Consider the following 72,089-nt stretch of genomic DNA (forward strand, 5'->3'; position numbering starts at 1 on the left):
AAAAGGTATTGGAAATTGTTCTTTATCATAATAGAGAAGATTGTTTTCTTTCTAAGAATCCGTCATGACATGTAAAAATACATTCTCATACACTTGAGAGGTTTGTGCCTTTACTAAATGTGGTTTGTGGGTCCATCTGCTGATGGAGGGTGAAAAGGAGAGGTATTTTCTGATGAAAGCTGGTGGAGTGTGTGTTGCAGGGACAGGAGGGTTTGTGTGCTTGATATCGGATACATTGGCCAGTAAAATTGATAGTTACAGAGAATTTTATATCTATATAAAATGGGGCAAAGTTGTTTTCTTTTTTTTTTTTATTGTACTTCATATACATGTTTTGAGTAACATATTCTGTTTGTCTTTTCTCTCACAAAATGCACATCACGAGTATCTAGTGAACAGTTATCATAGCTTGCTGCAGATTCCCTAGTGCAAGCTTCTAACCGCCAAAATTCAAATGTTAAAGGAGAAGGAAAGAAAAACATAAAGAAGGCTGTTGCCTCGAGACTTCTTGGAGAGATCTTCTTTATAATACAAGAAACTTATGCATGTACTCTTTCGAAGTCTCTTTTGTCATATGAACTTTGGTTACTTATTCACGTTACCAGAAATCTTCACATGAAAAAAAGAAAAAGAAAACAGAACAACTGAATGCTTTATCGCATACCAAGAGCGATAAAGAAAAATATATAAAAAATATAGACATATATAAAGGTTCTTTTTACTAAACTAATGTTGATGCCTATATTGTTCCCTTCATAATAAGTTTTCTGATGACGTGTTTTACAAAGTAGTTTACACTTGATCATTAGTTGGCAGCTGTAGCTAACAGATACAGTGAAAACATAGACTAGGTCATCTGATCCTTTTTGGTTAGCAGAGCAGAAAGCGGCATATGCAGTGATTATAAAGTCACTAAAATACATTATCTATTGGGGGTTAATGTGTTTTTATTATTTTTAAAGTAGATTTTGGGGCAGCTATGTATTTTCTGTGCTTTCATCTTGATATCTTCATCCCCAATCTTATTGATTATATAAGTTGTTGGTTGATGGCAATACTGCTGGAATGGGAAAGCCAAAGCTGCAGACAGACCATTACAATAAATAAAAATTCTGTTATAAAAGGGTGAAATAATATATTGGGGCAGGGAAAATTCCAGATCAAAAGAAAAGGAGACAGTTCTGCTTAGAGAATGATCTTAGTTGTTACTGAAGTGATGCTTTTGCCTCACTAGTCAGTGATAGTAGTAGACGACTGTTAGGGGGGTGGTGCAGAGTGGGGATGGCTACTCTTGACTTATAGTTACTACTTTCATCAGGACATGAGGACATTTGTTATTTCCAAAGGTAGCCTTTACTTTTTAACTGCTTTTCTAATTAATAGTTTGCATTATGTTGCATTTATAGTGAATGGTGAAATTGGGATCTACTTAATCCACCTCCAGCTACATAAGTGCATACCACAATCTGACATTTTCACTAATATTCATAAAATATTGAATGTTTTACTGTCTGTAGACTACATTTTCTAGCAAAAGATATATTGCATGTTAACCACTGCCACTCTAACTGAAAAAATATTGGTAAAATTTGTTAATGTATTTTGTTAAAAAGGACAACTTAAGGGAACACATTATTACTATAACCTCTAAAACTGAAGTGTCTTTGAAGGTTAAAAGCTGTGACTTCATTATATGATATTTTTTATCAAAATCAAGCTACACTACATAGTTTCTTTAGACCCACATCTTTGGAAAGAAAAGCTAATGCTTTTGATGATTACACAGATCTATATACCTGCATAAATATTTGTGCAACTAAAATATTATCTTTTCATGTAAAAAATTCTCATTAATACCTCTTTATTTTAAATATCTTTAATACCTTAAGAAATTTTAAGGTTAATCAGATATGTTTTTTTTAGGGGGAAGAAGGGAAAAAAGAAAAAGAAAAAAAACCTGATAATTTTATATCTTATATAAAAGGAAAATAAGCCTATAGGCTATATATCAATATGCTGATTCTATAGTAAATATTAACACTGTTGTGATTTCACAGACAAGTTCATACTGGAATGTTTTGTTACATGATAAATGTTCTTATTTTTATACATAAACTTATTTGCTGAATTCCTGGTTAAGTAGGTTTTGATCTAATGTAGTATATTAAATTAAGATCTGTATTAGTATAGAATAGACAGAAATGAATAAGATATACTATGTCATGATACAAGTTTAAAGACGCTGTTCTTAAAAATTTTGAAAATGACATTATTTATGGTAATAGATGTTTTTCCACAATTTCTCCTACATAGTAATACCTATACATCCTGGAAAATTAATAGGTTGTAGTTTGTTGATTCAATAAAATATTAGGTAGTAGCATTAGAGAACGATAGTCTTGAGCACTAAGGATGATAGAGGGTGGTATTGATTACTTCTTCATCAATCCAGGAACTAGATGTTCCATGGTTAGTTTTGCATGTAGTTATATTTTCATCTTCTCTGAACATTACTTGTTAATTAAGTCCAGAATAGTATTTATCCATCAAAAGCTTAAAGTAATCAATGTCTGGGTTTAAATGTCTGTCTCTGAATACAAATGGTCTTAATAACCCTACTAAAAGAGGAAGGTTACTCAAATACCTAGCATCTAATAAAGCTGACATTATATTTTTGCAAGAAACGCACATTATTCAGAAAGATCTAGAAAAATGGTTTTTAAAGGTTATAGTATTCTAGCTGATTCTCATTTCCAAACAAAGAGAAGAGGAACCATGATTTTGTGGAAAAATACATTACCAATGCCTAAAATAATTAACAGTTTCTCTGATAAAAATGGTATGTTGTGTCTAGTAGTATTGGAATTGAATAAGAAATATTTTACTTTATCAAATATGTACTGGCTGCCTGGTATTGGTGCTAAATCTGCAAACAAATATTTGGAAATAATAACAGCAAATTCTAATGGAGATATCATTTTGGCAGGTGATTTTAATTGTATTCTATCATCTAAAGATACCACTAATGTCAGCAATATTAAGATACCTGCATCAGCCAAAAAATTGATAGATTTTGTCTCATTTCATAACCTAAAAGACATATACATGATCAAAGAGCAGAGGTCTCTCAATTTTACTCACTTTTCTTATAGATATGGTACACAGACTACTATTGATAAAGTGTTTATATCTGACAGCCTATTATCTAAGACTCAAGATGTAGTGATTACATCATGCCCTCTGTCAGACCACAATGCCATACTATTTAAAATTAAAATTAAACCAAATGATCTTATTCATTGGCAGAGACTACCAGCCTATATTATTAAGATAAAAGGATTCAAAGAATGGTTTATAAAGGAAGTAAACTATTATACTGAACTTAATAATAATAATAACACAAATACAGTGTTTATTTGGGACTCTTTAAAATCTTATATATATGGGAAAATAAAAACCTGGTATTTACATAAAAGGAAAGAATGGGACAAAGAATTATTAGATCTACAATTGAAAATTGACACTTTAAAAAACAACTTACACCCCAAAGAATTGGGCTCGAATCTGGAATTAAAACAACTAAATCTCGAATATTTAGAAATTCTTAGTCATAAAGTAGCAATTAATTTATAGAGGTTAAAATTACAATCTTATTCATCTAATCCAAAACATATGCATAGATTAGCAGCCAAAATGAAAAGTTTTCACAAGAGTAAACACATAATTGAAATATTAGACACATCTAAACACAATTTAAAACCTTCCTTCAGATCTAAAAGATATTTTAGAGATTTTTCGTTCATATCATGAAACAATGAATAAAGCAAACTTAAACTTTACTAATAATAGTTCAAAAATAGAATTTCTAAAAAACAATATAAATAATAAACTTTCTAAAGAACAAAATAATAGATTACTTAAATCAATATCATTAATAGAAGTTAAAGATAGAATACAAAATCTTAAAAATAATAAAGCCCCTGGTCTTGATGGCATAATAGGTGAATTATATAAAATTTTCCCTGATTCCACTTTGAAGATATTAATGAAAGCACTTGAGGAATTTCGAATAAGTGACAAACTTTGTCCTTCTTGGAAATATTCGCTATTTAGCAAACAGATTAAATCAAATGATGCCGTTTTTAATAAACAACGATCAAACAGGTTTTATACTGAACAGAAAAGTTCAGGAAAATACTATTAGACTTTTAACTTTAATAGATTTTGCAAATAAAAAAAAAGAATTATCACTCATCAGTCTAGATCTAGATAAGGCATTTGATTCTATTAACTGGACATATTTATGGTATTAAAAGAATATAATTTCTCCTTGGAAATCTTAAACTTGTTAAAAAAATTATATGAAGGTTCTATAGCGTATATTAAAATCGGCGCTTTTTTATCTGACCCACTTCAAATTCTAAAAAGCACTAGACAAGGTTGCCCTTTATCCCCACTACTATTTGCGTTAGCAATAGAACGATTTGCTAATTTTATAAGAAACAATATAAACATAAAAAGTTTTGATGTTAAAGAGAACTATTCTTCTAAAATTTTACTCTTTGCAGATGATATCTTATTAACTATTGGAAATACTGATTCATCTATTGACCACATTATCAGATCATTAAAACTCTTTGAGGAAATCTCAAACCTTAGATTTAACCAAAACAAAACAGAAACTATTCTCATCAATAAAAAATTGAATAGCACTCTATCTAATTACAATAACTTTAACTGGACCAATGATAAATTGAAATATCTAGGGGTTCATATTCTGTCTAAATGGAAAGACACTATAAATATAAATTATAAAATTTTATTAAATAAAATCACAGAATACATTAATAGATGGAAGAAAATGTTCTTTACTATAGAAGAAAGATTATCTCTGATAAAAATGATTCTATTACCAAAAATTCTTTTTTATCTTCAAACACTACTGGTTCCTCCTTCTAGAAAACAACTTAAACACATAAACACTATATTAATTAAATTCCTATGGTATCCTCAAAAACCAAGGATTAAATATGATTGGCACTATAAAACTGGATTGAAGGAGGGATTGCTTTTCCAAATTTTGAGGTTTATGCTGATGCCATTATTCTTAATATAACAAGTCTGTGGTTAAGTCCAAAATACCATTCAAATTGGAAAAATTTACACAAAACAATACTATTAACTAAATTTGACAAGTTTTTCAAAAACATATATTGTTCTGAAAATATTAAGCTATTTATAGTTATTAAAGAATTCTTCTTCAACAATGAGCAGGAAAAATCACATCTTATTCCTATAATTAAATATATCTTGCAAAATTTTAAAAAAGTAATGAATAAGAATCTTTTGAACAACAATTTGTCCATTCTAATGTTTCCAATAATCTTAGCCAAGGGATGCTTTGATTCCTTTAACATGATGAAAATAAAAACTATGGAAGAAAATGGGTTATTATTCTGGCATTAGTTTTTGGAACTAATAATATTCATGATACTACCTACCTTTTAGCCAGGTATAATATCTACCAAAATAACTGGTTAAATATTCAAATCTTCAGAGAATTTATTTCAACGGAATTATCCATCCTCTTTGACTTCACCAATATAGGCTATAATAATGGTATCTCATTGTCAAGATTTTACAACATTCTTAGATCAGATCTAATAATATTAGATGACAATTTATGGAAATATATCAACAATTTCAATAACTCCCAAATACATATAAATGATAAAACTTTAAATCTCAGATCTGTTTACCATACTTCTTCTTCCACATATTGGAAAGTTTTTACATGGAAATTCATTCATAGAAGTTTTATTACACCAAAAAAGCCTCTAGAATAAGCAAGAAAGATTTTAATAGATGTTGGAGATGCAAGGAGCTAATAGATGCCGACTGGGCACCTATGTTTTTAGAATGCAGAACAATAACCACATTTTGGATGGAGTTTAAAAATTTTATTAAAGCTTTGTGGTCGGACAGATGTGAGATCTCTGATTCTATGATACTTTTTAATGCACCAATGCCAAGGTACGTCCCACTGAATCAAATGAACCTCCTTTGGACTCTACTTGCTATAGCAAGAAAAACTATTACTAGAAATTGGAAATGTAAAAATAACCTCTCATTCAAGGAATTTATATATTTTACTAAGATTATTTGTAGTAGGGAATTACAAACAGCTATGTTACACTCCTCAAACATGACTCATAAACAAATTGCCTGGATAAAGCTTAAAAAACTATTAGATAAAATGTAATGTTATTGAAGATTTGGTATCTATTTTGGACCTTGTATATAGTTTTTGTTAAAAATTGATATTACGTTTTTTTCTTTTTAAAAATTGTATTTATACTATTGAAAATCAATAGAAAAATATGAGGAAAAAAAGAAATGAGGCTGCTTGTGCATGTTCTGTCTGTATGTCCATAACTCTATCCACGCACAGTGCAAAGCTTGACACATAATGTCTTCAGTGCTTTAATGACAGCATTTTAAAATATCAGTTATACTATCTTAGTATCTGGAATTAATTTGAGTACAATGTTTGTCATTATAAGTCAAAAATTTAAGGCTACATGGCAGTTTTCATTATTTGACTGAACTGTTTACAAAACCAGATTTTGAGACTTGAAATCCACACCATCATTACCAAATTAAAAAAAAAAAAATAGCCAGTAAGAATACTGCTACATAAAGCAAGCATCAATATGTCAGCATATTAGTAAATTTGTATAAGCAATGGTTTTGCATGAATCTGAATTATGCAAAAATAAATACTTAAAAATGGAAGTTCATTGTTGTATATAAATAGCTGAATTCCTATCCCTATTACCATGTTATGACACTATCTATTATCTGCTGGGAAGAAATGACAGACTGCTACAATGGAGTGGTTAAAGCTGATAAACACAATGGCTTAGTGCAAAATGTGAAGAGGACATGAAAAGCCACAGAAAATGAAAAGTGGAGGCCTCGATGCTGACACCTTGTGGTACTTCTTGTGGAGCCATCCTTTTTTAATGGAATCAAGTCTACTCCATTCAGCTAACATTTACTCATGTTACCGTTCAAAAATGGATTATTCATATGTCTGTTACAAAGTGTTTCTGTCTGCCACTAGCTCTTTGTGTTTTGATGTATCTGGTAGTGTTGCTCATTTAATTAACAGTTTCTCAGTATCCCTCTCAACCTCTTAGCAAAAGAAATTTGGACAAAGCAAAAATGAATATGGTATCAAGGGCCCAAAATAGGGACACATTTCAAATACTGCTGTTACAAACTTAGAAAGTTGTTAGAATGAAAGATTTTATGGGGAATTCAATAGAGCCTACACAGAGTAATTTTCCATGTAGGCATAGTGGCACGGAGCTTACAGAGAGGTAAGCAGCTGTGCGATCCAGTAAATAGAGATGAGGGGCGTCCATGAGCATGCCAACACGGAAGTATCTGTGGCATGCAAATCACCTCATAAGCAGGTGGACTGCATGCAAACGAGCATGCTGGAGTGATCCAGCAGGCAGATAGGCAGTCCTGCAGACCCCGTTTTGGTGTCTGAAGTGTACATGGAAATTTTCCATGTACAAGAAATTAAAAAGTGAACAAGGGCTGTAAAAGTGAGTTAGAAGGTCAGAAATAGCATAACAGGCACAGATATGTGCAAAACTATGCCCTTTGTGTCCAAAAGTAATACAAAATAATTTAATATAAATTTTTTTAATACCCATATTACTTTTATGTAGCTATGCAAAAATAAAATTGACAAGTGTTAACAGAAAATAATAAATATGTGACAGTAATGCATTATAGGACCTTGCATGAAAATATGTGCAATGATAAATGTCTGTGGTTGCTAAGGAGGCAGGCCCTGGAATAGTGTTATATCCAGGTTGTCTGCACAGAACTGTATGCAAATGAGCTGGGGTTACTGAATAACAAAAATGGGTTATCTTTTCTGCAGATAAAATCTGTGTAGCCCCAGAACCATGTTGGTGTCCACAGGAGAGCTAGCTGACATCTAAAGGGGGTGTGCTACTATCTGTTTTAAGCACATTGGAGTTCAGCGGCTCCCGTTTGTGTGGCGCGCCTCTCAGCTAAGCAGGGGTGTGTATCCAGTGCTGTTAAGCTTTGTTTAGCTTAAGGGTACGTGTTTTAGCTGGTTTGTGTGTGTGTGTGTGTGTGTGTGTGTGTGTGTGTGTGTGTGTGTGTGTGTGTGTGTGTGTGTGTGTGTGTGTGTGGCACGCCGTTGAGCTGAGTGTTCCCATCCATAGGGTTGTGTCCAGACTGCTGAGCCTGCGGCACAGGTTGGCACGCTGCACCACAGTGGTTGGCAGGGAAGGCAGTTAAAAAAAAAGTACAGTTTTGTACCTACCATAAATGTAGATGTTCGAGTATTCACCCTGCTGCAGTCATCACACTTGGGTTATCCTGTCGTCAGGCGGTCCCGCAGTCGGCCGGATTTCCAAAGTCTTGGTCAAACGTCGCTTGCTGTCACATCATCCCTGACGTCAGTGCACCAGGGGTATATATATTGCAACCGACGCCATTTTCTTCAGTTTTTCTTGCCCCAGATGTCAGGTGCCCCCAAAAGGGTGATCCAAATTAGTACCAAAAGGTGTGAACACTGTACAGACACAAAATCCCTTCAGCTATAAGCAAATACATCAGTAAGGCATAGCAAAGATTTAGCCAGTAGATCAGAGGGGTTGGAGGGAGGGTACCCTGGACTGCAGCAGGGTGAACACTCGAACATCTACATTTATGGTAGGTACAAAACTGTACTATGTTCATCGTGTTACCCTGCTGCAGTCATCACACTTGGGTAGAGTCCCAAAGCTAAGGTAGGGTGGAGGCATCATAGAGGGTTAGTGGAGGCAATGAGGCCCTGCAGAACTGCAGTGGCGAAGCCTGCCCTGGACTTAGAATAAAGAGGTAAGTGATAGTGTTTGGTGAAGGTGTGTACAGAACTCCAAGTTGCATCTTCTAAAATTTCCTTGGTAGGAACCCCCCTGAGAAAGGCTGTAGAGGTAGCTGTTGCCCTGGTAGAGTGGGTTCTAATGGTAGGAGGAACTGGCTTCCCATGATGGGTATAGCAGAATCGTATGCAATGGCCTATCCATTTAGAAATGGTTTGCTTGGATATGGCCCTCCCTTGAGAAGCTGTAGCATAGGAAACAAAGAGCTGGTCAGTTTTTCTGAAAGCCTTAGTTTTATCCAAGTAGTAACGAAGCTGCCTGTGAATGTCCAAGGAGTGCAGGAGTCTCTCACCTTTGTTCTGTGGATTGGGGAAGAAAGTGGGTAGGTGGATGGTTTGATTTAAAGCTACACTGGAAACCACCTTAGGCATGAAGGAAGGATTAGTTCATAGAGAAACTCTGTCTTGATGAAAAATGAGGAAAGGTTCCACTGCCATAAGTGCCTGTAATTCTGAGACTCTCCTAGCAGAAGTTATTGCCAGGAGCAGGGTGGTCTTCCAAGATAGGAACTGAAGGTCTGCAGAAAAAGTTGGTTCAAAGGGAGGCAGCGTTAGTTTTTCCAGAACAAAGTTGAGGTCCCATGTAGGTGTAGGAGCTCTTCTAGGTGGTCTAATGTTTTTTGCCCCTCTGAGGAACTGCCTTAGGAGAGGATTTGAAAATAAAGGTGGATTTGTGTCGTAGTGAGCTGAAATAGCTGATGCATGGATCTTAATTGAGGAGAAGGAAAGTCCTTTATGCAACATCTCAGCTAAATACTGCAGAATGTGAGGCATATGAGGCTGAGTTATGTCTTGGCCTTTAGCTTGGTTCCAAGCAGAAAACCTTTTCCGTTTGTCCGAGTAAGCCTTCCTGGTGCTTGGCCTCCTGGCTTCTAGAATAACATCCAGTACTGCTTGTGAAAGAGGTGCAGGTTGGATAATTAATTGATTTGCCATGCAGCCAGGTTTAAGGTTTTGATCTGGCTGTGTAGAATCTGCTTGTTCTGCTGTGTGAGCAAATGAGGCATTTGAGGCAATACCCATGGTGGGCTGTGAGCCATATTCTTCAGTAGCTGGTACCAGTGCTGGCGTGGCCAGTCTGGGGCTATGAGAATCATTCGAGGTTTCTCCTTTTTGACCTTCAAAAGTACCTTTGTGAGAAGAGGCGATGGAGGAAAGGCATATGCTCTCAGGTTTTTCCAACTGAAGGAGAGAGCGTCCACTTTCCAAGCTTGTTGGTGGAATGTTCTTGTACAAAATTTTGTCAGCTGGTAGTTTTGAGGACTGGCAAACAGGTCTATATTTGGTAGACCCCATCTTTGAGTTATCATTGTAAATATTTGTGGGTCTAGCTTCCACTCATGGGGATCTTTGATGTTTCTGCATAGGTCGTCTGCCAATGTGTTTTTCTGTCCTGGCAGGAATTGAGCTTGTAACTGGACTTGGTAGGCCAGAGCTGTGTTCCATAAGATTATTGCTTGCCTGCAAAGAGGGTAGGAATGTGTGCCCCCTTGTTTGTTTATGTACCTCATTACTGTGGTGTTGCCCATCTTTATTGCAAGTTGTCCTGGCTGTAGTAGATCCTTGAAGGCTGTCAGAGCTTTCTGTACAGCTAGCATCTCTTTTTGGTTTATGTGCAGTTTTCTTTGTTCTGCAGTCCATAGGCCTTGAATGCATTGCCCTGCCATGTGTGCCCCCCAGGCATAGTCTGAAGCATCTGTTTTGATAGTTTGCCTGGGTGGGGGCAAGGTGAAAGGCTGACCCTTGTTGAGGTGACATGCCTGTGCCCACCATAGAAATTCCTGTTGAAGGCAGGGAATGAGAGATATCACTGTGTCCAAGCTGTGACTGTGTTGAGACCATACGCTTTTTAGGTACCACTGTAATTTCCTCATATGCATTTTTGCAAATGGTATTATCAGAATGCAAGATGCCATGAAGCCCAAAGCCTGCAGAATTTTTCTTGCAGTTAATTGGGTCTTTGTTGCCATTGTCTTGAAATATTGAGTCAGTTGTAATTGCTTGTCTGATGTAAGATAAGCCTTCTGGGCCGTTGTGTCCAAGCTGGCACCCAGGAATGTCATTTTTTGTGAGGGTACTAATTTTGACTTCTTTTCGTTTACTGTGTACCCCAGACAATTTAGAAGATGCTTCACAAATGCCAGATGTTGTAGGAGAATGTCTTTTCTTTCTGCTTGGATGAGGCAGTCGTCCAGGTATGGATATATTTGAATTCCTCTTTGTCTGCAGTATGCAATTACTGGTGCCAGGCATTTTGTGAATACTCTGGGTGCAGTACATAAGCCAATGGGCAGTGCAGAGAATTGATAGTGGGTTAAACCTGCAATGAAACGGAGGTATCTTCTGCAACTTTGTCTGATAGGGACATGCAGGTATGCCTCCTTGAGGTCCAACTTTACCAGCCATGCTTCCTTGCCCAACATGGGAAGTAGCTGCTGTAGTGTTAGCATCTTGAATTTGGGAACTTGTAAGTACGTGTTTAGAATTAAAAGGTCCAGAATTGGTCTCCAAGCATTTTCTTTTCTGGGTACTAGGAAGAGTCTTGAGTAAAATCCTTGGCCTTGCTCTTGAGTTGGTACCCTTTGAATGGCTCTCATGGCCATGAGAGCTGTAATTTGTTTTTGAGCCTCTGCCCTTTGATTTTGTGGCAGGTTTGGCATTCCTCTTTTTATTGGTAAGGTGTGGAAGTGGAATCTGTATCCTCGTAAAATTATGTCTAGGACCCATTTGTCCTTTGTGACCATGTGCCAGTTGTCTGCAAATAGTGTTAGTTTCCCCCCCAGGGGGGCTGACAAAAGAGTTTTGTTTGGCCAGCTGAGGTGCAAGTCATTGAGTTTGTCTTCTGGTGGATTGAGACCTGTCTTCTCCTCCCTTCTGGGTTGGAATGCCCCATTGGCGAGGTTTATACTGAGCTTGTGGTTGTCCTCTGCCCCTTGGGTGCCTGTATTTACCCCTCTGAGGCCTGTCAGTGGCTGGAAAGGACCAATTTTTTGTTGGCCAGTTTCTGCTGAAGCGAGGGGGTTGTACTTGTAGGAAATCTTTGACTGTCTGTATTGATTTTGCCTTATCTTCCATTTTCTTTAAAACTTCTTCTGCTTTAACACCAAAAAGAACATCCTGCTGTAAGGGAGCATCTAGTAGTTTTGCTTTAACATGATCAGGCAGACTTTGTTCCTTTAACCAGGCATGCCTACGTATAACTGATCCAGTGACAGCTGCTCTGCAGGAGGCCTCTAAAGAATCAAACCCACATTGTAAGGTATGTTTGCCCACCTGCTCGGTGGCATGCAACAAATCCTGTACTTCTTTCAATTCAGATTGTTGAGGGAGGGTGGTTATCTTTTGTTTTAACTGAGAGATCAGAAATTGCTGATACTTAAGCATATGAAATTGACAGTTTAATGCTCTCATAGCTAAAGTGGCTGAGGTGTAAACCTTTTTCCCCCATCTGTCTAGTGCTCTTGAATCCCTTTCAGAACGTACTGGATTTTTAGCCATGAAAGCCTTAACCCCCTTGGGACCCTGGGAGATAGTCCCTGGGTCAGCTACTGGGCTTTTGTAAAGGAATTTGTGGGAATCAGGTACTCTGTAGTATCTGTCAGGCTTGGCCGGGGCAGGAGGTAGAGAGTCAGGGTTGAAACTGGATTCTAAATAGACATCATCCACAATGTCCAAAACAGGAGGGATGGCTAGGGGTCTGTGTTGGGGGAGTAAAAGAAACTCTCTGAGCCTTTTCTTGGAATCAGAGTAATCCTGACCTTCCCAGTGAAAATGTTCCCTCATAGTGTGTAAAGTTTCCCCAAAAGAGTAGTCTTCTGGAGGGGAAGCTGAGGGAATAGAGTCCTCAGCATCAGAATCTTCATAAGGAGAGAAGGAATAGTCTTGGTCCTCAGAGGAATCCGAAGAAATAGACAGTTGTTCAGAGGAAGCAGAATCTTCCTCTTGTCTAGGCCTTTTGTCAGGAGGAGGCTGAGAACCCCTGATAAGAGAAATCAAATCTTCAGCCATCTTGAGCATCTGTTTCTTAGGCATAGGGCCTTGAACAGGAGACTGAAGTGAAGCCTTTTTTGATTTAGAAGGAGTCTTCGACTTGGAAAACGTTTTGACTGTAAGAGTAGTCGGTCTGAAAACGCCTTCAGAAACCAATGGCGTTTCAGAAGCACCGACGTCCTTGGAAGGTAAATCGTCGGAAGGGCCTGAAGTAAAAGGCTGTGTCGGCCTAGTACATTCCGTCAAAATATCTGTAGCAGTCTCGGGTTCCAGAACTGCGGTATTCAGAGGCTGCGTCAGAGCTTCACTGATAACCGGAGAACCGGAGACCGGATCAACCGAGGCCTCGGAAACGGCCTTAGGCCTGGGCTGTCGGTCCTTGTCCCTGCGCTTTTTGTGCACGCTGGTAGTCGGTAGCTCCGACGGCATGGTGTAATTAAATTTTCTACCAAAAAAGTGTTGTGCAAAATCAAATCGTCTTGTAATAGTACGTTTATTAAATCTAGCACAAAAACGACAAGAAGTGACGTCGTGATCAGAGCCTAGGCAAGGTATGCAATAAGAATGAAAATCCTTATGAGGTATTTGCTTCCCACAAGAAATACAATTGTTAACTTTTTCTGACATCGGTCTGAGGCAAGAAAAGTTTCCCCAACGGGGTACTTAGCTTTATAGAAGACTTCGGTCTGAAATTCGAATTCGAAAATCTCAGGAGTCGGCCGACCGGCACTTGCGAACTGCTTCTGCTTCGGGCAGCATGGCAAGAAAAACTGAAGAAAATGGCGTCGGTTGCAATATATATACCCCTGGTGCACTGACGTCAGGGATGAGGCGACAGCAACCGACGTCGGACCAAGACTTTGGAAATCCGTCCGACTGCGGGACCACCTGACGACAGGATAACCCAAGTGTGATGACTGCAGCAGGGTAACACGATGAACATCAGAAAATTGCCTGGGAAAGCCAATCATGTATAAATTACTGATGATCCCTGTTCTACTTAAACTGGGCTATTAAGCCCCTCAGTGATGTACTTGGCAGGTGGAATGCATCATAGTTAGCCAATCACACAGGCTGCATTTGCAGCAGAGCACTAGAAAGTATGCATACGCCCTGCAATCTGATTTTCCCCCCATACCCTGCACCATTGGAGTATAGACTTGGGAATTTTAAACTACAGAATGCTAGGGGCTGCTGCAGCTCTGCTTCATATGTATGTGCTAGATGCTGAGGTAAATGCTGATACTGCTGCTGGCAATAGGCTTAGACTGAGAAGGAGAAGAATGTTCAGGCCCAGGGTAACCTTCCAGGAGCTACATGAGCTGGAGATTGTAGAGCACTACAGGGTTGACAGAGACATACTACAAGAATTCACTGAGCTCTGCTGCCCTCATCTCAGACCCAGAGCCAACAGAGGTGAACCCATCCCAGTGGAAACAAAGGTATGTGTAGCCCTTAGGATACTAGCTACAGGTACTTTCCAAAGACCAACTGAGGATATGATGGGGGTCTCACAGGCATCAACATCCAGAGTACTCCACCAGTTCCTGGATGCCATGCTACCACATGCCAGTGAGCGCATTTACTTACCCCGCACTCCTGAGAAGAGGGCCAGGAGTATGCATCTCTTCTACCATGTAGCACATTACCTCGAGGTACTGGGTCCCATAGACTACACTCATGTACACATCAAAGCACCACCCAGTGAGGAGGGTAGAGTCTATATCAACCGCAAGAGGTTTCACTCCATCAACTGCCAGGCTGTGTGCAATGCCCAGGGCATTATTATGAATGTGTGTGCTGGCAGTTATCATGACTCCCATATCTGGCATGCATCACAGCTGTACAAGATGTTTGCTAGGGGGGCTACCAAAATACAAAGAATAACAGCAACAACTGAAGAAACAGTCCTCGGTTCTCGGTCCACAGATTTATTTGTTAAAAAATAATGAATATCAAGCACTTTTCGTTTGGTATAGTAACTCAAACTTCTTCAGATAAAAAACTTTGACAATTACACTGTTTAAATACAACAAGATCATGTGTTCCAAATAATCACCATACTTAATTAAAACTGTTAACCTTATCCTACCTTTTGTGAAAAATAGTAAAACCATGAAAGTCTTTATAATTACTATTGTTTTGGCAGCACAAATTTTTACTCTCAAACACTTAGCAGCACATACTGACTGACTTTAAAATAATACAGTCAGTATAAAATTAAATATAAAACCTAATTAATTGACAGAATAAACAAAACCATAAATATTCGGTATGTATTGTATCTTATTTTTAGACAATAAATTGGTACATTCCTCTACATTCTACTTCTCTAGTAAGGCTTTTCAATTTCAAATAACATAATATTGAACGTGTCATTTAAGCCTGGATGTTGGCAGGCATTAACTCGAAGTTGCCACATTAATTCTAGTTTCTCCAAAAGAATTGAGCTTGGGCCTTCTCTAGTGTCCAAAGACACTTGGTCTATAACTCTGAATTTAAACTGATGCGTAGGAAAGTTCATGTGTCTAGCTAATGCATTTTCTATCTTTTTACTGTTGATGCAGTAAATATGCTCGTACACACATTCCCTAAACCTCCAGCCAGTCTTTCCGATGTAGAAGGCAGGGCACGATTGGCATAAAGCCACATAAACAATCATCTTTAAATTACAATTAAACTTCCGTTGTATGTAGTAACTTGTTTCTAATACATAATTTGTGCCCTGTTTCCATAAATTTACAGCAGTTGCATGTTTCATACTTATACATTCCAGGGTTTCCTATTAGATAAGGTGTAGGTCTCTTCAATTGATTTATTAAGTTCATCCCTCTTCTGAATATTACTGTAGGAAAATCACCTAACTTATTCACTATTTCTCTATCAGTACTTAGGAAGTTCCAATTTTTGATAACTTTTTTGACCTCCAAAACATCAATAATAAACGTAGTTATGAAGCTCAACCTAAATCTTTGATTATTTATTATGTTAGGTGTATTAGGATGGTTCATATTATTCAATTCAATTAGATTAGAGTTGACACTGTTGACTAGTCTATTGCCTAATTCTTCCGTTAAGCATTAGTTTGCATGTTCCATTATTTCTTTTACTTTGAACTTCCATAGTCAGTTCTAGGATTAGTTGGTTTGGATAACGCCTTTTCAAAAACATGTATCTTAAATTCTCACATTTGTCTAAGAGGTCATTTTCTAGTGATACCATTCTTGCTGCCCTGACCAACTGTCCTTTTATGATGGACCTTTTTGTTGGTAAGGGTGTGAGCTAGTAAAGTGCAAAAATGCGTTAGAATATTTTTTTTTCTATGGATCCTTGCTGTATCTCACAACTTCTGTCTTTCTTGAGTTCGACATCTAAGTATGTTATGGTCTCTGTGTCAAAGTTACTTGTAAAATGTAAAAAGTGTGTTGTGTTATTTAAATAGTGCAACAGTTCTGTAGCTGCATTTTTGTTACCCCTCAGGATGATAAACATATCATCCAGAAATTGGGTGTAATAATGCAACTGGGTTTTAATGTTACTGTTCTTAAATATAAACTAACTTTCTCAATGGGCCAATGCCAGGTTCACGAAACTCACTCCACATGGTGAGCCAATTGCCACTCTTATTTTTTGTAAGTAAATCTCCTTGCCAAATGAAATAAAATTAAATGTAAGGATCATATCTAATAGTTCTTCTATAAGATTAATTTCATCCAAGGTGGCTCCATTTTTTTCTAATTTTGGCTGAAACCCATTCAATCCCTTCTACATGGGGTATTGAGGTGTAAAGGTCCCTGACATCGAATGTCAGGAAGTTATATTCTTCCTTAAAGTGAATTTTGTTAATGTCTTCCAAGAAGGATGAAGAATCCGACAAATATGGATTTCCATACTAATATATTTCTTTAAGCTGGAATCTACTAATTTTGCACTTGCATATGAAATTGAGTGTCTTGCATCAACTAAAGCCTGCATTGGGGGATTTTCTGTACTGTTATGTATTTGTGGTACATAGAATAACTTAGAAATTCTAGGGAATAATGTATTTATGTAGTTAAATGTATTGATATCTATGGTTGCTAGAATAAATATATCGTTAAAGTCTGCATTAATGCAACCATATGTCATGTTAACTTCATTAATACTGACTTTCTCATAAATAGAAATTACTAATAGTTGTTTCATCGTATGTATGCATTCATCAATACTCATTGCTACTAATCCTCCCCCTTTGTCTGGCTTCATTACTCTCACTGGTAAGTGTCTAAAATTATTTAAATGTGCAACTTCACTTCTAATCACATTTTTAAACTTGTTTTTTACATTTCTACTGTTCAGCAATGTTCTGTTATCAAGTTCACACATTCTATCAAATAAAGCCAATGTAGGATGAATTGGGGGATTATTCATGCTGGGAATCCTGAATTCAACACAAGAAGTTTCTTGGTTACCCAATAGGATAGCTAGGTTTAGCTTCCTTACATAATATTTAAAATCAAGTAAAGTAGTAGATATATCATATGAATGTGTAGGTACAAATGTTAAGCCCTTTGCCAAAAGTTCAACCAATTCCTAGTCAATATTAATGTATGTGTAATTGTAAATTTTAAAGTCACCATCTTTGTTTAAAATGATTTCACAGTTACTGTTGCTTGTCAACTGGTCGCTAATGATAGCTGATGTTACTTCTTCCGTTTGGCTTTGCCTCTGGTGTAGTGTGGTTGCTGGTTGTTCATTTGAGTTGAGTTGTAACTCTGTCTCCTGGGACTGTGAAAATTTTGACAAATTGACTGAACTACTTGGGCATATGTGTCTTTATTTTTGGAGCCTGTTTGAGTTTGTTTGCCCTGATAGTTGCTCCGTTTCTTTTTGGTTGCTCGTTGATGGTATTGGTGACATCATTTCCACTTGGGGTGGGCTATTAGTCTCTCGTTGGATAGGGGAAAATGTTTGTGATTGGCCATTGTGGTTCCAGGACTGTGAAGGCACTGAATTTGGATACGCTGTTCTAGTGTGATAATCCACCTGGTCATGTTGTAACTTTTTGAGTTTAATTCCGTTTAATTTATAGATTTATTGGTTTATACTGGTGAATATTCTATTGTAGTCATACTGGTAATGTAAGAAGTCATGATCGGATTTAATGATGTTGTCAAGGTCCGTGACTTCCTTTACCAGATTGTTCACTGTTATTTTATAATGCTTTGACATAAGGTCCAGTAACTCCAGACCTTGTTTATTAAATATTTCTGTTAACTCATAGTGAAATGTAGAACCACTTTCCAGTCCTGTGGGGTACTACCATGACCGTAGCCCCTTTGGAACAATGTTCTGTTTAGTACATTCAGAAAAATATGTGATCTCTAGTTGCACTTTCTTACATTTTAGCAGTCTGTGGTCTAACATTTTTAAGTTGTTAATATTGTTAATACTTCCTCCAGCCGGTTGACCCTGATTAAGGTTAATTGATTGTCCTAATAGTTGTAGTGGTTCATTAAGCCAAATGTTCAGATCAGGGACTCCTATAAGCCCAAGGAAGTAGTTGTGTTTTGAATGGCAACAGGCTCCAATGTACTCATTAAACGTTGGTTACTAGTAACCTTTTCAGCAGTAACATTGACTTGTTGATTCTTACTAGAAACAGTCATGTTATTATTTACAGTTCCAAGTGAACTGTTTTCATTTCTCACTACTGGTGCTGCAAAGTTGTGCTGCGACTTCTGCAAGGTGGTTTGTGATAAAAATTCCACTCTGGCTGCTAAATCTTCTATACGTTGAGTCATAAGATAAATTAATGTAGTCAGACTACCACTTTCTTCTTGTGTCGATTGAGGCAAGGGTTGACTAGGACTGTTAAAACTTTCAGATGCCATTTAACAAACACAAACAAACCCAAGTAAATCTACAAGTACTACCACCAAAATACAAAGAATAACAACAGCAACTGAAGAAACAGTCCTCGGTTCTCGGTCCACAGATTTATTTGTTAAAAAACAATGAACATGAAGTGCTTTTCGTTTGGTATAGTAACTCTTCAGATAAAAAACTTTGACCATTACACTGTTTAAATACAACAAGATCATGTGTTCCGAATAATTACCATACTTAATTAAAACTGTTAACCCTATCCTACCTTTTGTTGTAACAATCAACAAGTCAATGTTACTGCTGAAAAAGTTACTAGCAACCAACCCTTAAAGAGTACATTGGAGCCTGTAGTCATTCAAAACACAACTACTTCCTTGGGGCTTACAGGAGTCCCTGATTTGAACATTTGGCTTAATGAACCACTATCAACTATTAGGACAATCAACTAACCTTAATCAGGGTCAACAGGCTGGAGGAAGTATTAACAATATTGTTAACAACTTAAAAATATTAGACCACAGACTGCTAAAATGTAAGAATCTGCAACCAGAGATTGCATATTTTTTTGGAATGTACTAAACAGAACATTGTTCCAAAGGGGCTATGGTCATGGCAGTACCCACAGGACTGGAAAGTGGGTCTACATTTCACTATGAGTTAATAGAATTATTTAATAAACAAGGTCTGGAGTTACTGGACCTTATGTCAAAACATTATAAAATAACAGTGAACAATCTGGTAAAGGAAGTCACGGACCTTGACAACATCATTAAATCCGATCATGACTTCTTACATTACCAGTATGACTACAATAGAATATTCACCAGTATAAACCAATAAATTAAAGGGAATTAAACTCAAAAAGTTACAACGTGACCAGGTGGACTATCAGAATAATACAGCATAACCATATCTACCACCTTCACAGTCCTGGAACCCCAATGGCCAATCACAAACATTTTCTCCTATCCAATGTGAGAATAATAGCTCACCCCAAGTGGAAATACCATCACCTCTACCATCATCTAGCAACTAAAAAGAAATGGAGCAACTATCAGGGCAAACAAACTCAAACAGGTTCCAAAATAATAGAGGGACATATGCTCAAGCAGTTCAGTTAACTCGTCAAACTTTTCACAGCCCCAGGAGACTGAGTTACAACTCAACTTGAGTGAACAACCAGCACCCATACAATACCCAAATGAAAGAGGTAACATCAGCTATCATTTTCGACCAGTTGACAAGGAACAGTAACTGTGAAATCATTTTAAACAAAGATGGTAACTTTAAAATTTACAGCTACACATATATTAATATTGACCAGGAATCGGTTGAACTTTTGGCAAAGGGCTTAACATTTGTACCTACACATTCATCTGATATAGCTACTAGTTTACTTGATTTTAAATATTATGTAAGGAAGCTAAACTTAGCTATCCTATTGAGCAACCAAGAAACTTCTTGTGCCGAATTCAAGATTCTCAGCATGTATAATCCCCCAATTCATCCTACATTGGCTTTATTTGATAGAATGTGCAAACTTGATATTAGAACATTGCTGAACAGTAGAAATGTAAAAAACAAGTTTAGAAATGTGACTAGAAGTGAAGTTGCATCTTACCAGCGAGAATAATGAAGCTGGACAAAGGGGGAGGGTCAGTAGTAATGAGTATTGATGAATACATACATACGATGAAACAACTATTAGTAAGTCCTACTTACGAGAAAGTCAGTATTAATGAACTTAACATGCATACTTTAATGATATGTTTATTCAAGCGACTATAGATATCAATACATTTAACTACATAACTACATTATTCCCTAGAATTCCTAAGTTATTTGGTGTGCTGAAAATACATAAAGGTACAGAAAATCCCCCGATGCGGGCTTTAGTTGATGCAAGACACTCGATTACATATGCAAGTGCAAAATTAGTAGAGTCCATCTTAAAGAAATATATTAGTATGGAAACCCATATTTGTCGGGATTCTTGGTCCTTCTTGGAAGACATTAACAAAATTGACTTTAAGGAAGAATATAACTTCCTGACAATCGATATCAGGGACCTTTACACCTCAATATCCAATGTAGAAGGGATTGAATGGGTTTCAGCCAAAATGAGAAAAAATGGAGCCCCCTTGGATGAAATTAATCTTATAGAAGAACTATTAGATATGATCCTTACATTTAATTTTATCTCCTTTGACAAGGAGATTTACTTACAAAAAATAGGGGTGGCAATGGGCTCACCATGTGGAGTGAGTTTCGTGAACCTGGTGTTGGCCCATTGGGAAAGCAAGTTTATATTTAAGAACAGTAACATTAAACCCCAGTTACATTATTACACCCGATTTCTGGATGATATTTTTATCATCCTGAGGGGTAACAAAAATGCAGCTACAGAACTGTTGCACTATTTAAATAACACAACACACTTTTTACATTTTACAAGTAACTTTGACACAGAGACCATAACATACTTAGATATCGAACTCAAGAAAGACAGAAGTCGTGAGATACAGCAAGGATCCATAGAAAAAAAACCATATTCTAACGCATTTTTGCACTTTACCAGCTCACACCCTTACCAACAAAAAAAGGCCATCATAAAAGGACAGTTGGTCAGGGCAGCAAGAATGGTATCACTAGAAAATGACCTCTTAGACAAATGTGAGAACGTGAGAATTTAAGATATATGTTTTTGAAAAGGGGTTATCCAAACCCAACTAATCCTACAACTAACTATGAAGTTCAAAGTAAAAGAAGTAATGGGACTTACAAACCAATCCTTAATGGAAAAAATAGGCAAGAAAGACTAGTCAACAGTGTCAACTCTAATCTAATTGAACTGAATAATGAACCAACCTAATACACCTAACATAATAAATAATCAAAGATTTAGGTTGAGCTTCATAACTACATTTATTATTGATGCTTTGGAGGTAAAAAAAAATAGTATCAAAAACTGGAACCTCCTAAGTACCGATAGAGAAATAGTGAATAAGTTAGGTGATTTTCCTACAGTAATATTCAGAAGAGGGATGAGCTTAAAAAATTGATTGAAGAGACCAACACCTTACCTAATAGGAAACCCTGGAATGTATAAGTATGAAACATGCAACTACTGTAAATTTATGGAAACGACACAAATTTTGTATTAGAAACATTAGTTACTACATACAATGGAAGTTTAATTGTAATTCAAAGATGATTGTTTATGTGGCCTTATGCCAATAGTGCCCTGCCTTCTACATCGGAAAGACTGACCAGAGGTTCAGGGAATGTGTGTACGAGCATATTTATTGCATTAACAATAAAAAAGATAGAAAATGCATTACCTAGACACATTATGAACTTTCCTACACATCAGTTTAAATTCAGAGTTATAGACCAAGTGTCTTTGGACACTAGAGAGGGCCCAAGCTCAATTCTTTTGGAGAAACTAGAATTAATGTGGCAACTTTAAGTTAATGCCTGCCAACATCCGGGCTTAAATGACACATGTTCAATATTATGTTATTTGAAATTGAAAAGCCTTACTAGATAAGTAGAATGTAGAGGAATGTACCAATTTATTGTCTAAAACTAAGATACAATATATACCTAATAAAAGGTAAAATGAGCCAAAAAAGTTTATAACCAGGAAAAGTGTGATGAGAACTCCACCAGGCACAAATAAATCGAAGCTCCAAGGTAAAATTGCTTTTAATAAGCACTTTGAACCACTCCACAACAAAGACTGGATCAAATAAAGACAAGCAAAACAAAATAACGTATCCACATACACGTTTTTAAGCCAACTTCATCAGTTATACATCCATTTTAAAACTGAAATGCTTTTATATGCTGTTTGAATTTAGTCATAGGTCTGTTGTCCAATCCTTTAACACATTCAATTAAGGTTCATTTAATTGAATGATTAATTCATAAAAACTATGTAAAAACTAAATAAATAAGTCCAATTCTCTAAAACATATAATCTCAACTTATACCCTTTTTATTATAATTTGTCTAAGAATTTAAAACCTTTAATACATTTAAATACATTTAAATAAAACTTTTAAAATGTTTCTGTGTTGTGCTTGATTTGGGCTTTTGGATCTGAAATAACAACAAAGCACCATCTTGTGGCCATTGAATGAATTGCGAAGCCATACACTGAGACCTTGAGAATCCAAAGAAACACTTGTTTTTGCAATCTGTATAAAATATCATAACAATAAAACCAAAACTGAAAAAACTTCTTTGAGTTAAAGGTTGGGAGGTCTCATGTTCAAAACTGGGGCCAATGATACCATATCATTGAGCGCAAAATTGCGGTTTGCATCCAAAAGAGCTGCCAATACAATTCTTTATACTCAATGAGTGTCTCCCACATTCCACCTCTTGGATTAGTGGGAACCACTTCCAATACAAAAATGAGTAACCTGTGGTGTTGCATTTTATTGAATGTTTACTCAATGCACTTTGTTCTTTCTTCACCCTGACATCATATAAGTGCTCGTATATTCTCTGTCTGAGCTTTCTCTCGCTCTTTCCAACGTAGAAAGAGGGACATTTTTTGCAAACAGCTAAATATATGATGCCTTTGGTGTCACAGTTAGCAAATGAATTTAAATGTATGGTCATTTTCCTTGCTTCTAAAACCATACTTTCCCCACAGATCAGGTAGGTACAATAATTACATCTCCCACACTTTTGTAATCCTTTCTTGGATTTTTCTTGGTTATTACACTTGTTGTTTTCATCCCTGCTTCAAGGTAATTCTTGATACTTTTCCTCTCGATATACATGGGTTAGTTCTTTATCAAAGATAGATTCAAGATCTGAAAATTTTGAAAAGCTATCCCATTCTCTAGAAAATATGTTCCTGACAAAAGCTGATTGTTCGCTAAAGGTAGTTATTAATCCTGTCCCTTTTCAGCGAAATTGCCGCTGAACCTAAATTGTGGGTCAGTATTTCTTCCTTCCCTAAAATAGGGGCAAAAGTGTCTGCTCTTTTGTATTGACTTCCTCCAACACCTTGTTAAACATCTCTAGAGGGTACCCTCTCTGGGTAAAAGATTCTTTAACAGTTCAGTTTCTTCAAGAAAAACTTTGTTATCAGAGGTCATTCTGCTACACCTAACCAATTGCCCTTTCAACACCCCCTTTTTCTGGTGGGGGGGATGGCAACTGGTGTAGTGCAAATAAGAGTTGGAGAAGGTTTCTTTCCTGAAAATTCTTGATGACAGGTTCCCCTCTTTTTTCTCTATGTGAACATCAAGATATTTTAATGTCTGTTTGTCAAAGTTACTAGTAAATTTCAAAAATGTGGAGGTGTTGTTGACGAAGGTCAAAAGGTTGTTGAAATTTTCTTCACTAATATTTATGGTTTTGTTTATTCTGTCAATTAATTAGCTTTTATATTTAATTTTATATTGACTGTATTTCAAAAGGTTGTTGAAATTTTCTTCACTAATATTTATGGTTTTGTTTATTCTGTCAATTAATTAGCTTTTATATTTAATTTTATATTGACTGTATTATTTTAAAGTTAGTCAGTATGTGCTGCTAAGTGTTTGAGAGTAAAAACTTGTGCTGCCAAAACAATAGTAATTATAAAGTCTTTCATGGTTTTACCATTTTTCACAAAAGGTAGGATAGGGTTAACAGATTTAATTAAGTATGGTAATTATTTGGAACACATGATCTTGTATTTATATAGTGTAATGGTGAAAGTTTTTTATCTGAAGAAGTCTGAGTTACTATACCAAACAAAAAGTGCTTCATGTTCATTGTTTTTTAACAAATAAATCTGTCGACTGAGAACCAAGGACTGTTTCTTAAGTTGCTGTTGTTCTTTGTATGTTTGCCTGGGGGGACATCACGTACGACCATCTACTGAGGTTGCTGGCTATGCACTGGAACCATGGATGATAACACCCATCAGAAATGCGCACATACCCACAGAATAAATAAGGCCATAATGAGGCACACGCACAAACTACGAAAGTCATAGAGCATGAGTTTGGGCTGCTCAAGTCACAGTTCCAGTGCCTTGATATATCTGGTGGAGCTCTGCAGTACTCTGCAGCCACATGTGCGCAGATGCTCACAGTATGTGCCATGCTACACAATATAATCCTGTGGAAACAGCTGTGGCAGGATCATCACAGGGAAGGGACACACAGCCCCCCACCAGTGCCTAGGTCCCCACAGCTACATCCACATGGGAACTCATAGGAGGAACCCCCTGAGGCTGTCCCTGTAGGCAGACATAGGCATGCCCAGTATGCCCTGGTCTTGGCAAAGAGGCAACGCATAGCACATGCACTGACAACCTAGGGACTGACACCTCACTCTGACTGCCATACATAGTAAGAAGGATGCCAACCACATCACACAACCTGTACCTTACCATGTACTGGCTGTATATTGCGTACATCAGACAGAGTTAGCCCTGAAATACAGGTCTTTCAAATGCTGCATTCACAAGGTAAGTCACTCTCCTTTACAACAAATGTACGGGGTACTAGACTTTGGTAGCATATGGATGAACCTGCTGCATGCATGCAAGGGAATAGAGTGGGCTGCTGGGCTACTTGCAGAGAAGTAATGGCTACTTGGGACAACAGGTACTTTGTCCAATACTGAGTGCTCCATAATATGCATTAGGCCAAATGGCTGAAAAACCCACTGCAGTGTGCAAGGGAAATGCCAAACAGCGGAGTCATAGGACAGATGCATGAATGTCAGTGCCAGAGTCCTCTACCCCCAGTACATCAGTGTTCCTATACAACTGCAGCAACAGTAGGTTTGAAAGGATATATCATCAAACCACACAATCCCAGGGCTGTCACAAAGAACCTGGCCACATGTTCTCTACTCCACAAAATGCAGGGGTCACAGTGCATGTCTGTCTGATGCCAATAGTCTGAGGTATTAAACCTCACTTTCTGGTGGCTGGTGTGGCTCACTGGGCTAAGTACATTAGTATGGGTGATGTTGTTGATGGTTCGAAGCTGGCTGCACCTACAACTTTTGCATGTGAGGTACTCATACAGTAGGAGTCCCACAGACTGTCAATATGGTACAATCTGTTACTGCAAGAAAGCTGGACAAAACCAGAGACAATAGGGGACAGAGGGCCAAACCTACAGACATTATACATGCTGTGAGTTACCTAGTAGGTGGCTGGTATAACAGCAAGTTGCAACAAGTCAGAGTAACAGCAGGATGCAAAGGCCATCACTTAACTGTGTCAGTAAATTCAGTGGGCTCCATTTAGTAGTATATTACACAAAAAATACAACTGTATGAGGAACAGAGCAGACATATGGAGCGGAATGATGGACATCTTGCAAAAACATGTACAGTGAGAGGTATGTAGACTGTCACCCTGTATGTGGTGTTACATCATGTACCCCAGTCACATCATACCTTCAACTGCTTAGAGCTGGAAATCTGGAAAAAGCATTGAGCAGTAGTGGGACAAAGGCCCAAATATAAGGAGAAGGATTAACTACTGGCCAGACAAATGTAGAAAGTTCAGGGAATACCAGGTCGTGCATTAACATGGGTTTCCTGATTTGTATGGGGTCAGTAATTCAAATGCCTGTCAGGATTTCCTAACGTCAGTCTATAATGATTTGCCAATAATATACCAGAAAATCACAATGCTATGTACAGCGTAACATGCATATAATGCAAACCTCTGTACATTCTATTGCAATCTGTACATTTGATAAGTATGAGACATATATTATGTTCAGCACACAACTGGGGAATGCCTTGGACAAAATATCATGGAAGTGCTGAAGTGCTGAAGTAGATGGAGCAGCCAATTGGCTGCAGCACAAAAAATCTCAGACTGGAGTACAGGTAGGTCTGGCCTGGAACCACCTTTTAAGTACTGATAGCCACACTGGGCATGCTCCTACAATTAGCTAACTTGAGCCCATGTCTGATGCCTCATCTGCCTTAGGAACTGATATGTGAAAATATGTCTGTGCATACAGACAGCTACTGAATGTACACGTATCTGCCTCTATCAGTATGTGACACACACACACACACACATATATATATATATATATATATATATATATATATATATATATATATAGTAATTGTATATCTATATACGGATCCCCTTTAGATGGCTGAACTTTTAAAAGCTCGACTTTCATATAGCCGAGACTATATGATCAAACTCTTAAATGCTCGACCAGTCTGAATGGGGATCTACATAGAGCGTGGAATAGGAAGATTTCCCTTTACCACAATGTAGTGCGATCTCGGAGTTGGTATATTTAAATAGTGGGGGGTGTGGGGGGTGCACGGGGGCTTGCTCCCTGCTAGCAGTGTTTAATTTTATTTTTATTTCTTTTTTTTTCACATTTTCGAACATTCAAGTGTTCGATCATATGGTCTCGACCATATGAAAGTCGAGCATTTGGATGTTTGATTATATGAAGTAGACCCATATATATATATATATATATATATATATATATGTATGTATATATAGAGCTACAAAAATGTGTAGAGTGATGTAGACCCTCCACATCTCTCTCTCTCTCTCTCTCTCTATATATATATATATATATATATATATATATATATCTCTCTCTCTCTATATATATATATATATATGTGTGTGTGTGTGTGTGTGTGTGTGTGTGGTGGAGGGGGGATGTACGAATGTCCACACTTACACAGAATACTGGGGTTATCTGCAGTTAATCACACAACAGTTTGCCTGATGGTAACAGACCAAGGCCACATAACAACAGAATCCACCCAGCCACAGAACCCTGTACCTGTGGAATGTTACCCTGTAGACAGACAGTGGTGAGCAGGTGGTGTAATGTGCAATGCCTTCAATGCAGGACTTGGACAGGCCATATTGTCACCGGCCAATTGTCCACCTAGCAAACTGCAACTGGCCAGACATAGAAAAACTGGTACCGGTACAGACATAGTAGGAATAGTAACAGGTACCCCCACTGTTAGGACACTAGATACACTAACAGCATAAAGCAGGTTCCCTCTGCAGGCCACACACATTGTGTAATACAAGTCCACAAGTACTGTGATTGCAGCCACATAAACAACAGATTTAAACAGTGTCACATGCAATAAGTACTGTGAGCTATAGTGAGTAATAGTAGGTAGGGGTTCTAATCTCATGTCAACAACCTTGTGTGTGTAGTTATTTCCCTTACTGCAGTACAGACATGTCCATCTGGCCTATGTCTGTGCAATGGTTAATCATTTTATATTCCTGTGACTAGCTTCCTCCTGAACATTGGCCTCCCTGTCAACATCTGCTGATGTCATCCACCTGAACAGCCCTGGCTGACAGTCTAATAACAGATACGTTCTGTGGTGCATGTGATAACTACACAGTGATCTAGTCTATACTAGTAGATGGGTAGGGGGTTCTAATCTTGCAAAGTGTGTGCGTATATAAGTATATCCCCTTGCAGCAGTGTACACAGGCCTGTTTTGCCTATATCTGTGCAATGGTTATACATTTTAAGGCCCTGTGACTACCTGTTAACCTTCCCACTGGCCTCCTTTACAAGGCCTGCTGATGTCATCCACCTGAGCAGCACTGGCTGACAATCTAATAGCAGATAAGCTCCATGATGCATGCAATAACTACATAGTGCTATAGTGTATACTACTAGATAGATAGGGGTTCTAATCTTGCAGCAGGCAACTCTGTGTGTGTCTATAAGTATATTCCCCAGCAACAGTACACATATGGCCATATGGGTATGCAGTGGTCATGCATTTTACTGCTCTGTGATTAGCTGCTGGCCCTAAATAGCTCACATTTACCTACACATAAATGCTATCCACCACCACCTACATTTGCATGTACAGAATGCCCAGGTGACACATATCAAGGGTAGCAGGCCTTGTCACAGGTTGTGCATGCATGCTTGATTACCCTGACTGCCCCCATTGTCCCTGACACACTGCTTACACATATGCACCCAGGTAACCACGCATGTATACAGCCATACCTTGCTGATGTCATATGTCTGCTGTGCTGCCATGCCTTGCTGTGCCACTGTATTGCTGCCAAATCACCACTGCTCAGCCACTCAGACCCCTGGAACAGAAACATACACAGTTATGTGAGACATTTGTCAGTCTGCAACACTACTGATAGTCTATCATCATGCAACAAAGATACACACACTTTGATGTGTACTCATGTGACATGCCAGTGTACAACATTTGTAATGCCCACAACAGCTCACATGGCAAAACACTACTGTAATACAAAACCTACACGTAAAGTAATATAGTCACCCTATGCATCAGACACATATTTGCACGTCCCTGCATTGATGGCATGGATGGCAGGTATGTGGCACAAGTATCATCACATGCACAGGGTGTGGTGTGGGGGTGTCAGTGGCCTAGGCTGTGACAAACAGTTGATAGCATGTGTGTGAGTCAGGAAGGAGTTCCGGTTAGGTGGGCCATGGAGAGGTGCTGTGTGTGTCTGTCGGAGACCTGCATGTGACAGTGATGTTTGAGTATGTGTGTGTACACAGTCAAGCCCAGTGCTTGTGTATGTTGGAAGCTGTCGATCGTACATGGCAGAGTGGAGATTTCACTGTCTCTGGCCATGAACACGGGTACTGCTGTGCCAGGTGTGGCACTGACACCACCATGCCCAGGGTCAGATGCATTGCTAGTAGCTGATGGTGGTTGTTTGCTGGGCCCATGTCCCCAACGGGACCACCTGGGACCAAGTGCCCATGAGCTGCCACATTGTGGCATGGACAGCACACTCCTTTCTGCGGTGCTGGAAGTGCTGCCACTACAGGATTGTGAGTGTGCATGGTGACGTGGTCTCTTGTCAGATGGTGTTGCTGACCTATGTCCACATGTTCAATGCACTACTCCAACCAGATGATCTAGCACAGACAATGTGCAGTGGAACACTGACAATGTCTGAGCCCACCATCTGTCCACTACATCAGTGAAATGATGCATGGCTTCACCAATGCAGTGAAGGTAGTCACAGATGTCAGACTGTGCTGCATCCATAATCCTGAGCATCTCTCTGGTGCTGCACTCAGAATGCGCCCGTGTCTCCATGATGGACTGAAACATGTGACAAGTGACCCATCTCTCTTCAAAAGTGTCCAGTTTGGTATTCATTTTGTCAAAATTCACTGATAAGTCTTGTATAGCATTTAATAAAGACTGTATCTCTTTTCTCATCATCTGGTCCTGTGTGGTATTCTTAGAAAAGCTAATTTTCAGTAGATTCAGATACCTTCCTTCTTGTTTTTTGACAGGAAAAATAATGATTAAAGCCAAATTTTTTGCACTGTAGACTTCTAGTGATATTAGTAGAAGTAATTCAGCAAAATAGGTTTGTCTACAGTATCTAGTTTTTAAAATTTCCTGTCAGAAATATCTTTTGAGTGCAGAGCTGAGAAAAGATGCTACCAACCAGTCTACATCCAAGCCATGCCCTGTGGCAAGTGACCCATAATGTGACACCTGTGACAGGTGGTGGATCAGCAGCAGTCCTCCTCCAAGCACCCCTGTCAATCTGCCTGTGTGGGACCTCGCCAGATCTCTGGCTATGGCCAGTGTCTACACTCACTGATGCCATAGTTGCCACACTGTCTGGTTCTATGTCGCCACACACTGACTGTCCTATATCTGTGACCTCAGGAGACTGGGTGTGTGTGTGTGTGGGCATACTGACTGTGTGCAGGGACAATGGGATGTCAACCCATGGGACAGATTCAGCCCCCAACAATCCCACCTGTGCCTCACTATGGCCACTATCATCAGAGTCCAATGAGACACTGACATCAGGTTGTGAGGGGGACAGACTTCAACCCCCCCATGTTCACCTGTGAGGAGGAAGACAAGATAAGTACATTAATGCCTGCACTATTATGTATAGTATTCCACACAGTCACATACAGGTGAGTAGCCGCAACTGCATTACACACCCCACATCTTATTTCTGATCCCATGCACAACACACAAACCTACAACATCATACACATACAAGACAGGCCCTGTATGACATGCATTGCAGCTACATCTGGTTAATGTTGCCAGTATGATACACCAGTGAGATATGCAATATGTCAGTGTATCTGATAGACCTACCCGTAAAACACAGTGCAACCTTGGTGACCATACTATGGCAGTTATAGTATCACTGCCTCAGGTATGTACCATTTCCATATTGTGTGTGAACAGGCATCTGTGAGCGATTGTTTCCTGTATAGCAGGCTGCACAGTCCTTCACAACATTAAGTGCAAATGTGTTAATGTTCCTGCAAAGACATTACTGTGATTACCCATTCAATGCACTCCAGTTAACTGATCCAAAATTGAACATGCAACCTAGTCTAGCCTGGCTAAGCATAACAGTTGTGCCTAGGTCAAAATGGCAGCCCTTAACATTATTAGGGTATATGTAATCTGTAAAACAACAGTATCACACTTACCAGGTACAGGACCTTGGACTCCTTTCACACCTGATGGACCTATGGAAATGTGAGGGAGAGGTAGTGTCAGCAATAACAAATGTGGCATTTTTAAAGGATAATATGTGCGTATATCCACATGTACAGTAGCTAATGTTATACTGCCTACATTGCTGACATTCTGCATATGTGTGCACAACTGCACATTAAAACCAACCCCCCTCAAATGCAGATGGACCTGACACCCATGTACGGGTATGCAGAGGGTGGCATAATGACTGATACAGTATTACAGTGATGTAGACAGGAAGCTTACATGGACGATCCGCTGATGTGGATGCTGTGGCACCCACCTTCAGGATGTAGGGGGTGATGAATGTTTGAGAGCTGGTGGTTGTTAAAGGTTCACCAGGAATTCCTCTGTGGCTGACAGTGGTTGTTCTGCTGCAGGCCCGCCACCAGTGGCAGCATGGTCCCTGGCCACAGTGGCTGCTCTTTGCCATGCAGCATGGGGTATATCTGTGGCCCTCTGTCAGACCTGCTCATAGGTCCTGTCCTGTTTGCCTATTTGGTTGACTGCCATGACTAGGTCAGCCCACAGAGCTGTGCATTATTCATGATGCTGGCGATCCCTGGACAGCAGAATGTTATGATGCAGTCTGAGGCCATCCAGCATAACATTATTTTCAGTAGTTGAAAATGGTGTCTGCCTCCTTTAATACATCCTTCCTGAAAGACAACAAGAGGGGAACACATCACAGGACCAGATATGTGGACATCCACTATGTACAGACCCTGCACAACCAAAATGGGATGCACTATTCACTGCTAGCTCCCATGTCATACCCCACAGTTGTATCAACACACTACGTGTGTGGCTATCACCAACATAGTAGCAAAATACCGGTTATATCCCTGTGTGCTGTGACACAGTCACCCAACAATGCTGTCTACTGTGGTGTGTCCCCTATGGGAAAAGTCCCACTACTATGTCATACAGCCACTGTCAGACAAATAAGTTTGTGTTATTACAACCATATGGGGACAGTCCAGCAAACACCAGTGTGCCACAATGACAGGCAGCAATGCAAACCTGCTGTAGTATACTTTCCTTGTAGGCATCATACCTCTCCAGTACACAGCTGTATGCATAATGTGTACATGTGCCTAATATGTGTGGCCCTTTTGGCACAAACATGTGGATGTCTGAAAAACAATTGGCCAACAATTGATGCCTGTTGTCAGAATACAGAGAATTTGGCTGTCATACACCAGACCCCTCAGAATACACTTATGCTACAGTCATATCTGTTAGTCTATTCATAGTATTACTTTGTATGGCCAATATGTACACTCTGTCACTGAGGTTGGGCCTGTGTCCCCCCACTAATAATGGCTATGACCTGAATTCCTGCTGTTGGGGCTGCCAGGTATATTAGTCATAGCTCTCAAGTGATGAGGTACAAATGTCAACAGAACAGTGACCTAGTATATCAGGGACAGTCAGGGACACCTTTACAATGTCTGAACTATTCCTGAGTGACATTCACAGAGTGAGAGGAACTGACTAACAGTACATCATGTGATATTACAGCTATGTCCACCCTTACTTACTGTCAATATGTCTAACTCATAATCCACTTGCTTTCGTACAGAAGCTGACCATTGTAGGAGGGAGTAAGAGGGCCACAGCTGTGATTTGGTTCAAAGCAGGCAGAGTTGACAGGGATGCCTGTAGCTATTGCACAGCACAGTATCACCAACATGTCATTCCCATAGCCTACGGTTGCAATCCCTACTCCCCATACCTCCATCCTCCCATCTGCATCCCATTATATGGGAACATGTATTTCATACCTGTTAGAGTGATGAAATCCTTTTGTGAACAAATCCTCAAGAAAAAAGCTTACTAAATCATAGTCTGTCTTGGTAGAGCAACATACAGACCTGTTTACCATAGACCGTTGATTGCCTTTTGTAGGTAATGCTCAGTAACAGGTAATTGTCTGTGCACCTCTCTGTGTCTCAGACACGCTAACTGCATCCAAAACAGGTGGGTTGCACTTTCATTAGCCAATGATGTGGTTCCACAGTGAAATATTTAAGGCATTCATATAGCCCTTGGCCCCTTTCCTAGTCTTTGACATGGACATTAGTGAGGTATGAAGACAACAGCATCATAGAGAGTAGGTAAACATACTGTCCACTGTTGACATTTATGAGGTATGTTAACAGTTTTGCATGCTATGTTTGGCCATTGTCCCATGACATTATAATTATCTGACAGTTCACTGTTAAACATTGTGGGTTGAAGTCAGTAAGGGGGGAGAGACATGTGGACATTCTGCAACAGTCTGTACAGTTGACAGGCATACCTGCTATCCCAGGCCTCACATACATCCATTATTTAGTTGGCTGTATACTGGTGTAGTGTTTGCAGCACAGTCCCAAGTACACCTCTATGATATGCACTTGCAATCTATCAGTGGCAATCAGTATATGTTGCTGGAAACACCTCTTTTAATTCAGAGCTGAGTGATTTAGCGGGCTAATGCACTATGCTGTAGGTGACAAGGGCCTGGGTTTGAGACAAGGCAAGGGTGATTATTTTGCAGATGCCTAACACTGAAAAACACACAAGATTATTAAGGCAGTTTTAAGCACACTTAAGTGGGTTTGTGCGGCATGCCACTTAGCTCCTCGCAAACCTGCACTAAAAATAAAAAAAAAACAAAACAAAAAGGGGGTGATAGGAAAGTGGTGAAATGGGGCAAGCAGGGGGAAAAACATAATGAAAAGCAGTAGGAATGTGCAGGACAGGTGTTGGAAAGGACCATAGCTCTCCATTTCTTGTACAGCAACAGTTATGCATTTTTACACATTTTGTACATGAATTTGGACCCTCAAACTCCAGAGAGATGGGTGAGGGCAGCGGAAATGTGTTGTCAAGCCAATTGGACCTAATTCATTGTGTCCAGTGAGTGAACACGTGTGCAAAATAGAGAGCTATGTATGCACGATATTTTTTTTTGTGGGACAGGTGCCCCTTTTTTTTTTTTTTTTTTTTTTTTTTTAAGGAGAAAGTGGAATGTTGGGGAAGGGATGTAGGTACCTGTGGGGAGGTAAGTTGGGTAGGAGAGGTTGCATTTGCAGACAGACAAGACAACATACAGAGGTGGTGTGTGACACGAGGGGGTAAACATCTTGGATGGGGACGGTGTTGTGGAATCAGAGGTGCATGTGCCTTCAGGCAGCTGAGCTCCCCACTCATTGGCAATCAACACTGCCCCTTCACTCCCCAAAGGTGGCTGTGCTGGAGGCTGGGTGCCAGGGACCTCAGGCACCACCAGGTTGTCCGGTCTGCCCTCAATCTGGCACAGGTGCTGGTCATAGCTCCTATGAACAATCCTGTGCACCATGTATGGTAGTTTATCATGGGTGACAACCCCCGCTGCTCCCACTCCTGGGGGGGGAATGGGCCATGTTCTCCTGAGGCAGGTCCAACCGAAGGTGGTGCAGGGCCAGTGGAAGGGGCACTACCAGCTTGGGTCCCAGATTAGCTGGTACCCAGTGCCACAGACGGTTGAGGTAGGGTAGGCAGATCAGCAGGAACCGGCCTACCCTGATATGCTGTGGGTATGGAGGTAAAGCAATAAACATAGATGAGGTATGAACAAAACCATTGTTAGTAATAACAGCATGCCAGAACATTGGAAATAACCCCAGTACAGTTAAATGCATATTATGTGAAACACAGCAATAAATAACAGAACAGTCAGTATATTAACAGCATGCCAGTAACAGATACAGCATAAGGCCAACAAAATAGGTAATTCAACAAGATATGTTAATATGCAACCATAGTTGTACATAACATTAATAAACACATGCCCAAAATAAAGTTTATGGAACATCATATGTTAATAGTAAACCATAACCAATATATAACAATAGTAAATATAATCCCTGCCCTGACCCAAGTATAACTAACATTGAACTGAGCTCACATTTCAACTCGTTCTTTACAGAATCCATAGCTAACCTAACCAAAACTTTCCCGAACAACAATCCACACAACTCTCATTCTTCACCACCCAACAACCCTAATAACTGTCCCCTTAATTTCCAGCTCAAACCAGTTTCAACCAATATTATAAAAAGGCTCATATCCAAACTAAAGCCATGCTCCAATGCCCCTGACAACATACCCTCCTCCTTCCTCAAATGAGCTGCTGATGGTATTACTCTCCCAGTCAGTATCTTAATAAATAGATCCTTAAAGGAATCATATGTATCCAAACTTTGGCGCTCAGCCTACATTCTTCCTCTTCACAAAGGAGACAAAAATACCAATATTTCCAATTTCCGCCCCATTGCCCTACTCTCTCCAATCTCCAAAATTCTAGAAAAATGTGTCCACCACCAACTTATGCCTTTCTTAACCCAGAATCAACTCCCAACACCCACCCAACACAGCTTCTGCCCCGGCTATAGCACCATAACTGCCCTACTCTCCTTCCTAGAAACAGTCAATCGAGCCCGAGATTCTGGACTCCTAGTATCCACAGTACTCCTACATCTCTCTAAAGCATTTAACACCATTTCCCACAAACACCTTCTCTTTCATCTCGTCAACCTTAATCTCTCCCCTAATACTTTATCCTGGTTCTCCAGTTACCTATCAGACAGATCTCAAGCTGTCAGATGGAAGAACTCTACCTCTTCCTTCTTACCAACATCACCGGCATTCCCCAGGGGTCCATCCTCGGACCCATGCTTTTCAACATCTTTATTAATAACCTTCACACTGTCATCCCTGACACAACAGTTACCCAATACGCTGATGACTCAACTTTAGTCTGTGCCGCCTCTAACCTTCCTGAACTACTGACTAAAACCCAAACAGCATTTTCTACCACTGAGAACTGGATGCACCAAAACCATCTCTCTCTCAACTCAAATAAATCAAAAGTACTACTTTTTCCTCCCTCCAAGGCTTTCTTTTATGACAAAAATGCTTTCAAAGTCCTTAGCCAAACCAACACTGCTATAGAAGTGGTCCCTTTTGCAAAACTTCTTGGCATTACCATAGACGAACACCTTAAATTTGATATCCACATTCAACAAAACATAAAGAAAACCCACCAAAAATTAGGTATGCTCTATAGGAATAACCTCATTCTCTTCAACTCCTCTAGGCATACCTTGGCAACTACCTACCTTCTATCTTCTTTACTATACGGAGCCCCTCTTCTAACTAATCTGACTTCTTCCAATGCCTCCAAACTTGAAAATTGCTATAATAAGATCTCTAAATTTGCAACTAAATCCAAAACCTCCACACATCACTGCCTTACCCTACAATCTCTGAACTGGCTAGAACTCTCTAACCACCTAGACTATCTACAACTAACCACCGCTCACAAATTAATATTTTGTTCAGATAAATGCCCAGCCTTAGCAAACATCCTTCCCCCATACATCCCAAATAGATCTCTGAGATCTGAACACCAAAATGTAATTTCTATCCACAAACCCAAACAACCTGCTGACCAGCTTCTACTCTCTTTCTCTCTAGGCAAGAAATGGGACTCTCTCCCTCCTTTACTTATGATTATACCAAACTCAGAAACCTTCAAGACCCAACTTTTCTCATACCTGTCATCCAAACAGAAATGTTCCTGCTTACACCCTATCTAAATTTAAGGGAATTCCTCAGTGAGTTCTTCATACTCCTTGCTCCTCTCTCCCCTCTAACTTACATTTCTATTCTCCTGCAACAGACTTAAGCTGTCGGTCACTGATTAAGCAATCTCTCACCTGACTCCAAGTATGTAAATATTGTAAATATCACAGTACTTCTATTGACTGCACAGCAAGTATTTACCATACTTAATTAGAACAACTGCATGCAAACTGCCCCCCAACTAGTGTAATAACACAAGAACCTTAGATCTTTTATTTTAAATACAGTTGATCATGCTGCTCTGAATGGAAATACCTGTAAACTGTGTTCTCTAATATCTGTTAACTGTGTTTTATGATGTACATTTTATGCATTTGCATTTCCTTACTGTATGATTTTTATACATGTATTATACCTTTAAAATTATGTAACCCTTATTGTATTGCTTATGGAGCTTTTCTCCCCGGGCCTCCACTGAAAATGCGGCACTTTCAGGCCCAGTGGACTTCCCCGGTAATCAAACTGAAAATAAAATAAATAAAAGAAGATAAGGGGTGGGAAGAGAGAGAAATACAGTCCATTAATACCATCATGGGCCGTAATGCTATTCACTCTATAGGTCTGTCCTTTCTTTATGTGTAAATGTGCCCTGTAGCTGCTGTAGCACATACATACCTATCAAGCTATCCAAGCAGTAACACCTGCAGGTACACAATTACAAAGAACACTTGCATATCAAGTGGACCTATGTAACTGGAATGTGCAATGGAAGAGCCTCACCCTGGGGAAACCACCTTCTTGATTGTAGTATTCCCCCTGCCAGGTAAGTATTGGAGTACTGTGGGCCAATATACTGTTAATTTGATATTGACATATAATCATGTCATTGATACATCTGTGACAGAGGGATTATGCAATGGTAATTACATTCCATGACAGCGTGACACTTGAGAGACATGCATGTGTACAGTACAAAGTACACAACTATCATGCCTTGCTTGGCAGGCATGGGAATTGTACCTAATAGCAGTGACTGCAGGGTACATGTGCATCACATGTAGTAACTGAGTGCATCAACCTTTACAAGACACACCACAAATACAGCCATACCTTGATTACACATTTTATTTATTTTATTATATTTTATTATTGAACACGTTTCCTTTATTGTATGTTTAAATAGCACATTCAAGATACAATGATTATAGCAGTCTGTGACATCTGAACAAACAGTTATTTATACATACTATGAGCTATTTCACCCATTTACCTGTGTCCCTGTGGAGAGAATATCTTTAATTATACATTTTATTTCTTTTATTTTATCATTTGTTGTTATTGCACCTGTTTCCTTTATTGTTTACATAAATAGCACAGTTGTGATAATGATTTTAACAGTCTATGACATCTGAACAAACAATTATTTACACAATATTTGTCATCCTAACATATCAGATTCAGTAATAGTTATTAGTTCATGGAACTGGATTTGAACCTTGGTCTATGTGTAACAAAATGTACTTTGTTGTTGTGTCTTTCGGCTTTTAGGAATCGCCACACCGGAACTCCGGTCCGCTAATGATTGGCAGTAGATTTTTACGTGCCGAGTTGCCAGCCCTGACACACAACCTTCAACGAAGGTACTCCCACTCACGCATGTCTCCACACAGAAGACGCTCTAGCTGAGAATCGAACAGGACAACATCTTACTGTGAGGCAACAATGCTACAATGTACTTTGTACACAACATTTAACAAACTGAGCTACTGAGTCAATGCTGACATCTGACTGACTGGTTTCTTCCTAGAGCTCACATGGAAAAAAAATATGATCCAGTACTACTACTACAGTGCTAAAATACACTGCAGTGACAGCTGGACACACCTGCATTAAATGCAATCATAGCAGATATACTAGGTAACTTATACAAATAAAATGCAGGTGTACACAATATATTGTTACTGGGTTGAAATATCAGCTCTTATTCCACAAATATTGCATAACAGTTTATTACAGAGACATTCTTGTATTTGCTGGTATAGTTTAGAGTTTTTATTGAATGACAGTTAATGTAATGCAGCTGTTGCAATACAGCTATAATTCCACAGTTATTGTAATAGAAACTTGCAGTTACTTTATCAAGGTTAATGCTTTACTCTTTCCTACTTATTGCAGTACATTTGGCAGTACTCACTTATTGCAGTCCAGGTTTACAACCACATTAATTACAATACAATCAAAACTGTATATACCTAATGGCAGTTAATGATTTACTCCTTCTTGCTTATATGACTATAGATTGCAAGATACATCCATACTCACCACACTGTCAGCGCAACCTGGCCAGGTGCCCTGCATGTGCCTCGACATTGTGAGTTCTCACCTCTGCAGCTGTTGGGAGAGAAGCACACCATTATGCCTACCAGTTTAGCAGACATTGAGATTAAATATTGGCAAAACACAGATAAACATACTTACACACTTGTGGATCATTGCCCGCCCAGAATTCTTTGACCAAGATGTCCAAGAAAGCCCCCTTTCATCTTTTCAGGTCCTTATGGTGGTGACAACACTGATCACTTCTGCAGGGAATAGCTGTTGCACTGGTGAGGTCCCTTGCCAGCCAGTCTCAGGCCTCTGTTTTACACTCCGAGCCCTGGTAACCACCCTGCATGAGCTGGTCTTCATGGTTTTTGACTAGGAGTCTGACCATGACTCTGGACTACTCAATGCCCCACTGCTGCACCCAAAAGCATGAACTCTCTCCAACATTTGGCATAGTATCCTCACAGGTTGAACTCTAATGGATTCTGCAGTATTCCCACCTATTGCGCTTAATATACCCTGTTTTCCCACCCTTTTACACCATTGGGAGATTTTTAAAAATGCGTCAAGTTGCTTAGCACCGCACAAACAAGCTCAGCGGTGCTTAAACTGGCACTGCTTTGCAATGCTTAGTGGTGCGCAAACCAGCTAAGTGGACCTGTGCAGTGCCAAAACATAACTTCTTTAAGCAGTGCTTATCAGAGCTCAGCTGGGTGTAGCAAATCAGGATTTAAATATAATTAGCATAATTTCTTCTTGGAAAATAAATGCTTTGTAACCCTTCTGTGTATTTAGACCCTGCACCTACTGCACATAAGGCTGTTACTCTACCCATTTGGCTATGTGTTCATGTAGAATGCTGCTATACTTTTACATATACTTATCAGCAATGTTTAAGCACTGCTGAGCACCATGCCATGGCATGCAAACCCTCTTAATTATTAATGCAAAGGTCAGGTTTAAGCATAGCTAAATGCATCCAGTTTCTATCTTTAGATGTTTGGCACATTTCCATTGCTGCGCACCACGCAAACCTAAATAAATAAATAAAGAAAAAAGAATACATTGATATAATGCACTTGGACAATGCAGGGCATGTGTTGCTCACCTGCATACACAGTAACACACTCTCTACATTGATTCACAGCCATGTTCCATGGCTGTCCCTTGGGAACGCACCATCATTAATATGCATGGCTTGCTACTGAGGAGGAACTGTATACATGGCTATGGTACCTTCTGTGTAGGCTCTACACTATGCCCACATGGATTTTATTAAATCTGGGAGTTTGTCTTACCATGCACTTTCTGAAGGCTATGAAGTCAGCAACTCAAATATCTGTCATTTCATGAATTCAATCCTCATGGATTTTCTGGGAAGAAAAGTTATAACTAACAGACCAAGAATAAAAGGCAAAAATCTGGACATTTGGTGGAAATCTGGACAGTTGAGAGGTATGTTTCTCAGTTATAGCCTCAGGAGGGTCTCCTTCTAAGCAGTAGGTCAAACACACCTTTTTTTTAGAAATGCACAGCAAATAAATACCTTTCTTAATATGTTTATTGCTAGCACTGCAGATTTACACATACCTGCTTTTTTTAGAGGTTGTTGTAGTAGAGTGATTTTTGTTAGTAACCAGTTTTATTCAAGCCCAACAGGTGACACATCTTTCCATTCCTTCTCTGTAATTCTATACCATATGCAAAAGTTCACAGAAATAATGTCAGGAAAACTCAGTGCTTTGGAAATGTTTATTTTAAACATGTTTTCATAAATGTAATGCAACAGAAGACAGTAAGGGTCAGTTCTTTACAATTTTATGTTCATTGGTTTCTAATAATTTGTTTTACAAAAACATTGTAAATGAACATTTTCCTTTCATGCCTCACTCAATGCACTTTCAGACAACAACAGATACATAGGAACAATATAGGCAACCAATCACCGTGACCATGAGATGCATAGCCATGTACATGTTTGAGCAGATACAGTTACTAGTTATTGGTACCCTTTATAAGTGCTTAACAGTGTTCACCATCCAAATCATGTAAGGTTGTACATGATAACCCTGGTAAAAATGTGTGTCTACCCATCCACACATCAAGACTAGCCTTAAGCAGGCAAAGCAGAACTTTGCTTGACCTATACTGATAACTTATTCCATAATTTTGGACTACATTGAATTAGGAACTTTTCTCTCCAGTGAGCCTTGTTTATTTGTTGGGATAAATTTAGATCTCTACTAAAGGTATTTGTCATGCCATTGGTTTTGCAAAGTAAGGGGTCAAATAGGACTGGGTCTTTCATGGCTCAAAAATGAGACCCTTGACATGACACCATGGAGCAACTGGCACTACTGAGTATAAGGACAACTGGACTACTCCAATAAAATGTTAACTCAACTAGTAGTTATACAAATACATTTTATGCTGTCTGGGCTAGTGGCCTCTTTTCAGGAGAGACCTGAGGTGACCCTTATACTGTCAAGGGAAATTGGCAAGGGTATCAGGGAACTTCCTCTACTTTTTGATAGGTGCCATGGGATCTTTTACATCCACCCGAGCTACCACTTTCACAAGCAGGGCCTTAGTTTAATGCCTCATCTGAAGGATGACACACTCAGGAGTGTACCCCCAGTCCTATACAGTGCAAACCTTGATGCACAATGTCCTCACTGCTTTAATGATAGAATCTTAAAATAATCAGTTATACCACCTCTGCATCAGTAATTAATGTGCATAATATACATCTATCATTATAACACAGAAAATTAAGCCTATATAGCAGTTGTCATTCTTTGAATGAATAATTTACAAAAACATTCTGAAATTGAAACCCACACAATTATTACCAAATACTAAATAAATAAATAAATAACCAGCTAAAATACCATTGCTAGATAAAGCAAACATCAATATTAGTAAGCACAATAGTGCTGATTTTTTAGAATAACTTGTCTTGCAGGAATCTAAGTTGTACCAAAAGGAAAATACTTAACAATGGATGTTTTTGATTGCATATAGACAGATGAATTTTTATCCATATCACCGTGTTACGACATTATCTGTTGCCTGTTACGAAGGAATGGCAGACTTCCAGAGTAGTTAAAGCTGATAAACACAGTGACTTCATAAGGAGGACATGAAAACCAATGTCACTTACAGAGTAAAAACTGCAGGACTCAATGCTGACACCTTGTGGTACTTCTCTTATAGCCATCTGATTTTAAACAGAATCAAGTCTATGTTGCTCAGCTAATATTTACTCAGTTTGTGTAGCTACACGTCAATGTAGTAAAAGCTATAGTTACCTTACATGCTGCAGGTAGGCATACTGGACCCAGCTAGTCCTTTTTCAGCCATGCTCAATATTTGTAATAGATTTATGAATCACAGTGTTGGTGACAGATACATCAAGAGAAAACATATACAAGTGCTAAAACAAAAAGGAAAAGTTAGATTACAATCTCCTTTGTAGATTCAGCATGTAGTAATTCAACATTATCATATTCTATACTTTGCTTTCTTTTTTAGTATTTCTATTGAAGCATTTGCATTCACAGGAGATAAAACAGAAACATTTTAGATTATTGATGAACATTGTAATTAATGCAGCAGACATTATGTAACTGGGAATAGAACTTTGGATTTTGCGGCTATCAAGCTAAATGCTTTACTGTCATAGCAAAGTTTGTGTCTAAATATAGCAAGTAACTTAAGGAAGAGAGAAGAAAAGTGTGTTGTTCTGGTCTAAGGTTTTGAGAACAAGAGCAGGCAAATAAGTGAAATAATCCAAGGTTGAGTGTTTTATGGATGAAAGAATGGACTGTAAGAGTGTTTTCATACTTCATACAATTAATGTGAAAATAGTTAAAAACATTTAGAAGTACTTCTACTGATATGGTTGAGAATCTTTTATTTTTTAATCAAGAAACACCTTTATTAAATTTTCACGTATGACATAGGTAATAATACATTTATATAAATGAAAATAAACCATACTGATGTCATTTTAGTTGCAAACATTATACATCACAAACCATATTGACATAGATGCTGTTGAGCATCTTTATGAAAATTTTCATATATTGTATGATGATGTACAGGCAGTTAGAAAATTCCTGAAAAACTCTGTTTCGTGTTGCGTGAAAGTGGTATTCCAGATTTTTTGGGGCCCCATCTCAAATATGAATGCATTCTACTAAGTTCTCATATTGTAATTAATGGTTCAGAGGCAAGTTACAAGAAACTTTGTTGCTGAAACAGAAAAGCATTAATTTTTAGCATCAAAATGTTATAAGGGAAACAAAATAGTGCTCTTTGCAGGACTGAAAGTTGAGACAGTGTGAACAGGACAGTATTTTAGCCACTAACACAAACCTTCTTTCCTGACTGTCTGTTTTTTGCTAATTTCCTCTTCAGTATTCCAAAAGGTGATGTTGTCATATATTGCTATCCTATTATATATGTGTTCATAGGTTCACAGGATGATATTAGGCTATTGGCCCAGAGGCCCTTATAAGCCTAGCCAAGAATTTTGCCCATGTTCCCGCAAAGTCAGCACCTGTTTCCCCTGTCCTGCAGGGAGACAAGTGGGATCCCAGGGGTATATTTTCTGTTTCCCATCCAGTTGTCCAGGTTCCTCTTAAAGAGGGCTAGAGAGGTACTCTGCTTGACATGGAGAAGGAGTCTATTCCACATATGGGGGAGTCTTTGGGATGCAAATCTATCCCGCCAACAAGTTCTGTTAATGTCGCAGACCAGGTTAAGGCCTTAAGTGTGGGTTGTGTGAGTGGAGTTTGTCTTACAGATATGCAGCAACTCCATCAAGGCTGGGTCTGAAATGGCCTTGTATGCCAGACACAGGTCACCTCTGAGCAGTCTGCATGAGCATTTAGCCTATCTGTATAGGCTAGGTGTTTGAGACCGTGGATTTTCCTGGTCAGAAACCTCTGTGGTCTCTCCAGCTGCTGCATGTGCTTGGCAAGGTACATGATGAAGGGGGCATTGTACTTGATAATGGGTCTGATAAGGGAGGAGTACAGGGATGTTATGACCTCCTTGTTCCTGGATGAAATACCCTTGTTTATGAGGTGGGCCATATAGAAAGCCTTCTGTACAATGGAGGCAACTTGGTGGTCAAAAGTCAGGTTACTATCGACCTGGGTGCCCAAGTCCCTCACGACTGATTGCATGCTTAGTACATTGTTATTAATGTGATAATTAGCGAGGATGACATTTCCCCCAAAGGCGATAATGATGCATTTCATGGCATTCAGTTTGAGGCCATGCTTCTGGCACCAGTCATTAGTTTGGGTAAGATCCTCTTGGAGGATGTTCACATCACTAGGAGAATTTAAGACAGCACCCAGCTTGCAGTCATCTGCAAACTTGATTAGCCACAGACCACTGGTTTTGGCTTGCACCTCAGAAGAGTATATCCCAAACAGTAGAGGCTCCAAAACCAATCATTGGGGTACACCACTTATTACAGGTCTACTACTAGAGGTGGCTTCCCCTACTTTGACTGAGTGGGTTCTATCAGTGAGCCAGTTAGATACAGGTTAATGCCTAGCTGGGAGAGTTTATCTATTATGCCTGAGTGGGGAATACTGTCAAAGGCTTTGGCTAGGTCAAGGTAGGCGGTGTTCTCCATCTTCCCCTTGTCCATGGCTTTAGTGACTGTTTCAAAGAAGTCGACCAAGTTTAACAGGCATGATCTCCCTTTGACAAAACCAAACTGCATGGGGTCAAGCATTTGGATGTTGCCAATGTCCTTGTTTATAAGGTCCATGATAATGAGTTCCATGTCCTTGCAGATCAGGCTAGTTAGACCGATGGGCCTATAATTGACTGGGTCAGTGGACACTCCACCTTTGTGTAGAGGGATGACAGTGGCTGTCCTCCATTCAGCTGGGATGAAGCCGGTACTCAGGCTTTGGTTGAATAGGGTGTCTAATGGAGCTGAGAGCTAATGCCTGAGTTCATGTAGGATACAGCCAGGAATTTTATCAGGTCCCATGGAGACTGTATTGTTTGCCTTTGAGAGGGCATTAAGAACCTGCTCCCTGGTGATGAGGGGAGGGGGGCAGGTGCTGGGAATGTTCTGGTTTACTGATGGGGGGACAGGGGGATGAAGTTTTCACTGCACCTGTCTGCCAGCAGGTTGGCTATATCTATGGTGTTTGTGTATGTGGTGTTATTGACCACCATTTCATGGCAGATTTGGGTGTTACCTTTGAGATTGCGGACACATGTGAAGAAGGCCTTGTGATTGTCCTTGGTGGATGTGGCCAATTTGGACTCGAGCCAAGGGAATAAAGTATTGGATAAGCAGCTGCTGGTAGAGACAGTATTTTAAAATGATCAGTTATACCACACACATGCCTGTAATTAATGTGAGCTGAATGTTTCCCATTTATTGTCAGAATATTAAGGCTATATAGCAGTTTTCACTTTTTGAATGTTCAGATTTTTAAACGTGAAATCCTCACCATTGTTACCAAAGATTAAAAAAAAAATAATGTTGTTGTGTCTTTCGACTTTTCCCGGTTAGGGGTCGCCACAGCAGCTAATGATTGGCAGTAGATTTTTACGTGCCGAGTTTCAACGAAGGTACACCTATTCACGCATGTCTCCACACAGAACATGCTCTAGCTGAGAATTGAACAGGACAACATCTTACTGTGAGGCGACAATGCTACCGCAGCACCACTACCACAGTACATTAAAATAACCAGCAAAAATACTGCTAGATAAAGTAAGCATCAATGTAAGTAAATGTAATATTGATAAACTTGTACAAGAAACTGTCTTGTAGGAATCTAAATTATGCAAAATTTAAAATACTTAAAAGTGGACATTCTTGTTTGTACATAAATAGATGAGTATCTATCCATATCATCATTTTACTGTGTCTATATCACCAAATTGAAAAGGCATGTAATCGAATGGCATTTCACATCGAACTGCCGTTCATCAAGGTGTTTATAGTGAGATCGCTGTACAGTGAAAAATCAGAAAATTTGTCCTTTCCTCACTGTAGTCTGATCTCGGAGTTGGTATATGTAATTAGCGGCTTCATTTTCGATGTTAATGCCGTTCAATTACATGACTTTTTGATTTGGTAATATAGACCCCTTACAACACTATCTGTTGCCTGTTATGAAGGAATGGCAGACTTTTACAGTGGTTAAAGCTGATAAACACAGTAACTTGGAGAGAAACAAAGGAATAGCATCAAGATTATCTGCTACTGTCTTTGTTTTGGTGTAGCTGCCAGGTCATGTGATCTTGATGTTTATATTCAGGCAGCTCTAAGTCTTACAGCTCTGGTTTCAGTACCTTGGGGATGGGTAAATTTCACTACAGGAAATCCTAACAGTTTCCTGTGTGTGACCCTTTTATTTACAGCCCATGCTGACAGGAAAGCTTTATCACTTCTTTTTGAAATGTAAAGAAGTAGTGCTTGTAAGGCTTACAGTTGTTTTTTCATTGTATCTATATTGTTTACTCTTTCCCTTGGTGCATAGACACAGCAGTATATTTTGTCATTACTTTATGAAACTATCTAAAAAAATACATGGTTCTGCTTATGTTTTACACCAGGTTAATAACATAAAAGAGGTAGTATGCTGTGAAGATAAAAAAAATAGCACTGTTGTTAGAACAATTGACCCCTGAAAAAAGATGTGAGATGGTCCTAAGCAGCTCAGGAGATTTCTTTGTTTGGAGTCACACCCAACAGAAACATGAAAGATATGGAAATACTGCTGATGCTGGTGGAGACATGAAGTCTACTACATGCAGTTGTAATAGACAAAACTTTTGCTCTGCAGAACAATAGGTCTGCTAAAAATGCAGACAGTTTAGTGCAGGAACAAGCTCAGTGAAATGGTTCCAACCAGTGCTTGAATTTGCCTGTGTCTAATTATTGACATAAAGACAGCACAACAGGCAGTTGATAAAGATGAAAGAGGCAGCCTGCTGTGAGGGCAGGGTTCCCAGATATCCATACTTGAGCAGTACTGTCTCAGGATCAGTAGCTAGGGTTGCCATCTTTTCAAATGGCCATAGTGGGACATTTTCGGGACACACATCAGATTGTACAGGCCGACACATACCCATGGTCAGTACAAAGGATAGAACTTTACATTTTTGCCTAAATAAAAGCTTATTCTTGTAGCAGTTTAGTTGCTTATTCTGTTTCTTGTAACATTTAGGTATTTTAGATACAGAAATAACTATTTTATGCAACTATTACATAAAATATGTGACATAATTATGTCCTACAATCTCAGGACATTTGCCATTTTTAATATTTTTGGTCAGGACACAACCGCCCAAAGAGGGACTGTCCATTGCAAAGTAAGACAGGTGGTAACCCTATCAGTAGCCCAATCCCGAGTCCTGCACTGCTGGTTAAAATCTTGGTGAAACAGCCTCTCCCTTGCAATTTATGACTGGCCCGTATGCCGGTGTACGAGCCAATCATAAGCTGCAAAGCGGAGCCACTTCTGTTCAATGTGGAACAGCAGGCTATTCCGTATTGAACAGAAGAGGCTTCGCTGTCCGATTTTTGATTGGCTTGCATACCGGCATACGAGCCAATTAAAAATCGCAAAGCAGAGCCACTTCTGCTTAATGTGGAACTGGCTGATCTGCTGTATTGCACAAATGAAATACTTTTTTTTGGTCTTCACTTAACATGAAAGACATTTTTTTTTTTTGTCCCTACCTGGCACTTAAGAAATCTGACAACCCTGTGTGAGGGCAACAGCAATATCAGTGTGCCAGGAATGTCTCCTATTCACAAAGGGGAGTGATGTCCCTGAATCTGTTAAGAAGTTTAATTGGTGGGTCTCACACAAACAAAAGAAGTGGAGTTGAGTGATATGGACATAGCATGGTGACTGACGATAAAGTCTGTAGTAGGATGCTGGAGTCATATTGAACAGGAAACTGTCTGAACATAGAGGTAGCTATACCTATCACATTTAAAGGGCAGAATAAAAGTATCTAAATTAAATTCTGTACTTGAGAAGACAGGAGACACCATAACAGCATAAATCACTGTCCATTTCACCTTTTCTCAGATTAGGGCAGATGCAAAGTTAATGAAAGCAGTACAGTCACACACATTTACATAGGACTAGGTGTTCTCCAAATAAGTCTTATTCCCCCAAAAGTGGATCAGTGGAACAAAGGTTCTTGCTCATATCTTTAGACAATTTGACTCATAATAAGCAATGCAAATGCACAACATTGAGACATAGCCATGTTAGTAACATTATTTACAGACAGCAAAATATTTTACTTTCTCCAAATGTGACACTTTTCTTAACAGTAAAATGAATATCCTTCATTTCTGTGCTGCAAGTGAGTGCATCCACACCTGTAATGACTACCTGATAAGCAAATGACTGAAAATAATGTAATGTATACAACCTGTTTGTGAGCATATCTCCCAAAAGGTGCTGGGTGAGAATTACAGGGGTGATGCGAATACCTCAGTCATGTGTTAAGAAAGGGTAATACAGATTAGTACATCAATAAATGTCCTATGTTGGTGACAAATGCGATCCATGATTGACTTTAACAAATAATTGCAACAATTGGCTTAGTTTCTGGTGTCATTCAAGGGGCATCTAGTACCTGACAGCCTGGGAAGATATGATCAACAGAGCATGATCCTTTACCAGAGATGGCCTGCATCTGTCTCATTTGGGCTTCAGGCGTCTGGCAAAGGCTCTTGACTCCCCCGTAGTGACTTTTTTTAGGAAAAGTGATGAAGTCAGAACTACCAACATAAAAATTTCAACAAAACACATATTAAAGGTCATGCTGCTAAATGCTAGGAGTCTAAACATGAAACTGCACTCATTGCAAGCATTCTTAACCCTGGAAGATGATGACATTTGCGCAGTCACAGAAACCTGGCTCAAAGCTGCAGAGAGTACCCCAGCCTTACATGGTTACTCATCCTATCATACATTCAGATGCCAAACTGTGGGCAGCAAAGCCAAAGGAGGTGGAGTTTAAATATATATTAAAGACATACACACATCCAAGATGGTCAAACAGTGTGATGCACAGGAAACATTTCAGGTGCAGTTAACTAATGACAAGACCCCTATTCAAATCATAGCTAGCTACAGGCCCCCAAATTTTTCTCAAGATGCCCACTCCACCTATCTGGGCCTCCTCAAATCTATCAAGATTCAACCCTTTATCCTGGTCCTGGGCAACTTTAACTACCCAAACATAGACTGGAAAAACTACTCATGCCAGAACACAAATGCACAGAGATTCCTCGATTTTGTCAATGCAAACATCTTGGAACAGCTTGTCGATACCCACACAAGAGGTGACAATATCTTGGACTTGGTGTTAACCAACATGAGTAACCACTACAGCATCCCTACACAGGAGGATCATAGGAGGTTACTAGGCTATTGACCTTGAGGCCCTTATAAGCCTAGCCAAGAGTTTAGCCCATGTTTAGACAAATCAGCACCCGATGCCCCTGTCCAGTAGGGACACAGGTGGAATTCCAGGGGTATATTTTCTGTTTTCCATCCAATTACCCAGGTTGTGCTTAAAAAGAGGTAAAGAGGTACTTTGCTTGATGTGGAGAGGGTGTCTATTCCATAGATGGGGGAGTCTCTGGGACACAAATCTGTCCCGCCAACAAGTCTTGTTGATGTCATAGACAAGGTTGAGGCCGAGCGTGTGGGTTACTCGAGTGGAGTTTAACTTGTGAATATGCAACAGTCCCATCAAGGTGAGGTCCATGATCACCTTGTATGCCAGACAGAGGTTACATATGAGGAGTCTGTATGAAACTGAGTAGAGGGATAGGGCTTTTAACATATCTGTTTATGGTAGATGTTTGAGGCCCTGGATTCTCCTGGTGAGGAACCTCTGTGGTCTCTCCAGCTGCTACATTTGCTTTGCAAGGTACATGCCAAAAGGGGCATTGTACTCAATAATGGGCCTTATAAGGGAAGAATGCAGGGATGTTATGATCTCCTTGTCCCTGGATGAGATACCCTTACTTATGAGGTGAGGCATGTAGAAGGCTTTCCGTACAATGAAAGCAACATGGTGGTCAAAGGTCAGGTTTATATCAACCTGGGTTCCCAAATCCCTCAACACTGATTGCATGCTTAGGACATTGTTATTAATGTAATAATTTGTGGGGACATCACTCTCTTCAAAGGGGATGATGATGCATTTTTTGGTATTCAGCTTGAAGCCATGTTTCTGGCACCAGTCATTTGTCTGAGTGAGACCCTCTTGGAGGATGTCCACATCACTAGGGGAACTGATGACAGTACCCAGCTTGCAGTCATCTGCAAACTTGGTCAGCCATAGCCCACTGGTTTGAGACGGTCACCAAAACCATAGATGAAGGGAAGATGGTGCACAGTGCTTACCTTGACCTGGCCAAAGCCTTCAAAACTATTCCCCACTCAGGCATAATAGATAAACTCTCTCAACTAGGCATCAGTCCGTATGTTACCAGATGGGTATCAAACAGGCTCACTGATAGAACCCACCTTGTCAAACTAGGAGAAGCCACCTCAAGCAGTAGACTCGTAATGAGCAGTGTACCCCAGGGATTGGTCTTTGAGCCTCTGTTGTTTGGGATATACTTTTCTGAGGTGCAGGCCAAAACCAGTGGGCTATGGCTGACCAATTTACAGATGACTGTAAGTTGGGTGCTGTCATCAATTCCCCTAGTGTTGTGGGCATCCTCCAAGAGGGTCTCACCCAAACAAATGACTGGTGCCTGAAACATGGTGTCAAGCTGAATACCAGAGAATGCATCATCATCCCCTTTGGGCAGAATGACATCCACACAAATTATCATATTAATAATGTCCTAAGCACACAATCATGCTCCAAAGCAAACTTTGAGTCAAAATTGGCCACATCTGCTAGAGACAATCATAAGGCCTTCTTCAGATATGTCCACAATATTAAAGGATGCACCCAGATATGTGATAAATGCAGAAAGACTTAAATGTCATGTTCAGCTTGTGTAAGAGATATCTCACATCAGGACAGAGAGAAAGAGAGATTCATGACACTCGAGAAAGTCTCTGCAGGGATGAGAAAGTTGTTTAAAAATTGAGAGATGTGGATATCCTGTAGCTTGCAAAGAGCTGTAACTGGAGCTGGCACTGAGTGAACACTGTGGATGAACTGAATGGTGCAAAGGGTAAAACCACAACAAATCTTAGGAAAGGGACAGTTTGGATATGTGCCTAGCCCTGAGCAGCATTTTAGCCTTGCCTAGGATGACAGCACAATATAAACAGAAAATGATAGACTTCAATAATTGGATTAGTTTCCAATGTCATTCTAAAGGGATGCAGTTCCTGTCAGCCTGGGACAACATGGTGGATAGACTACGCTGCTTTGCCAGAGACGGTCTTCACCTGGCACCTCTAGGCTTTTGGTTGCTGACTAAGGCACCCGCCTCCACCATACAGCCTTCTGTAGTCAAGGTCACGACAGCAATATTGTTGACGTGAAAATATCAAACACAAAGAAACCCATGGCCATGCTGCTAAACAGTAAAAGTTTAAATCAGAAATTGATTATGTGACTCAGACACAAAACTGTAACCTCCAGGAATAGAAATGAGAAGTTAATCATCTGTTCAATATAGTGCGACAAGGAAAATAATAATGAAGACAAGGGTACAGGTTTTGAAATAACATAATTTGGAATTTCGCCAGTATCGCCAACTGGTGTATGAAAGACAAGTTACATAAGCCGGCACAGTACACCAAGTGTCCATTTCTGCTACACTTCCTCAGCTAGTTGACTTGAAACATTATGGCCCTAGCCTAGTTAATGTCCAGCATATGCATCACTGATGCAGTAGCCCTGTCTAAATAGCTTTTATTCTGCCAAGCATGAAACAGACATCCAGGTTTTAATGGATCTGGGCACCTGCCATGCATCCAAACCATCAGTCAATAGAATATCAGTTGACTATAACAGACGTTTTGTCACAAGAGACCTTCAGAGAAGTACTACCCCAAAGGAGTCACTGTCATAACCTGCTGTTAATACATGAATTCCCAACTGTAAAACAACTTCCCTAAAGAGGAGGATACTATCCACAACAAATCTTAGGAAATGGACAGTTGTATTCCTTCCATTGTCAGTAGTACTGAACAAAATCAAACTGAACCTTATACATGTAACATTAGTTAGGAAACGTTCATTACTCTAACTGCTGCATGTACTTGTAATAAAAATCACAAAACTCCATGCTGTTCAAAAACCAAGTATCCTAGCCATAACAGTGCAATAGCTACAACCAAAGATTAGCAAAAACGAAATATTACCTCAAAACTATAACATAATTGGGGATGACTGCACTAAAAAAACACCTCTATAAAAGAATACTTCAACAAAGCTTGGTTCTGCTCCTATATGAGCCCGGGCTGAAGGTACTCTTACACCTTTTTCTACCTCTAGTCTCTCTGTCCCAACTGGTAGCTTACACTACCCTCCCTTCCGCTACACATACTACCACTGAAGTTACATTCATACCTTTTCCGCATCTGTTCTTACTATCCCCTCTATCACACCCAACACTTCTCTACTCCTACTATCCTATGACTTTGCCAATATAATCTGTTACCATCTTTTTTTGTAGAAGCCCCCCTGTACCTTAGTGCAAGAGCCTACAGTAGGGCTATCTAATTGAAGGTTATGGCTTCAGTACTCAGTTTGAGCTATTTCATTGGTGCAGAGCTCAGTTGGAGGTTTCTGATTGATTTCCTTATATCGATTGCTTAGCTCTTGCCTGCACATAGTGCATCATTATGCACAGACACAAAGAGAGTGGTAACTCTTGGTGGTTATAGACACAAAAGCGGCAATAGAAGTTTTTTTCTTTGCAGGCAGCTGCTATCTAGCAGATCACTTCTTGAATAGCTCTCAGCTGTTCACTGAACCACCCAGCAGAGATTTTTACTCTTTTCTGCCAACATCAGACCCTATAGATTGCCTCTTTTATAGACCTCCTACTGTACACACCATAAGTTTGTCACCCTGAAATAGCTTCCAGTCAGAGACCTCCCTCTGTTTCTCCTTATCTGCTTCAATCCAAGGATCAAACCTTGCATTATGGACTGTCATTTTCCCACTGTTTCTTCTGCTAGCCTAGTGGACATGGGTTTTTTGAAGCACTGCAGCAACTGCCTCATGTACACTGACAATCCCTTACTCCTAAATCACTCAAGTACAACTTGCAAGACAGGCTTCCTACACTAACAATTTGGAATCACTGCTCTCTCATGCCCAGAACAGCAACACTAATAGCACACACACCATGACTCCTATTCGTAATATGCTCTGAACAAAAACCGTCACATGTAGAGGTACTCTCCAAAAACCTACCTAAACACCGGACACCTGCAAAACAAAAACATGGTACACCTAACACAACACCTAAAGCATGCAATACATATAAAAACACTAGCACCTGTGTCTCACCAAATAAGCACTTAAGGCAATGAACAGCTATTCCAAATGTTTTAGTTATAGGTGACTATAGTGAGACATACAAATGCACTACTCATCAGGCTGAGCAAGGAGAAGGTTACAGTCAGCTGTCTGTCAGTTGCATGGATTCACCAGATCACACATGCACTCAAGTCTCACAGCAAGTACCGTTATGACTTGTCATAGTTCATGTTAGTGGGAACGACTTTAGATATACCTCTCTGGAGTATATGAAGACAGACGTGATTGAGCTTTCTCAGTATGTGTCCCATTTGGATATGTGCCTAGCCCTGAGCAGCATTTTAGCCTCACTTAGGATGACAGCACAACATAAACAGAAAATGATAGACTTCAATAATTGGATTAGTTTCCAATGTCATTCTAAAGGGATGCAGTTCCTGTCAGCCTGGGATGACATGGTGGATAGACCACCCTGCTGTGCCAGAGATGGTCTTCACCTAGCACCTCTAGGCTTTCGGTTGCTGACTAAAGCACCTGCCTCCACCATACAGCCTTTTGTAGTCAAGGTCACAACAATGGTATTGCTGATGTGAAAATATCAAACACACAGAAATCCATGGTCATGCTGCTAAATGGTAGGAGTTTAAATCACAAACGACACTCTCTGGAAGCACTCATCTCCCTGGAAGATGTTGATGTCTCTGCCATCACAGAAACCTGGATGAAGGCCGCAGAAAGTACCCTGGCCTGGCAATTCTACAATGCCTTCCACACTTTCAGACCACAAATTGAAGGTGTGAGAAGCAAAGGAGGTGGAGTACCTATCTTAATTAAAGATAATTACACCCCTAGACTGGTTAGACGAGAATACTCTATGGATAAGACCCTTCTTCAGCTCATCTTCAGTTACAGGTACTTTCCATGAACCAAGATGCCTACACAGCCTATTTAGACCTATGTGGGAAAAGTAAGGTACAGCCTAACACCCTAGTCATGGGTGAATTCAACTATCCTTCCATTAATTGGGAAAGTAATATGAGCCCAAACTCATTCATGCACAATTCACTGGACTTTGTTAACTCAAATTCCCTGAAACAAATAGTGCACCACAGAAGAAGGGACCCCAGTATTTTAGACCAGGTCCTCACCAACATGAGTGACCGATGCAACACCTCACTTTTAGTACCCACACTGGTTAAATCCAACCACAAAACAATCACTATTGAAGTAGCAATAGGACCAGAACTCCCCAAAGGTGAAGTCAGGCTAAATAATTTCACTAACGATAACTATACCCTCCTAAATGACTGCCAAGATCCAGTTTCCAGAGATGGCATTAATGGCTATACTAAGGTATACACTGATGCCCTCTAAAAACATATAGACACATAAACACAGTTGCGCCAGATAGGATTAAAGCAAGATGCTAAAAAAAAAAAAAATCCCGGTGGACATCCAGCATAAATAAGTTATACCATAAACGAAAGAAGGTGCTATCTAAAAATACAAAAGTGAGATCATAGAACTGGAAGAGCACCCTCCTGAGCCTAAACAAGCAAATAAGATAACCCATGCAATCTTCAAAAAGCAAATATGAGAAAAATGTAGCAAACATGGCCTAGGATAACCATACGGCTTTCTTCAGCTACTTCCAATACCTTAAATTTATGACTGATCTGTGCTGAACTAATTGTGGATGGGATCACACACACTAACCATGTAGAAATTGCAAACATGCTAGCAGACAGGTTTGGCAAGAATTACATTGCCCATCGCCCCAAGCATACCATGATCCATGTCTTCATTATAGGTTCATAGGTTGGTACTGGGCTATCTGCCTGAAGGCATATATTAGCCCAGCCACATTGTGCAGTATTCACCGCCCCATTAGTAGTTCCCTAGACCCTTGTACTAGCAGCTAGTACCCTTGGCCCCTATCTAGTAGTGCTATTGGTGTGATCCCCGGTGTGAACTTTCTGTTACCCATCCACTCATCAAGGTTCCTCTTGAAGAGTGATAGTGAGGGGCTCTGTCTTATGTAGATCGGGACCCTGTTCCATAGTAAGGGAAGTCTCTGCGAAGGGACTCTATCCCTCCAGCATGTTCTATTCATTGTTGTGTTGAGGTTTATATCCCTAGAGCATGTAGCTCGAGTATATTTGGTTTTGCTAAGATGGAGCATGTTCAACAATTCTGGGTTGGACATGGCTCTGTACGTTAGACAGAGATCGCCTCTGAGAAAGCAGTATGCAACAGAGAACAATCTTAGCTTTTTCAATCGTGCTGCATAGGGCAACTGTTTGAGGCCAGTAATCCTCTTGGTTAGGTACCTCTGTGGTCTCTTCAGCTGCTGGAGATGTCTAGCCAGGTACATTCCAATTGGTGCATTGTACTCAATAATCTCCTCCTCCCTGTATCTCCAAAGTGCAATTCATCAATGCTCTCTCCATGGCTAGGAACACAGCCTCCATGGGAACAGACAGCACTCTGGGCTGCATTCTTAATGTTCTAAAACAATAGCTAGCTACTGCATTGGGGACTGTATTCAAATACAGCCTGAGTACTGGCTTTGTCCCCACTGAATGGAAACCAACCACTGTTAACCCCTTTCGCAAGTGCGGCTCGACAACAGACCCGTGTAACTATAGACCCGTAATTTTAACCAGCCACATCTGTAAGATAATTGAAGAAATCCTCATAAATCTCTTAAATAAAGATATAGGTGACCCCCAAACCCTGGATCCATCCCAGTTCTGTTTTGTCAAGGGGAGCTCATGCCTGCTAAACCTAGTGGACATCTTTGATAACGTGACCATAGTCAGAGACAACAGCAAAGCCATGCACACAGCCTATCTTGACTTGCCCAAGGCCTTTGACACTATCCCACATTCTGGTATCATTGACAAAGTAACCAAGCTGAATCATACCCTCAACCTGGAAACATCAAAAATCTGGACAATGGCACATGAAAAATAGGTACAAATCTGTACGCTGATTAACATAACATAATTATGCAACTCCACCCACTCCAATGGAATTGTGGGATATCAGCTTTCAAATGCAAACTGAAGGGACAACCAAAATATGGCCCCAGACCCTGAAGTAAATGGTAACCATTTTTTTTTTAATGTGTAGCAATGATGTTCATTGGGAGGCAGGGATAAGATGAGGAACCTTAGGATTTTGTTTTTGGTGACTTGCATCATGTGGGTTTTGTGGTAAAAGTAGGGTACACACACACACACACACACACACACACACACACACACACACACACACACACACACTCACACACACACACACATACACACACACACGCACACACACACCTTAACAGTCTCTTCTCTCCTTGCACACAAAAAAGCCCCCACCTTAATAGTCTATTCTCTCCTTGCACACAAAAAAACCCCCTTAAGAGTCTCTCCTTGCACACAAGAAAATCTCTTAGCCTGTCCTTGCACACAAGAAAACCCCTTAACAGTCTCTCCTTGCACACAAGAAAACCCCTTAACAGTCTCCTTGCACACATGAACACACACATAATGCTGCTGGATTCTCCCTACCCTTAAGAAAAATAAATTTATGCCCACAACTGTCTTTGGAAAGTAGCTTAACAAATGTAACTTTTCTCTCTCACTTAAGTGAGAATGTAAGAAATCAATGCGCTTAACAAATGTACACTACAAAATCAATGCTCATTACTGCCTTTGGAAAGTAAGGAACACACACATGTAACTGCCTTTTCTCAGAATGGATTCTCTATACACTTATTGCCTTTGGAAAGCAGCTTAACATGTACTTTGCCATTGGATTTTCTCTACACTTAAGAAAAAAAAAACTATGCTCACTACTGTCTTTGGAAAGTAGCTTAACAAATGTAACTGCTGTTTCTCTCTAGTCTCACGTAAGTGAGAATGTAAGAAATCAATGCTTATGACTGCCTTCGGAAAGTATCTATCCTATGCAGCACACAAATTAACAGTCTCTTTGCACATAAGAAAAACTTCAGAAAGTAATTGAGCAGACAGCTTAATAGTCTCCTTGTAAGTTGCACATAAGAAATCAGTGCCTAAGAGAATGTATGTAACTGCCGTTTCTCTCTCACTTAAGTGAGAATGTAAGAAATCAATGCTCACTACTGCCTTTTTAAAGTAAGGAATACACACATAACAAATGTAACGGCTGTTTCTCTCTCACGCAAGTGTTAATGTAAGAAATCAATGCTCACATCTGTCTTTGGAAAGTAAGGAACACACACATGTAACTGCCATTTTTCAGAATGGATTCTCTATACACTTATTGCCTTTGGAAAGCAGCTTAACATGTACTTAACTGCCACTGGATTCCCTCTACACTTAAGAAAAAGAAATCTATACTCACTACTGCCTTTGGAAAGTAGCTTAACAAATGTAACTCCCGTTTCTCTCTCACGTTAGTGAGAATGTAAGAAATCAATGCACTTAACAAATATAACTGTCATTTCTCTCTCATGTAAGTGAGAATGTAAGAAATCAATGCTTATTGCTTACGACTGGCTTCGGAAAATATCCGGCCCATGCAGCACACAGCTTAACAGTCTCTTTGCACATAAGAAATACTTTGGAAAGTAATCGAGCAGATGAGCACACAGCTTAACAAAACTTTGGAAAGTAATTATCAAGTACACAGCTTAAGTCTGCTTGCACATTGTTAGCTTAACAGTCTTCTTGCACATAAGAAAAACTTTGGAAAGTAATGGAGCACACAGCTTAACAGTCTCCTTGCAGGTTGCACTGTTGCACATAAGAAATCAATTCCTAAGAGAATATATGTAACTGCCGTTTCTCTCACACGTAAGTGAGAATGTAAGTGTAGAGCACTGACTGCCTTCGGAAAGTAGACCCAGCCCATGCAGCATATAAAACAGTTTAACAGATTAGAATTTTAAGCCCCATCACAGTATTTTTGTTTTTGCCTTACCTAGAGGAGCCGGGGAAGAAGATGCACTGCCTATATAACACGCGGACCGGTCTTCAGCAAGTTAAATTAAGTAATGCCTTAACAAGCATTCTAATAGGTTGTCTGTCTGCATGTCATTGTGCACACCCTGCATGTGATGACATAATTCGTTCAAAAAAAAAAAACTTAAAAGGGAAATTCGGAAATTAAAGGGGCCACTTTGGAATTTGTGGCACCCCAATATTTTGACCTCAAAACTGGTATTTACTGAGGACTTCGGTATGGTTGAGAAGTATGAGCTGAATATCAACTCCTATGTTGTTAGGTGTGTTGCAAACTGGCTCACAGATTGGCAACACTCAATTAAAGTAAGAGACTTTAGCTACACCAGTAGACCTGTCAACAGTGGGGTCCCACGAGAGTCTGAGCTGGGCACCCTCTTGTTTGGCATATATTTCTCCAAAGTCCAGGCCAAAACAGAGGGGCTGAGGCCAACCAAGTTTGCGGATGACTGCAAATTAGGTGCTATCATTGAATTCCCTGGAGATGTCAGTGTACTTCAAAAGGGGCTTACACAAACCAATAATTGGTGCCAAAGCAATGGTGTTAAAGTAAATGCTAAGAAATACACCATCATTCCCTTGGGTAAAAGCAATGTCCATGATGATTATAAAATAATCAATAATACCATAACTACCTATTCCATAGTGAGAGACTTGAGAACACAAGTTGACTGTGAGCTCAAATTTGACCACCATGTGACTACTTTGGTGAGGAAGGCATGCTGTGTTGCTCACCTGATCAGCAAAGGCATCACCTCAAGAACAAAATAGGTTATAACCCCCCTGTAAACATCCCTCATCAGGCCTGTTCTTGAATATAATGCTCCCTTTGGCATGTACTGTACCAAACACCTGCAGCAACTTGAGAGAGCTCAGAAATGTCTAAGAAAATTCAGGGTGTCCAGCACATGTTTTAGACGGACAGACTGAAGTCACTGTCAGTGTACTCATTAGGTTTACAGGGCTATCTCTGACCCAAATGTAAAGGAAATGCTGCACATCCATAAGTCAAATGGTACTAGAGTCACCTGTTCCAGGGACCTCAATCTAGCTAGCGACATAACCAGGACCTACTGGAGAGGCAGATACAACTTGCAGACATTGCCACTGCTCTGGAATAGGCTTCCAATCCATATCAAGCAGAGCACCTGCTTGAACCTTTGTAAGAGCAACCTGGATGACTGGAATGGGAAACCACAAACTTTGGCCAGGGATTGGCCCACCTTCTTTCCTGGACATGGCTAGGCATTGCTAGAAAAAACTCGGGCATAGACAATATCTCTAATCTATTAATATATTGGGATTTAATGGCTAGGCTTGTAAAGGCCCTTGAATCAATAGCCAAGAATCATCCTATGAACCTGTATTTCCAGAAATGGACAATATTAATAATCATTATGATAATCATCTGTTATGTAAATAAGGCTGCATCTGCCATGTTATCAGGCCTTTCATATAATTTATGCTTGAACACTATGACTATGACTATGACTTTGTCAGTTAAGTTCTTATTCTGACCAACAAATGTGTGGTATTTTTCTTCTACTGTCATGCATGCATTTACTCACATGCGCAGACAGAAGCATACACACACACACATACATCTCTCAACTGTACAGATTTTCAAAGTATGAAAAGATTTTTAATCTTGTGTTTTTGGTCTGTTTCTCATAAAAATTGTGTTTTTTTTGGCAAATCATTGCATGCATTCACTCACATATACAGACAGAAACGCTTACACACACACATACACACGCACACATTCACTCACACAAGATCCTTCTCACTCTATCTCAGTCTGTCACACACAGTCTCCTTTGCTTTTATGCACACATTTTCTCACACATGCAGACACACACACACACACACACACACACACACACACACACACACACACACACACACACACACAGTCTCTTTTGCTTTTATGCATGCATTCACTCACACGCACACAGACACATAAACACACTCATATACACACACACATACACACATTCACTTTTTCATTTCACTCGTTGCCTGGCGGCCCGGTAACAAATGATCCATGTCCTGGTACTGGTCTGCTTTTAAACATCTTTTCAGTTTTTTAATTCTGTAGATATTGCAACAGCAGTCACTAACTTGTGGGACAAAGGAACTGGCCAGCCTAGTTTCTTCCCTGGTGATGAAGTAATTGCACTTTTGAAAATTCAGTACAGGTGTTTAATTGAAATTAAGGACTTATCTGCTGGTACTAATGACATCCAGCTCTTTGCAAACATTTAGCAAACCACACAGCCAAAAACTCTAATAGTGCATATGAAATGAATGATTGGTTATGCCCGTTTGCAGCTAGGTAACCCAGTTGCTACAGAGTATACCTCCCTGCACAGAGCACTTTAGTTTGAGCTCTCCAGTATTTGCCATGCTCTCCTGTGCCAAGCCCATGAGCTCCCTAAGCCTTGTCCTGAGGTTAAGGACATATGACACAACAGACTCCTTGTGGGATTCACACTCATTCTCCTATTCATGAATCTGATCTAAAGGCCTTCTCACCCTATGTCCATACAGCAATTCAAAGGGTGAAAAACCTGTGGATTCCTGGGGTACCTCTTTGCATGTAAACAGCATATGGGGCAAATATTTGTTCTAATGTCTCTTAAACTGGTCTGCAAATACCCGTAGCATGGTCTTTATGGTAGAGTTTAATCTCTCCACAAGACCATTAGTCTGGGGATGGTTGGGGGTGGTCTTTAGGTGCTTCACCCCACAGTGCTTCCACAGACAAATAGGCAGGGCTGACATGAAGTTGGCACCTCTGTCAGTCAGTATTTCCCTCAGGAAATCTACCATGCTGACAATCTCTAACAAAATATTTTCCACCTTCCCTGCCTCAGTGGAGGACAGAGATACTGCCTCAGGGTATCTAGTAGCATAATGTACTACCACCAGGATATACTTCTTCCCTGTGGAACTTAGGATATTTAGAGGCCCCACAATATCCATAGATAACCTCTGAAATTGCTCCTCAATCACAGGCAAAGGCATCAAAGGAGCCTTGACCTTGTCTCCTGCCTTGGCTACTTTTTGGCATTGCTCAGAAGTCCTGCAGTACCCTGTTACATCCCTTGCAATCCCAGGCCAGTAAATGTTCTGCATAATACATCTCTTAGTTCTCTTTATGCCCATATGACCTGCAGAAGGAATGTCATGGGCTATGACTAGAAGTGCCAGATAGTAGGGTCTAGTTACTACCAACTGCTGTATTACCTCACCCTCTAGCCCTCCCTCAGGGATCCACTCTCTGTACAGTAACCCTTTGTTCTAGTATACAGACTCCTCTTTTCCTTGAGAATCAGGTGCCTCCCTAGTTACCTCCCTCCTCCTCTTAGTGCAGGGTCCAAGAGCTTAGCCTGTCTCAACTCTACCTTTGTGACTTTTCCTAGCTCCACTTCTACAGGAAGTCTGTTATCCTCTGACAGCAGTGCCTCGCTGTCAGTCTGGGTACTACTACTCACTTCTGCCCTTGCTGTCACTCTGTCCAAGGGAACATCAGTACCTAACAACAGCTGTGGCTCACCTTCAGGCTCACTACTACAGGGTAGCTCCCTCCCTGAAATAGCCACCTCACCAGCCCTGGCTTCAGGTGTGGGGTCTGTCTGGGTCTGCCCCAGGCTACCAGACCCACATGCCTATCTCCAAGCCTGACTGCATGTAACTGCATGTATACAAGTTACTGCATTATCAAAATCATTCCTTATCAGGACATCTGCAGGGATATCCTCAAACACACCTACTTGCTTGCTTCCTTTTCCACCTTCCTAGTAGAGGTGAACCCTGGCCAAAGGCATTTGGAATGAGGTCCCTCCTAAAGCTCTGACTGGAGTGGACTGCCCAAGCAAGTACTGCTCCTCTTTAACCAATGTGAAGCCTGCAGTGGTTATGTCAGAGGCTGTGTGTCTCTTAGCAGTGGCCTGTTTTCCATCCACCAAGATCAGATATAAACTCTGCTGGTGGTTTGGTACCCCTGTTGTCTCCAGCCAACTTACCACTGACATACCATTATTCCCACTTGCTGGCTGCCCCACTTTTTATTCCCCCACCTTGCCTCCATGGACATCTATATGGTAATGGCCCCTCTTGTTACATTTAAAACATTTAACCCTTGATCCTGGCCATGTACCTGAGACAGTGGCTTCCCCTATTACTGGTCGACTCTGTTGGGACAGTTTAGCCTCCCCACCATAGGTTCCATTATATCCATGTGCAGCACTTGGTATTCCCTTCCTGTGCAGTGATGCCCTGCTTGCTAAGAAGAGATCCCCTTTTTTCCCAGCTTATCTGCAGAGTTACATTCTCGGTCTGTCAACCAGATTCTCATGTTCTCAGGCAAAGTGCTAAGAGCTTGTTTCCTCACCAAAAGGTCTGCTGGCCCTTCAAAAGTGGTGACCTGAGACCCACTCTCCCACCTATGAAAATAAGTGCTTAACTCAGCAATATAATCACATACACTTTCATCTGCATTGAGTCTATGATAACAAAACTTTTTTCTGTAAGCTTCAGGTATTAAAGCATTCTAGTAAATATTGCTTCATATTGTCATAGTTTAAACAAACAATATCAGACAATTTAGAAACAGCAGTTACAGCTTTACCATGGAGTAAAGGGGTCAAGAACTGTACCCAGAGCACTTGGTCAACATTATACTATTTACATACTCTTTCAAATATATGAATAAAACTATCAAACATATCACTCTCTTTAAAGTGTGGAAGAAATTTACTGACCTTTATTTCTTCTGGGGTTTGGTTATTCCCTTCACCATTATCTCCATGACCCTGGCAAAGAGTCAGCATCTCCCTCTCATTTTGACACTGCTTCTAATTTTCTTCAGCCTCCAAACACTGCAGTCTCTCATTTTCATCAGTCCCTAAATACCACAGTCTCTCTGCTGACTCTAATTCCAAATGTCTGGCCTCCAGTTCAAGTCTCTTTAACTCCAGACAGATTTTTAAGTCCTCTTAGGAAAAAGAGAACTGTCCGGTTTCTAAGGGCAGCAAACTCCTATCACCAGACTGGTTATCCTCCTGGTTGCTGGTTTACAGCTGCGACTAAGGCTGAAATAATTTCTTCTTTAGTCAGGTAGGCATGCACCAGTCCTTTGGTTTCACACCCTAGCCAACTGGTTCTTTGTCAGCTTGCCGTAATCCTCTGCTGACATCTTTTCCTGCTTTCCTTGACTAAACTAAAGTAACAAAAAAAACTGTTGTGAAATTAATCTCTGAATGTTTACCTTGTAGTTGCTGAGAATACACCCACCTTCAGTGACAACTGCCTACAGGCTACAGAAGTTCAGTTAATATCACATCGCTGCTTACTAATATGTGATGTCCCCACTCTGGGACAGTAATCAAGGAGCCTCAATCCTCACCACTGACACTGGAGAGGAACGTTCGCTTGTAACAAAAATCGATACACCCAGTATTTCCAGATGCAGTTCTCTGCATCAAGCACAATTTCCCTTAAGAGCACACAGGGAACACACACAGCCCAGAGTCTGAGACTCTCTCTCTGTCTCGCCCCAGATCCCCAGTAAGGCTCCCCACTGGCACAGCTGTAGAGTTAAGTACTCAGCTGAGTGTCCAAGCCAAGTCCTCCAGCAACCACTCTGTGAAAACAGTGTTTCATGTCCCTGCTCCAAGTAGCTGACACACACACACACACACACAGACACACACACAGACACAAACACAAACACACACACACATACACACAAACACACACACACACACACACACACACACACACACACACACACACACACACACACACACACACACACACACACACACACACTTTGAGATTTGATTTTCAAACATACACACACACACACACACACACACACACACACACACACACACACACACACACACACACACACACACCTGGGAAAGAATGGCACAGATTTACTAGCTATGCCCCCTTCTGCCCAGACTATAAGGTAATTACACTGCCACCAGACACCCCAAAACCAGCTACACTAAGGCTCTTGCAAGGGTACTCAATTATATTGAGTGAAACTAATGTTAACACAAATGACAATGTTGACCAAACAAACAGGCTTTCAGGACTGGCCACAGTGTCACTAATAGATATAAGTACTCTCAAAGCTTAAAATGTTCTCTAAAGGACCGCTCACTATGAAAAGTTTAAATATATTTAATAATAAATAAAAGAGCATGAAAATGCTAAATATCTATTTACAAAAAACAGAGTTTCAGCCACAGGAAATATTAAAATAACACAGATGAATAGATTCACACAGATACAGAAAAACAGTACTTAACTAATCTCACTGTATTTTCCTGACTGATCTCAAGAATTACTATTCCCTGATCACGTACTAGAACAAGGCAAGATGAAGTAGGTGAGGGATCCTTGTATGTCAGGTTTCATAAAGGGAGTACTATGAGACTTCAGTCTCATCTAGTATTAAGACATAATTTTTGTGATGGATTACAGAATGACATTACATACATCTGGTCATCTGACTTCTGGTTAATATACTACCCCCATTTCTAGCAACTGACCTAGAATCTCACACATATGTGTTACCATACACATGGACAGAGCTTTGTTAAGATCTGTTGTAGCTTCTGGAAGTCATAAAACCATAAAACTCTTCCACTCTTCCTACAGGAGCTAATAAACCATTCTCTGACAAAGACATTTTGTCTCTGGCTGCATTCAGAAGTGTAAGATACAATGTTTGTGGCCTAGATTAAGTAATTTAATGTCTTACTATTTTTCAAAGGTAGCTGGACTGAGATTAACCTCTTCTCTTCCAGTTATCCTCTGTTAAAACATATACATTTAATCAGTTACAATACAGTCAGGGCACATTTTAATACAAGCAGCTTTACAGCTACATTCTTCAACACAAACATTTGTACAAATCAGTTTGATATACAAATGACATATAATTCTTTACAAAATTCCAAAAGCTAGATGTGTTGGCATATGTTACACATCCACTGCCCTACTTCTCCTAGCATTACTGGCAATACTCACATTGCACATAAATACACACAGACATGGGCAGAAAATATAAAAGCTAGACAATTTGTATACCTTTCTACAACAGACTTCCACCCAGAACTCCTCCCTAGTTCAGTCCAACCATCTTCTGTCTTTACGTTTCTTCTTGTCCATCCTACTTTTTTCTCCTGTCATTGCTTTTCCTGTTTTAGATGTGGAGTCATTTTTCTATCCATCTCTGTCTCATTCTACTGAACACACACACATCTCATGTTTCACGTCTTTGCCATTACTTTTCTCCTATCTGCAGCTGAAGCAAGTATTTTTCTACTACACTGTTGAACTGGTAACATTCAGTCACAAGTCAGTGATCAGAAGTTACCTCAAATCTCAGTGTGTGTTTACTTTTATAGGGTCATAAGTGTGTATGAGGCTAATGACCACAAAGGCCTTTTTAAGCCTAGCCTTGTATCACAAATCTCTGACAAGTTTTGCTACCCTTGATAAGTGTAAGCATGGGCTTGGGAGATGAAACATTTACAAGCAGGGACCTGGGAGATGAACCATTTACAGGCTGCTTGTGTCCATTAGAGATAAAATTTCCAAACCAGGCATGAACTTCCTGTTGCCCATCTAATTGTCCAATTCACACTTGAATTGGGTTAGGGAGACACTCTGCTTCATGTGGAAGGGGAGCTTTTTCCAGATAATGGGGTAGTCTCTGGAGTACACATTTGTCTCTCCAGCAGGTCCTATTTATATCACAGGCAAGGTTTAAGTCTTTAGAATGGGTAATTCTGGTGTTTTGCAAATATGCAGGAAGTCCATCAGGGTGAGGTCTGACAATGTCATGTATGCCAGGCATATATCTCCCCTCAACAGCCTGTAGGAGACAGAATACAGGGATAGGGCCTTGAAGCAGTCTGCATAGGATATGTTACTTACACCCTGTATTCTTTTAGTGAGGAACTTGTGTGATATTTCAATTGTTGGATGTGCCTGGTTAGATACATAACAAAAGGGGTAATGTACTCAGTTATAGGTCTGATGAATGCTGAATACAGTGAAACAATGACCTCCTAGATGCCATACCTTTGCTTATACATTGCACAACATAGAATGATTTCATCACTACTCTAGACACATGATGCACAAAGGTTGGATTACTGTCTATGTCTGTGTCCCCAAGACCCTGACTATTACGTCAACTCTTAGGGGTGTGTTGTCAATATGATAGTTACCAGGGGTGGATGACTTCCTAAAGGATACTATTATGCATTTCTTAGCATTTTGCTTTAGTCCATGGCTCTAACTCCAGTTGTCTGTCTGTGTCAGCCCTTCCTGGAGAACATTTGTGTCAGTGGGGGGATTCTTTGACTGCTCCTAATTTGCAATCATCTGCAAATGTAGTCACCCAGAGGCCATTGACATTGGCCTTGACTTCAGAGCAGTAAATGCCAAAAATGAATGGCCCCAGGACCAATCCCTGAGGGACTCTGCTTGTGACTGGCCTCTTTGTAGAGGTGGACTCCCCAATTCTAACTTCCTGGGTCTTGTCTGTGAGCCAGCTGGCTATCTACCTGGTGACATAAGGGTTTATACCTAACCTCTTCAGTTTGTCAACAATGTCTGAGTGTGATATTGTGTCAAATTCCTTGGCCAGGACAAGGTAGGCAGTGTGAACCATAGTGCCCTTATCCATTGCTTTGGTGACCTTCTCAAAGAAGTCCACCAGGCTGAGTAGGCATGACCTGCCCTTGACGAAACCAAACTGGGTTGGGTCCAGTGTCTGGAGGTTTCCTATGTCATTATTTATCATTTCCATGATAATTCTTTCCATGGCTTTGCATATGAGACTAGTGAGACTTATGGGTCTGTAGTTTCCATGGTCTGTAGATGGGCAAACTTCATGCAGAAGGATGACATGGTGTTCTCCATTTGTGTGGCATGAAGTCTGTTTGCTGGCTTCAATTAATAGCAATTCAGGGGGCCTGATAGGTCATGTTTCATGCTATTTAGAAGGCATCCTGGGATATTGTTTGGACCCATTGATGCAGTGTTCTTGGCCTTAGAAAGATCATTATGGACCTATCCCCTAGTGATAGTAGGGGAAGTTAAATTTGATAGTATTTTCTGAGGAGATGTTGAAGAAGAGAAAAGGGTAAAGTCAGAGCTGAACTTGTCAGCCAGTAGGTTGGGTTTGTTACATCTTCTGGCTTAGTACTTGTGGCTCCACTAACAATGAGCTCTGCACACAATGGTGCATTGCCTTTGAGGCTGTGAGCATAGCTAAAGAATGTCTTGTGATTGTCCTTGGCACAGGAGGCCAAATTTACCTCAAATTTGGTTTTGGTAGACTTTATTTGTCCTCTGAGTTGTTTGTTTAGTTTAATGAGAGTGCTTTTATTCTACTGGTTGCTACACCTCCTAATTTTACTTCCTTCTGTTATACAGGCTATTGATGTTGTGATTCCACCAGGGTGGCGTGTTATTTTAGTTAGTTTTGTTCTTCTTCTTGGTGGGTATAGTTGCCTCTGTGCAGCTATCAGCATGCTTGTATAAGGTTTCTGTGACCAGTTCTGTGTAGGCAGCAGTGTTCTCAGGGTTTATAGAGGCTTGACATTTTTTTCAGGATTATCACTTAATAGTAGGAAGTTAGCCTTAAGAGTAGTTCCTGAATATTCCAGGGTTAGCTGGGGTTCCAGGTTTTATTTTTACATCAAAGGAGACCGTTTTGTGGTTTGACTTTACCAGAAAAGACATTATATTAGGAGGTGTGCAGCACTCTCCCATATTAGTGAGGACCAGATCCAGTATGTTTGCACCCCTGGTCAGTGTATTGAAAATCTGGTCCATGGAGTCTGAGTTTACAAAATCCAGAAATCTCTGTGTCTGTACATTTGGTGTTGTATATGATTCTCAGTTAATAGTGGGGTAATTAGTTACCCATAAAATGGTATTGGGTTGGATGGTGAGTGTTTCTAATAAGTTTAAATACATGTTATGGATTTCCTGGGTCATACAGAGGGACCTATAGCTTGCAAGGAAGTGGCATGGGATTTTGCCTATGATAATTTGAATGGGGAAAAGCTCAAGTGCATTGTCCTGTCTTACCAAACTTGAGGTATATTTATTTCTGACGTAAATTGAGACATCTCCACCATTAGTCCGTGTCTGTGTAGTAGCTGGTCTAAATGCGTGGAAGGCATTATAGTCTTGCACTGCCAATGTGCTCTTTGCTGCTTTAAATTATGTCTTATTGACCACACAGATGCCAGCATTCTCTACGGTGAGAAGAGTTTGTAGGGAGTGGAGTTTTTTTTAGCATTGAGCAGTAACACCTTTAGATTTTTTTTTTGTTTGTTTTGATTTGCTATGTCAGAAATACTTTCAGTTTGGCATTGCCTAAAAAGGCACTATGGGGAAGTCAAAGCTTAGAGAGTAGAGGTGCAGAGCATCCATGGCAAAGCAATGTGGCCTGTTAACAATCTCCTTCCATGCTGACATATATTGCACCTCCTTAAAATGACACCAAAAACTAAGCCATTAATTAAAGTCAGACATCTTCTGTTTGTATTGTGGCATCATCCTTGGAGAAGGTAAAATGCCGCTCAATGATAGACTTATACCAGCCTGGGACACATATTATGAGAGTTCCATGATGCCTCTCTTCATATAGTCTAGGGTGGCATGACTCAGGTCATTTCCATTCACATGGACTATAACTGAGTGATACTAGTACTTTTTGTCCAATGACCTGAGTGTGTGCAGAATGTGGCAAATACTGGCCCTGATAAGCAACTGACCGTGACTTTCTCCTTACTAAGCCTGGTTAGAGGGACATCAGTGTGTCTAAGAATGGAGTCTGCAATGACCAGAATGTTGAATTGTGTGTTGGCTTGTCTTATGGGCTTAGAAATAGAGGCTCCGTGAGATGTGACTGTATGCATTGATATGGTTGTTGTTATGAAATAGTGTATTCAGGGCTGCTGAGGGTATGTGTTAAGTGTACTTCGTCTAGGAGATTTTTGGGGTTTAGAAAGGTTATATTCAAGTGCTTCAGCATATGTGGGTCTATACGTCTGCTTTGAACTGTGTGTGATGGGTGCAGTGTATATATTGCTGGCAGCCTGTTTGACATTAGGAGTGCTTTTATTTGAGAGATTTGCCTCCAATGACATTGTGTAAATGCATCTCTCACTTACCATATTAATTTATTTGAGAATTAACTGGTTGTCAGTAAATATGAGGCAATGTCTACATTGCCTCTGGATGCCCATATCTACCAAGCTGGTAATGGAGATGGTGGAAAAGTTCACATCCATGGCAACAGGTCCCTTAGTATTGATTAGACGGTTGCATTGAGAAGATAAAGTAATGTTAGGAGTATCTGGTTTGCAGCTCTGGGGACAGTGCTCATCATTACAGACTAGTTGCCCTGTGTGTACTTTGGTACTGGTGAAACCTCAAGGGTGTTTTTAGAGGAAAATTTCAACTCAATGTGTCTGCATCTATACAGGGCAGTGAAAAACACTTAAGGGAAAATGAATAAGTAGATCCTGATGATTTATGGATGAAATATTTAGGGAGATATTGAAGTTAGGTTAGGCAGCAGAAAATCAAACAGTACTTACTGAAAAGAAAGAAAGAAAATTAGCTTCGTCAAGAATGATGAAAAGAGGGGATTTGCCTGAATGGCTCTTGCCCTGGCTAATACTAGTACTGATTTCACCACAACATCACACTGCTGGGATACAGTGCTCCCTTGCTTCTTCTCCCACCAAAAGCAAAAGAATAGCACTGATCCCTTGATGAGAAGTAGGTCACAGGATCTTTGTTGATCAACAGATGTGTCACAGGTGATGCAAGGCTCTGTAAGTTTGTTGTAGCCTTTTCCTGGTAGATGCCTTGAATAGCAACCAGACCAATCAGGAAGGTCCAACACAGACACTCACTACCCAGTCAGAAACTGTCAGGAATCAAAGCACTCTGCTCTCAACAGGAGCAAAATATAAGCAAAAATTCAAAGCTGGTACTTAAACAGTTATTAGGCTTTCTGGTGATCATCAGTCTCCAGGAAATAATATCCCTATGTTCCTTCTCTCACTAAAAGCAAAACAGAAGTGCTAATCCCAAGATGACTACTGAGAGGTAAAATGTGGGCTCTCCAGTAATCAGTCATCTTGGACTAGATGTTGATGTTAAAGATAAAAATGGAAAATAGGTTAATATCTTAAGAGTTGCAGTGTTCAATAAACAGATATGAAAGAGGAGGTAACTTAAGCTTTAGCTATCTAAGTGGATAACCACTAATTTTAAAAGAGCAAGATAGATTTGGAGGGGCTGGACACTTTGTATTCTGGTTGTGTAAAATACAGTGGGATGGCCAATAAATTCAAAGAGCTGAAGGGGAGTGCTTTCACAAAATGATAATTGTGTGCTTACTCACAATGGCCAATGAAAGAGAAGAGGGAAGGAGATATGTGGTCAAATTAGCATAAAGGGCAGACAACTAGAAAGACAGCTCAGTTTAAACAAAACAGCATCGGGGGGGGGGTAATTTCTAGTGATTCACAAGAGACAGAGTTGTGGTTTCTTTCCTAGTTTAAATATGCAATTAAAAGCAGAATATAACTGAAACACAGTGTAAAGCAAATAAACCACAATATACAAAACAGAAGGCAATGAAGCAATACAAAATACAAGAAAGCAAAACCAAAGTAACCTTTCCCTCACAGCAATCTATGGCAGAGTCTGAGTGAACTTTTTTTGTGCTTACCACAGTTTGCCTTCAAAATGGCTGAGGCTGACTATTCCACAGTTATTTTTATAATGCCATTTATTAGCAACAAATCACACATCCTGCATCAGTAAGAGAAGCAAAATAAACCACAGTACCACAGAGGACCCGATTCCAAAAGGCTCTCTCTCAGTGCAAGTGATCACTTACACTGAGAGCAGGTCTTTTAGAACCTATCCCCAATGTAAGTCTGTTTATAGACAGACCTTACACTTAAGTAGGCAAGGCCAGTGTTAGTCTTGGGGCCACCAACAAATGTCAAGTCAGGGCCCACTGAGCAGTTCCAGTCTAAATATCACACTGTCACTGCCACCCCTCCTAAACAACCTTTTAGTTCATGCTGCAGAGCTTTCAGAAGTAGTATGCGCAGATTGAGCTGTAGCTACAATGTTTTTACATTACAATAGGTATGTGTACCAAATTATGTTGGTCAGTCTCACAGAGGGACATTCACAGTAAC

General features: G+C 39.9%; 1 pseudogene; it reads right to left on the bottom strand.

Annotated features, from left to right (window-relative positions):
* Positions 1-37,684: 37,684 nt before the first annotated feature.
* LOC122791900 lies at positions 37,685-37,825 on the bottom strand (annotated as a pseudogene).
* Between the last annotated feature and the right edge of the window lie 34,264 nt (positions 37,826-72,089).

The sequence above is a fragment of the Protopterus annectens genome, chromosome 17.part0, assembly GCF_019279795.1.
Source record: "Protopterus annectens isolate FY-2018-M chromosome 17.part0, PAN1.0, whole genome shotgun sequence".
Classification (NCBI taxonomy): Eukaryota; Metazoa; Chordata; order Ceratodontiformes; family Protopteridae; genus Protopterus; species Protopterus annectens.